The sequence below is a fragment of the Ricinus communis genome, chromosome 2 (assembly GCF_019578655.1).
Source record: "Ricinus communis isolate WT05 ecotype wild-type chromosome 2, ASM1957865v1, whole genome shotgun sequence".
Taxonomy (NCBI): domain Eukaryota; kingdom Viridiplantae; phylum Streptophyta; class Magnoliopsida; order Malpighiales; family Euphorbiaceae; genus Ricinus; species Ricinus communis.
This window is the reverse complement of record NC_063257.1, coordinates 10,957,453-11,028,105: the sequence shown is the minus strand read 5'-3', so window position 1 is coordinate 11,028,105 and position 70,653 is coordinate 10,957,453. Positions and strand designations below refer to the sequence as shown.

The window sequence follows — 70,653 nt, the reverse complement described above, 5'->3', positions numbered from 1 at the left end:
TAAAAAAAAAATAGTGCCTCGAAATTTCTTCAAAAGAAATTTTCATGCATGCAAAATTATAGACCCAAAATAAAAGAAAAATGAGGAAATTTCATGGGATATATATTTTTGAAAAAGAATTATTTTTACTCCTTTCAAAAAAACTATGAACTTTTTCAAAATCTTTTATTTATATGGTTCTTAATTTTTTAAAAATTTGTCAGAAAAAATAAAGTATATATTAAAGATACTGAAATGATATCATTTAACTTGTACCATTTTAAAACTAACTAAATAAGGTAGGTTTATCATTTTTTATTTTGTATCTTTATATTTAGTATTCTTGATTTGAAAGATATTACATGTTTTTTTTGTAGTAGCCAGTGTGTTTTGATGATATAGAGATGTGTGTTTTAAAAAAACACATAATATATCAAAATGCAGTAAAAAATATATGAAGAGATAATTAAAATAAAACTAAAAAATATCATTTGAGGGTGTTAAGAAGGATAGTAGTTTTATATTTATAGTAATTATGTGTATTTTTATGATAATGAAAAGGTGGATAGGAATGAAAGATGAAAATGATGCTCTAATAATTTTATTAAAAAATAATACTAAAAGGATACTAATAAAATATTAAAAGAATATCATAATGCATTTTCAAAAAAAAATCGTATAAATAAAGAAATTTAGATTTTAAGTTATAAAAAAATAATTTGGACCATAAAGAACAAAAAGAATATCACGAGGATTTGACGAGAGTGGAGTGAGTTCGCTCAATTCGCAAATACATACCCAAAGTTCATTACTTTACTTAGCCCTTTAATGTTTGAAAAACAGTTTGATTAAATTCTTCCAACTAATAGCAATTTGATGGATTAGCCGAAGGAGTTTAATTGAATTGTTTCTTAAACATTAAGAGTCTAAATAAACACTTAAACTAAGCATGTGATTGAGATTTGAATGAAAATAGAGAAGCTTACCCGTAGCTTTTTAACGCCTTATCTTTTTACTTAATCTTAACATCAATCTTTTTTCAATTGATCTAAGATTCTAGAATTCATTTGGTGCCGACTCAAAAATAATTACATTGTATTATATTATATTATATTATATACAATTGTTAATTTTAGAATTCTGATTTTATTAAAATCTTATATATTTTAATTTATAGAGTATAATTAATATTAATAATATGCTTGGTAACTTGTTAAAGTCTCTTAAATCGAAAAAAAATAAAATAAACGTTAGCTATATTATGTATCTAAATTAAAATTGTTTGATGACGATAATTTGAAGAAAAGTTGTTTAAATTAGGAAAACCTTTTAAACCATGATATGCTTTTTGATATTGATGATTTACATTTACTTTTAAGAGTTAAAAATTGTAAAATAAATTATAAATGAAAAATAGAAACAACAGTTGAGATATTAGATTTTATGAAAAAAATAAATTCTTTTTCAAATTCATGGATAACTTATAAAATAGTATTAATCAATAAATCTTATTTGAGTTAATTAAGTCGCAAGAAAGACCAAGTAAATTTAGCTATATTATCAATTGAAAAATATTTATTGTCTAGACTTACAAAAGTCAAATTAGTGATTTTACTAAAAAGAAAAGTAGCAAGAATTAAAGAATAAAAGGAAAAAAAGAAAGAGAGAAGCGTAAAAAAGAGATGCTTAAGAACATAGGGTAAAAAGCGTAATAAATTTATTAGCCTAAGTCCTTTCATGACTCCCAGCACCCTTGATTTTGATCTTGACAATTAAGTTGAGTACATTTAATATTGGCTTTTAGTACTATATTGGTTCATTGTTGGGGCTTAATCAAATCAAGTTTCTAATGTTGTCTTGTAAATCTCGACTGCCACAAGCATGTTGAGAGCACGACTTTTATAATCAATTTGATTGTTGAAGCATTTATGCATATTGCGATAGCGAGCCATTAATAGCACTCGCTAAACATAGATTTTAGAAGACAGTAGGTTTTGCGACCACGAGCCACAAATCACGCCCAAGAAGCTAAGTTTTCATAAGGCAATAGGTATGGCGCCTGCACCTCAGATCTCGCAAAATGCGATTTCCATAAACCTCAAGTAAATTGCCAATAGTTACTTCTGACACGGCGAATCACAGAGTACCATATGAATTATAGCTGTTGCCACTTTAAGATTTACGACTGCGACAAAAGCGTCTCGACCGCGAAAAATCAATTGCGTTCGCGATTAAAGTGTAGTGACCGCGAGTATTGCTTTGACAGTGCATTTAATGCACTATCAAGAGCAAGGCTAGTACTGGTGCAGTAACCATAGCCTGCTTCCAGTCTTGAAATGCCTGCTCAGCTCCTAAGGACCACTTGATTCCTTTTTCAACAACTCAGTCAAGGGTTTGCTTGTAATATCCAAAATTTTCCTTTTAATAATAATAATATTAGTAGTAATTAATAAACGAGTTTTTATTTAATTTAATATTACTTTATTACTAATTAATTTATTTGGGATGATTTAAAAATAAAATTTTAATATTAGATAAAAATATAAGGGAATTAATTTTCTATGTCTAATTAGTTTGATTCTGAAGAAATTAATGAAGTAAATTCTTTGGGCAATAAATTATATTTTTTGTCACTAAATTTTCTCCCCATATGAGTACATGAATTAAATTTGATATTAAAGAGTTATGAAAGAATTAGTAAATAATATTTTATAAAAGAATTTATTTAGGAATGAAAAATTTTAATTAGCTAATGGTGTTGATTTTAATTGGAAAATAGTTAGAAATTGATTAATTAAGTTAATTAAGTGTTACGATTAAATTGACAACTAATTTTGGAATAAGGATTAAAAATATAATGGTTTTAATTTGAGATTTTAAATGAAATTTATATGGTTTGTATTTTTATAATTAAAGGTGTCGTTAGGGTATTTTAGTAATTTCACATTTAAAAGCAAGGGTAAATAAGTAATTCTATATTTTCAATAATTCTATTTTGGCCCAAATTAAATAGTTAGGGGCTTAATTGAAAAGTTAAAGAAAAGTTGAAGGGTTAATCAGAAATTTTACAGGATGAAATTGTTAGTGATTAAAGAAGTTGAGGGACTAAATGCTAAAGAAGAAAAATTCAGGGACTAAATGTCGGTATAGAGAAGAAGAAAAGGGGAAGGAGATCGGGGAGAGAGGAGACCGAGCGGGGGAAGGCTGTGTGGTCATCGATGGTCGGCCATCAGTCTGGGTGCGTGGCGGACGAGAGAAAAAATAGAGAGAGGCGTCGGTTGTCAACGCCATGCGTGGCATTTTTGGTGGCTTTGGCGGCCGAGTCGGGTGGCGATCGACTCACCTGAGTGTGGGCTTCCTTTTGGGAGCAGCGACGATGCAAATGATGGCCAGAGTTGGAAGTTCGCGGTGGAGAGAGAAAATGGGGGGCAGCAGGAGTTTTGGAATTTTTCGGGGAGTTCCGGCAAGAGATGGTCGATCAAGGGACATATTTGAACTCCTCTCGGCTTAAGCTTTCCAATGGCACCGGTATCGTGGCCATCGGACTCCGTTTGTAAAATTGATGGCCGAGATCATCCGTAAATCTTTGCGGATGATCGGGGGTTGAATCGGAAGCTGGGATCGTCATCAACCCGTTGTCTTGAGTCCGTAGTCACGTTCGGATTGTCGATCGGACTCCGGTGGCTGGAGGCGAGTCGACCGAGTGATTAAGTATCTCGGTAATTCTCTGCCCCGTTGATTTTAAAGTTCATTGATAAAAAATTATGTGTTTAATTATTGTGTTGAATATTAGAAAAATTATGTGAGGGTTATTAGTTAAAATAATTGTCAGACCGTCTGCCAGTTATCGTGATTGTGTTGTGTGGCAGAGTCGGAAAAAATAATGTAGTGGGGATATGTGTTGTATTGGGACATTATACTCATGAATATCCAACTTTACAAGAGGATGAAGGTGTGCAACAAGCTAATGCAATAGGCAATTTCTCAAGACAAACGCTATTATGACCCCTACTCTAATACATACAACCTAGGATGGAGAGTTCATCCTAACTTAAGTTATGGGAATCAAGCTAGTCAAGGGTGGTATCAACTTCCTTTCCAAGCTAAACAATGAGCAGCTTAAGCTCCAAATTCAGGTATGTCTCTAGATGCTATTATGAAAGCGCTTGCTAATAATACTATGCAATTTCAATAGGAAACAAAGGCAAGCATACAAAAATTTAAAGACACAAATTGGTCAGCTTGCAGCCACAATGAGTAGGCTTGAGCTTCAAGGTTCGAGAAAGTTACCATCTCAAACAGTAATGAATCCTAGAGAGAGTTAAGTGCCATTACATTAAGAAGTAAGTTAAATAAATTGTTGGAATATTTGAAGTTTTTTCTGGTAGGTCCTGGACTCGTAATACGAGCAGTAGACGTCCGTATTTAGGGGAGGTTCTACCGAATTTTCGGTAGAATTTATCCGAGTCGAAATTTTTAGACAGTCAGTCCTAGGAGTCTAGACCTAAGGTTAATTGTCAAATAGTTTAATGTTATTGATTGAATTGTTTTCCATGATTAGATAATCCGTCAGTTCGGCTCGCTCCACCTGAGACATCGGAGCAGAGTTAGGAGGTCGTCAGAACTGTGAGTTAAAGTCATATGTTTGTTTACATGTGTCATGCAAAGATTTTATGAAATAGTTCCGATTATATGAATTAATATTTTAATTATTTATTTATTCATTATTTATATATGTTTCGTTTTTTGCATTATTATTTTATTGATTTCATGTTGACTTGGGATGAAACAGCAGTAAAACATGCGATCTGATGGGTTGCATCAGGACCGCGTGCGCAATGGTATGAGTCCGAGACAGGTAGTAAAAGGGTAAATTTAAAAAAGTAAATTTAGGACTTGCCCTGGTCGAACATTGCTCTCTAGGTTGAGTAGGATGAGTTTATTGGAGTAAAGGTCCCTGGTCGAGCATTGCTCTCTGAGCGCCGGCTAATTTGGAAACGTAAGTGACCAAACTAGACTTAAGGACCCTGGTCGAGCTTCGCTCTCTGGGCACCAGTATTATTGGAGTAAGAGAACCGAAATATTAAGACTGTTAGTGATAATTAAGTGACCGGACTGGATTTAAGGATCGTGGTCGAGTTTCGCTCTCTAGGCGCCAATTCTGTTGGAATCAGAGAGTTGAGACTGTTAGTATTGGGGCTAGGATTCTACTTAGGTACTAGGTCCTGTGGTATGAAATAAAATTTATTTCATTTTATTTTATAGAAGCATAGCATGACACTATTTTATTTTAATTAATAAATATTTTATTGAAGTATTTATATTCATTTTGGGATATATGATTTTAACTCATTCTCGAGACTGACAGTCTCAATTTCACTGTTTTCAGGTGTGGTTAGTTTTCAACAGTTTTTTTCTCTAGCAGCCTGACTCCTTCATCCTCCGATTGGATGTAACTAAATTTATTAGTATGTTAACTTTTAAAATTCTAGATTCTCTGCAGTAGGAATTTTAGACTTATCAGTTTTTAATTTTATATAAAATCAAGTCTCGCCTAATTATGCTGGCGGAGCGAATTTAATTTATAGTATCCGTTGATTTAAGGTTAATTGTGGAAAAAAAGCTTTGGATTGAGTCTGGATTTTAATTTGATTGAGTTAGTGAATAGTCAAGCTTACTACGGGATCTGGTGGTCTTCAGCCTACCCATTCACCTAGTGCTGGTCACAGGCCCATAGATCGGGTCGTGACATTACTGGTCAAACCATAACCCTTAATAAATTTCCTATAGTGTCCTGTTAATTCCAAAAATCCCCTTAGTGTTTTCAAAGATATATGTGTTGGCCAATTCACCATAGCCTCTATCTTTTAGGATTTTTCAACACACCTTCTTTGGTGATTATATGGCCTAAATATTCAATTTAATTCTAACTAAAAAAGCATTTAGAATTCTTAGCAAACAACGTATTCTGCCTTCACAGTTCAAAGACAACTCTTAAATATTGCATATGAGAACTCCAGTCCTGGTAATAGACCAGGATATCATTAAAGAAAACCAAGACAAATTTTTATAAGATATGGGCCAAAAACAGCATTCATCAAGCTTGAAAAGTTATTGGAGCATTGGTGAGTCTAAATGGCATCACCTTGAATTTATAGTGCCCACTATGAGTCTTAAATGTTGTCTTATAGATATCTTCAGGTTTCATCCTAATCTGCTAGTATCCTGCTTATAAGTTGAGCTAAGAGAAAAGAGTAGCTCCATTCAATTCATCTAGCAATTCATCAATAACTGGAATAGGAAATTTTTCTTTCACTATTAAGGAGTTGAGTTGCATGTAATCAACACAAAACCTCCAAGAGCCATCTTTTCCTTAACTAATAAAATAAGAGAAGCAAAAGGACTATTACTAGGCTAAATGATAAAGGATTGTAATATCTCCTTCACTAACTTCTCAATCTCATTTTTTTGTAGAAATGAATACTTATAAAATTGAAGGTTTACCAACTGAGCGCTAAGCTTCAATGGAATAGCATGATCTTGGAATCGAAATGGTGGAAGTTGCTTAGGTTCCTAAAACACATTACCAAATTCAAGCAGCAATTTAGAAAGATCCGAAGGTATCACATCCTCATGACTAAGCTCCTGAGCCTGTATGGAAAATAACTGAGCAACTACTTGCACCATTTTCTTTCTAAAATTCTCACGCAATGTCTTCCCAGTAAGCATCTTCAAAGAACCTTCCTCCTTGATTCCCTCAATAAGAACAGGTTTATTGTTCCTATGGACAATAACCTATTTTTAAAGAAAATCAAAGCATATTAGATCGAGGGTCTTCATCCAATTAGCACCTAAGGCCAAATCATATTCATCAATATCTAACATTTTCATATTAAAACAAAATTCAATTATGCTCATACTCCATTAAAAATTTAAGCAGTTGTTATTATTGATTACTTTATTCCCACCACCAATAGTAACACAAAATGGAGTTGCTTTAATCAGCTGAAGAGTTAATTGAGATGCTAACCTTGTACGTAAGAAGCTATAGGTGCTTCCACTATCCAAAAGAATAAGGATCACTTTAGCATCCATAATCCCTTTCACTAAAATGATATTAGCAGCCTTATAAGCTCCAAGAGCATGTAAGGACATTTAAATTTCACCTTCCTCCTTAGATCCTTCGAGATCAAGTTCTTCAATAGATGAACTTGGGTTCCCATTAGTGTTGGAGCACTCAAGGTCTTCTCCATTAAGCATCAACAACTGTTTGGATTTGCATTGGTGCATTAAGGTGTATTTTTTCCCACACTTATAACAGTTGCCATTATTTCTTATGAAAATGAAGGGTTTAGGTTTTTGCGTCTCAAGTAAAGAAATATTTAAAGGAGGTTGGTATTTGATAATAGTTTAGGAAGTAGAGGGAAATTGAAGGTTGTCATCAATAGGTTGTTTAGTTGAGGAAGTTGATAGAAGGGGCATTTTCTAGTAAATGTTATTTACAAAGGTCATAAAGGAGTTAAAAATGGATCTAGTCTTCTAATATGTGGCTTATAGAGCTTTTTTGTGATGTGATGAAAGTTCATAAGCTTGGGTTAAGGTTTTTGGTTTCAACATTTCCATTGTAGGTTTCAAGGTTTCATGGAGGCCACTAATATAATTAGGGATGAAGTATTCATAGTCTAACAAACTAGGAAAGTACCTTAGCATTCTAGAGCTGATAATCTATAACAGACCATGTTTGCTGCAATTTATTAAATTCCTGAATTATAGCAGAGCTCCCTTTCTCCCCAAAATGTATAGATAAAATCCTCAAGAAATCCTTCCTATCTAGTGTACTTGTTATTCATAATCCACCCTAGAAACCAAATGTCAGGCTTCTTAATAAAAAATAGTGTAGCTAGTTCAATCTTTTAATCATCAGGAACTATATACTATTGAAAGTACTTTTCACATCTTCTAATCCATCCTCTCACATTGGTTCCATAAAACACATGTATCTCCAATTGTATTGATTAGTTATGATATATATACCCCTAATCTGCATTACTACTTTCACCAAGATCTCGAAATCTTGGAGTGGGTAACAATCTAATAGCAAAAGAAAAAACAAAAGAAAAACCAATATGATTTGATTAGGAAATCAAAATAAAAATTATGCGGATAAATGGAAGGGTGAAAGAAAGAGAGAAAAAAATATCAATGATCTATAATTCCGATATGTAAGGTCTATGAATCATCAGATAATGGCTAATGCATTAATGACCCAAATGGTTGGTTCTCCAAGGGTTCTGGGAATGAGGAAGATCATTCCTAAATTGAGAAGGTTAATCATGTGGGTGTCGAAAAGTGGGCTTAAGGACTTGATTTCTTCTCAATGCTGGAAAGGAAGACAAGTTGGCCTGAAGATCATAACCATTTTAAGAACTCAACAGCTCAACCATTTTTCAACTAATACATTTCAGATAAGTTTCTTCTCAACTAAAAGTTCTTTACCTTTAGATTAAGAATTCAACAGCTCAACCATTTTCTCAAGAATTCTTTGCTCCATTTTAAGAGAAGTTTCATGAATTTCATTGGACATCTTATAAAAACAAAGCTCAATCTCCTCCAAAGAAAGATAGTCATCCAAACCTTGAACTTCAATTGCTGGTAATTGTTCTTGCCAATATTGTTATTTCTTTTATTAGTTTTAATAATATTAGCAATTGTTTCCTCATGATCTACAATTGAATTTGATATTAAGTTGTTATGCCTCACCATAATGATGCACAAGCATAATAGTAGTAGAGGAATAAAAGAGAAGAAGAAGATTGAAGAAGCAGAAAGCAATTACAAAGATAGAGGAAAAAGAAGAATTAGTTACAGAAAGAGAGAGAGAGAAAAAAAAGATGAGTGAAGGAAAATGTTGAATCAACAAGTTATGATTTGATTAAACTTCCATGAATGCAATTGCATTTTCCAGCTTTCTATATGCACACACTATACGAGCCGTTACAAGAAGGTTGTTACAAGAACCACGTGTCCATCCAACATTAGCTAAACAATTAATGAACAACTAGCTAATCAAACTAAGAATAATAGAATTCTCAACTTTATACAGGCATAACAGAGTTTCTCATTCTTAAACACTCTCTCTGAAAGGCAATTAAGCTTAGTTCAATCTCTAGAGCCCAATTCTTAATTGCCCATATGCATACAACAATTGTGAGTCTGCCCCTCTAATATTCAAGCTAGCCCTCAAGTGTCCAACCTGTCGCTAATTTTTAGTGGCCCTCAATGTTTAGCACATCTTATTGTCCATCTAGCCCTACATATTTAAACCACATGTTATTGTCCATTTAACCCTACATATTTAACCCACATCTTATTGTCCATCTTATTGTCCATCCAATTTGTCCAAACATTCACTCTTTTGCAGTGGATCTACATATTTAACCCACATGTACCAATTGTTCATTCTTTGTTGTGGATCAAAGTGTTCAACTCACTTCATTTTCTCATTGGCCCAAGATTTCCAGTGGTCAAGTCTCTTAGAGACTGATACCATGTTAGAATCATGGAAGGCCGAGGAGTGATGGGCCTGAGACATCTTTCACATATGAAAAATGTGTTGGAGTTGATGTTGTAATCTTTTATCAAAAGGGCATAAGAAATTTGATTTGCTACACTATCAACTTGTAAGCCACTCATTTGTTTTTCTTCTTTTCTATCTGAGATTTTTTTCTTTCTTTCTTACTATCATAAATCTTGAGTGAATTTCTTTTTCGGTTTAATATTTTATTGTGCTGATTCTCAATTTTACCTTATAAGTGGTATCATCGCTGGCTTTAAACGACATTCTATAAGCATGTCACGTGTTTTTCAATTATTTTATAGTAGAAAAGTATAATGAAAAAACAAGTAGTATCATTAGCAAAAGAAAGATGAATAGTCTCTTAGTACCTCAAGACTTAGTAAAATTAATGAAGAGAAAGGAGAAGGAACATCAAGAAAAGATGAGATGCAGATTGAGAGAAGCTCGTGAAAAAATTTATTAGTACAATATAATATGTCTTTTGTATAAGTGATAATAGTATAAAAAATAATGTTATTGAATAATTCATTATGTGAATTTGAGACAAGCTATAAAAATTTTATTTGATTAAGAGTTTGACTAATATGGTGCATCTAAACGAGAAATCGGGGGTAAGAATGGTGGAAGATGGAATTTGATGGAGCACAAGCAACAGTAGATTATCTATAAATAAAAAAGACAGAAAAGGAGAAGCAACAATGGAGAAGAAAATGATAGATTATTGGATAAAGTGTCAATTACCCCCTTACACTTGTACCATAAGGCTAAATAAATCTAATTTCAACTATTTTAATATATAAACTCAAGATTTCTATTTAACAACTAAATAGATCTAAATTTTGAAAAAGTTATGAGTATGTTCTATCATTCTCTTTCTAAATTAATTAAAATAAACATTACTTTTTAATATTAAAAATAAAACTTTTAAATTTTTATATATTAAAAATCTTTTTATTTTATTAACAGTGATGTCTCTATTTCATTACTACTGTTGATTTTATCAAACCACCATGATCACCACTCTCACCAATTTCATCAGTTTTAGTTAAAATATGGTCCTATTTACTAAAATAATTAAAATTGAAATCATTTTATTTAAGTTACCAATTTGAGGGAATATTTGAATCTTTTGTTGTAGATTATCTATCAAAAGAAAAGAAAAAAAAAAAAAAGCACAAGCAACAGTGGAGAAGAAAATGACATTGAAACTTCAGACACACCAAGAAATGGCAGGTTGTACCATATGAATGCAAATGAACTTGGCCCCTCATGCAATAATTTGTCAAGGATAAGTGTACTCATGTCTGCAAATGAGTGAATAGTGCCATCACTTGCAGACTCAATTTACTATTTTATCCTTTATTTTGTCTGTGGGTGCATGAAGTTTTATTATTGAGATTTTGCACCATTGCTTCCACAATATGGTTCAAAATAAATTCAGAATCAGTAGTATTAAACTATTAAATTTTTAACCAACAACCAAATTAGATCCACATATATATATATATATATATATATATATATATATATATATAGTGTTATAAATACAAATGAAAATATATTTAGGATGCACATAAAAATATTTTAAAATTAGTTAAAGCATATTCGATAAAATCTATAATTTAATTCTAATAAATAAGTTTGAATAGGTAATTCCATATTTATTATATGGTAAAAATAAATATATTTATTTTAAAAAATATTCAATAAGACCATCATGTAGTTTGAAGCTTTACACTTGAAAATATCAAAAAATATATTGTGTGTCAATTTTAGTACTTTTCACAATATACCATATTTTTCTTAATATATTTATTTAAAAGTATTAATATAAATTATTTTTCAATAAAATAAGTATTCTTTAAGTAATTTAACATCCTATCAATCATCTTGTAATCATAATAATAATTATTATTATATATATATATATATATATATTTTTTTTTTTGATTTTCAATCAAATATAAATAATATTTTTTAAAATAAAATTTCAAAATGTGTACAAACTTCTTAATATATTATTAGATACCATATTATTTATAGAATTATATTAAGTGGTAGTTAATATTAAAAATATTAAGAATATATATAAAAATATTATTTAATCAGTTAACTCAGTCCAAAATGTCACAAGAATAAAACATAATAAATTTTCTTGATAAAAGAAATATATATATTCCTAAAACATAAAAGCAATTTTAAAAAATATCTCACTCTCTTATTTACCATTTAAATTCAGTAAACAAAAATTAATTTTGGCATAATTTCACTTTAAATATTTGAATATTTTATTAATTCAAGTTAATTCTAATATATAGCTCGATCTATCTCAAATGAAATTTTAAATTATAAAGTTGATCGTTTAGTAATCTGATAAAGAATGTCAATAGTTTTTCGGTCTTCAATAATTATATATATATATATATATATATATAGTTAAATTACAAAAAGAAAAATAATAGCCAATAAAATTGAAATGGCACCGGTTGGTAATATAGTATAAAAATATTAACGATGTGAAAAGGTTAAAAATCAGTTATTTCTTAACTTTCATAATTTACAAGACAATTTATTTAAAATCAGTTCAAGATTTTATAAAGACAATTTTTGTTTTTTACTTAACTTTTAAATTGATATTATTCCAATAATATATGTTGTCCTAAAATTCAATATCAAAAATGTATTACCATTTTGATTAGTAGACAAATAATGGAAACTGTCAGAATTTATTACTCATTCTGATAGAGAAAATAGAGTAAGTTCAGTAATTCATACGTATAAACAAATCTCATACTTCATACATAAAATAAGTTTTATTTTCATAACTTATAAGGCATTCTACATAAAATAAATTAGAAGTTTCATAAGTACAATTTTAATTTATCTATTTAACTTTTAAATTCACATTTTTCTCATATAATTATCTTAAAATTCAATATCAACAATACATTCAATTACAACAATTTGAGACTCACATTTATGAATTCGATTACCACATATATGAATATTGGAACATATAATATGAAAATGCATAATTCTGCAAGTAAACAATATAGGTCTCCGGAGATTAACTAAATACATCCTTAACAATTTTGACTTTTTATATGATTGATGCTATAATTATTATTAGGTAATTTAGACTTATAAATTATTAGCTTTTAATTATTAAGAAAATTTTCAGTAAATTATTTTATGGTTTAATGTATCTTCATTTTAGAGTATGTAATTTTTTATTTTTTTTACTTTATTATTCTGTGAATATGACCATTAGTAAATCACACTTGAATTACATAATACCGTTAATAAGTGTTGACGTGATAATTGGAAAAACAATGGATATTGCGTGCTACGTTAAAATCTCTTAACGGTATTATGCAATTTGACTGATATTTACTGACGGTCATATTTGTAAAATATTAAAATAAAAAAAGTAAATTATAAAACCTAAAATGAAAATTTTATTATGAAATTAAAATTTTTTAAAAAATTTCATCAACCATTTTAGTAGCTTTTTAGTTATGCCTTAATAGGAGCAGGCTCTGTTGAATGTTACTAGAGCTATTGGTTAGGATTGAGTAAAAAAAATTTAGTTTCAAGGATTTCTTTTATTATGAAATTAAATACTTAAGGACTGAAGTAGAAGAAAAAAAAAGGAATTTAAAAGGATCTAAATGAACAAGAAGATAAGGACAGAAAAGGAATTTAGATTGATGTTTCCCATAGACACATGGAAAATGATGAACTATTTTCTTCATTTGCGGTGAAGTGTCGCATCACATCACTTTGTTAATTATCAGAGACAGTCTGGCAGACATATTGAGTAGTTCTCTGCAGTTGAGATATTGGACATTAATTTAGCATATCTATCTACATTTGGAAAGCAACGTAAGGTTTACACTCCTTCACAAAACAGGATATATATGAAATTCACAACTGTTCACTTTTTATATATGACAAAGTGTTTTATTTAAAAAAAATGACGGATTCAAATTGTATATAAATATTTAAAAATATTTTAGAGTTTTAATAATATATTTCTATATATAATATGATAAAAATATGTGTTTTTATTTCATTTTAATTTTTTTATCTAAATTCAGAAAATAATTACCGAAGAGAAAAATTTAAGTTAAAAACGCACTAATAGTCTTTAATTGGACTGTGGCTATAAAAGGCTCAGGAATCAGATACGTGGACTATCAATAGCTTGGGCCTAGTTTAATTCATTAAGGCCCAAAAAGATAAATTTAAGTAATTATAATGTAATTAGTAAATAGTTATATTTTAAGTTGTTTACTTTGTTTAGAATAGTAAAGGATAACTATAATAGTTATGTGCTGAGAAAAGAACTCTGACAAGGGGATCTCTATAAGGAGTAGAGGCTAATTAAAACAGGGAGTTTTTGGGCTACTACGATTCTCTCTGGAGAAGGTTTCTACTATTCTCTGCAAAAAAATTTATAATTCATCATTTTCTATATGTAACTAGCTTTAGTTGCATCATTCTTTGAAAATCAGATAAGCTTTTTGAAGACGTTGAGAAAAATGATCAATCTTCTTCATTCCTTGACGGGCCCTTGAACTTTGAGAAAGTTCTAGTTTTCTGTTTTATAAATCTTAAGTCTTTCTATTTAATTACAATGATCGTAGGATTAAGTATGTTAGGCTAATTTTTATAAGTGTTTAGTTTGGCTTTTTACTTATCTATGAACCTTATATATATTGAGTTTAGTAAATAATTTATTTACCTTCATATGTTAATTAGTTTCATCTATTATTATTGGTTGACCATCGTATCAATTTAGTGGTAATATTTGTTATGAAAATCTTTAGGTTAAAAGTATTAGAAACATCATCTTTACTTTAATCTATATTGGTATAAAAAATCGAAGTTACATCATTAGCTTGAGTGACTTAAAGAAAAAGACACATTACCATCTCATTTGTTAGATTTGGATTTAAGGGAATTAAGGAGATTACTAGGTAAAAGCTAGACTAAATGTTATTTTATCACATAATACATATTAATCATTCCAGTTGTATATTTATTTTCTGGTTATTTAATTTCTTTTATTAAACTTAACATCATTTGCAAAACATTGGCTTAGAGTGTTTATATTTATTTTAAGTATTTTGTGTGATAGTTGGTTTTTATAATATATGCTTTACAATTTCTTGTGATATTAATCTCGTGGTGAGCTTGTCCAAACTATCATTCGGTTCGTACACTTGAGTTTACTAATTTAGACACATCAAAAAACCATCTAGTAAAATAAAATTACAATATATTTTTTATTTTTTAAATGTAAAAGAAAAAGTTAGTTTGATTTTTTATATTTAAGGAGTTAAAATTCATTCTAATTTGATTTTTCATATTTAGATACCAGATTCACTCTCTATTTTGATTTTAATAAATGCATATCAATTTTCAGATGAATTCTAGAATCTTGTAGTTACGGTCATTTTTTGATATATTTTTATATGTTTATTTAAAAAAAAACTTATAAAATTGGGTCAAATTTATATAAAATATTTAACATAAATCTTTTTTATAAAATTACATGCTAGAATAATTTTTTTGTAAATTTTTTAAGAAATTTTTTTTTATGTAAATTAATCTAATTTTTTTATTCAATAAATATATAAAAAATATTGAAAAGCCCCTGTAAATTACAGTACTTTAAAATCCACCCAATTTTTATACACTTTATTAATTAGATTTTAATTTTATTTTTCTATTGGTATATAAATTAAAAAAAAAAAAAAAAAAAGAAAAATCAAGACCATCATTGCTTATAAAAATAAAAGTAAAATTAAGAGAAAAATATAAAAAGTCTATTACATGGATTCTTTATTTAAACATTCACTAATATGATCCTTAAAATAAAAACACTATTGGAGTGCTCTTATATTTCAGAGGAAGCGGTTCCAAAAGCCTGAGATGCTTAAACAGGCACAGGATTGACGAGGAAAGTTGCCAGGATATCCTTGAGTGAATTCCTGGAGTTTGTATAACTGTCTTCATCCTTGTACACTACATCCATCACTCGCACGATGTTCAGAATACATGCAAGAATTGGCTTCGGAAGCACACCTGTTTCTTTAAGGAGCTCTTCGTTTAGGTCTTTCCACATGTTGACAACTATGGTGTTTAACTCATTGTAGGCTTCCTGCTTTGACACACTATGCTGCTTCATGTAGCACTCCACAGCTGAAGCAACATGTCCCCTTTCTTGCTCAAACTGCGCAAGTATTAAAATATTTACAGCTTTCAGATCGAAATCAGGTCATCATTTTTGTTAGAGATATTAAATTTAACCTTGGACATTATCTGAAAATAAAATAAAATAAAAATTTATTTTTTAATATCAACTCATACATAGATTATATGTCGGTAGGTCTTGAGTTCGAGTCTGCGTCTCATCTCTTTTCCTTCTGAAAACATTTGTAATACTTTGGAAAAATATATAATATTAAAATCTCGACCCTATAATTACTGGTTCTTGGGTAACTTCCAAAGATTGAACATACAATTTGCTAAATTATCAGCTCTTCTACATGGAACTAATAGAGGCAATTCTGATAGAATAATTTATTATCATACCATGGTTTAAAATGAAAAAACTATTGGTGATAGACTATAATTTGATTGAGATAATTAATTAATTAATTGCCTTACCTCATGAGACCGGATGTCATCTATGAGCCTAGCAAGACCTGATGCAGTATATAATAGTTTATTAGGTTCGGTGAACAGCCAATCAAAGACATCCTTGGAAGCGAATTTGCCCATTCCGCAGAAGGACAAAGTTATCAAGATGGGATAAGTAGAGCTGATCACAGCATTAGAAATATATTCTTCCAGTGTTGGCACATAATCATTGTTAAACCATCTTGCTTCAGTGATGTAGGCTCTCACTTGCTTCTTCACCTGCAATTTCATTAACCAGTTGCAGTTTAAAGGCATTGAAATTGCACCGAAATTTAAAAAAGACTTGCACCCTTACCGCTTCCTTTGCGTAATGAATACAGAAGGACCTCCCTCCCTTGGTTGTTTCAGCCTCTATTTCAGCGTAGAAATCTATTAATGCTTCAAAATACCACTTCATATAATCTGGAAGCTGATCTTTCATGCTAATATCCCACCTGAATGGTCCATTATATTGATTATGATGAAGACTAGAGACTCAAAAGATTTGCAAAAACTATCATGAAATGATGAAGTAATTAACTAACAAACCTCTCAACAACTTCAGTGAAGAGCTCAAGTTCTTCAATTGTACCATGAACATCATAGATGTCATCCATAACAGACAGGATAGCCACAGCTTTAGACAATACTTGTCTGGCAAAAACAAATTGAGGCTCATAAAACACCCCTAATGCCCAGAAAGAGCATTCGATCACCCTGTCCCGAGCGAAAGATAGCTTTGTTGTGAAGTCCAAGTCTATCCACCACCTGAAATGCACAAACCAACTTATGCTTTTCTTGTTGAATGCTTGTCGGAACAAAAAGAACTGCGTTTAAAATAGCTTACCTTGTGATAATGCTCATGTCTTTGTGATGCAATTTTTGCACTATATTGAAATCCAACTTTGCCAGCTTCAGTAGAGGTTCAATATGTTCCCTATCTTGCTGGTAAATGGAGAAGTATTGCCATGCCTCTTTCCTCGGTAAACCTCTGCGAACAGGCCACCTCAAGGCATGACTCACTTGGTCAGGAAGAGGAGAACTCAATTGGGTCGCCATAAGGTGAGTTTTGGTGAATTCAAGAGCTTCATCTAGTATTTTTTCCCCTTGCACACTCATATATGAAGCTTCATGCAAGCTTAACAAGCCTTGGACGTCATTAACCAGATGCTTCTTGAAATCACCTTTGCAATCCTTGAACTTGTCGAATACATCTGCTTCACCAAGAAAAACAGCAGAGCTGACAGTGATTCATAGGTAAAAAGAAAATGTTCTGATGATCGATTCAGATTAGTAGGAAATACAATTTAATTACCACTCGAAACATTATAGCCTTGCTGTCTTAGCAGTCGAAATCGAAGAGCAATATCATAGAGGTCTTCATCATCATCATAATTACTATAAACTTGTTCAATTACTTCTCCAATCTCTTCTTCAAAATGGTAAGCAATACCCAGTCGTTGGATTACATCTATCAACTTCAGTTTTCCTGAGGGCTTTTGAGTCTCAGAGATAATCATTCTCCTAACTTCCTCTTCCAGAACTTTGGCTTGCTCTTTCCAAATACTCACCATCTATGCAAATATATAAAGAATGTAAATTAAAAAAAGAAAAAAAAACTAAATCATTTAGTTGAGTACCCAAGATGGCATGTTAGGCTCAAAGTATTTGTACTACTTCCTGCTTAAAAAATTTGACTTGTATCCAGCAAAGAAGGGAAATTTACCTTGTTGTCAGGTGCATTTTTGATGAAGTAGTCACCCCAGACGGATGGATGAAATTGTGCTGTTCGACGAACTTGAGCCCTTTGTGGTGCAGCTTGAACCGGAAGGGCCATGCTTTTGGTCAGAAGAATAAGAGAGCAGATAACTGTAAGTAAGCTCAATGTTTGAAGTTCTTCAGTAAGAGCTATATTATGCAGTTATTCGGCATATATATATATATATATATAATAGTTTATCGACTAATAAATTAATTTTTAAATTATTACAACTCTAATAAAAAAAAATAGCATTTAATTTTTGTTTTCAACACTATATTAATTAATAAATTGATCTTTTAATTATCCAATCATTTATAATTTAAAATTAGCATATTTATTATAATTTTAATATAAGTTAAATATAAATTATCAGTAACTTTAATAAATACATTCTAAATATTAGGGTCACAATCATCTTTATCTTTAAAAGATATCTTTAAGAAAATTATCTCGTTAAATTAAAAAATTAAAATTATGTGCTAAATTTAAAAATAGATTTAAAAAATAAAATTTATTTGACAATTAAATCTATATATACAATGAATAATTAGGTTTGAATAAAGAGAATTTTTCAAAAATATTCTAAAATAAAAAATATATATATTATATTTTACTATGTAAACTTTTTTTCTTCAAAAATACTATTTTATTTTATCTTTTAAAAATACTGCGTGGTCATTTTTTAATTACTTTTTAGTTGTTTTTTCGTTATTCTTTTATTATTTTTAGTTATTCTCTGATATTAAAAGAAAACTAAAAACAACCAAAATTATATTTTTTTATTTTAAATCATATTTTTTAATATTTTCACACAATAAAAGAAATTAAAATTTAAAGAAATATAGATATTTTTATTATTTTTCCTTGAATAAACTACAAAAAAAATAATTTGTTTGCTCTTCTCATAAACTTCCATCATATGACAATATATTTAGCTACCTTGAGCTATAAAAATTATAAATCCTAGACATATTAATTGACTCACATTTTAATAGGGGAGAATTCCAAAATCTTAATCATTAGATTATGCCATCACTAAATAAAGACTAAATTATTTTAATAGAAGAGAATTGATTAAATATACATAAATATAGTAAAACATGATAATCTTATGATCACAATGCAATGTGAGGTAGAGCGAATATAAATATATATAGAGAACACAAAGTCATGCGATGTGAGGATGAGATCAAGCGGGAAAAGATTTCCACTTGAGGATGTTAGAAACAAATTATTTTTTCATCAATACGAAACCGATGCTAATGTGACACATTTTTCACCCAAAGATAGACTTGACCCTTACCGTCTCATTTCTTTCTCTCTAATTTTTTTTTTTTGTTTATCAAAATTACATATTTTGACCTACTATCGATCACTTTTAAATTAATAGTAATATTTTTTTTATTATATATTAGTTTTAATAAATTAGTATCAGTGACATTTGAGACCTAATTTAAGTCGTAAAAATATTTATTTTTGAGAGGTGGATATTTTGAATTCAAGTTTCCACTTTTGTATTATGTGAGTTTCCATCTAAAAAGCGAATGTAAGATGATGGTTATTCTTTATTGTATAGTTCACGACCTATTGGGTCTTCTATGAATAAAAAAAATAAAAAATATTAATAATTTTTGAGAAGTTTTACAATCCTTATTATGGGGGTGTTAAATTCTCTTTTCTATATGAGTTTTATAATTTTACATTATAGGGACATTAGATTTTCTGTCAGTAGTAGAAGCGATAAAGAGAAAATAGAGATTCAATCTAACATTTAAACAATAATATTTGTCAAAAAATACTTATAAAGTCAATATATAACTTAGTACCACAAAGTAGAGCATGAAGAACTATAATCTATTGTCCTGTAAATATGATTAATGGTTGTAATGCATAAATTTATATATATATATATATATATATTTTTTAATTTTTTTTTAATTTTTTTATATGATGATGTATTTCTTTAAAAAAAACCATATGCATATAGACAAAAGGCAAAACCTACGCGGAAACGAAAATAAAAAAACACAAACCACGCGCATATATTCTTCTTGGAAACCAAAACCAAAACCTCAACCGTGTTCCCTTTTGTCTTTTCTTGATAGCCCATCAAAAGACGGGCTCCGCCAATGTATTTCAGAAGAGTTGAGCTTAATCCACCGTAATCATTTCAGTTGAAATAATTGCAAGAAAAAACAGAAAGAAAAACGTGAGAGGGAAGGGTATGATAGCATAGATAAATAAATAATTTTGAATTTTTATAATTCTCAAGAATTAATTATAAAAATAAAAATAATTATAGAAAAACTATAATTACAAATTAAACTTTTATTAATTCACTAAAGATAAGCAAAATAATTTGCCACGTCATTATTTTAACTGTAAAATTTTAAAAATTGATGTCGAAAAATATTTTTAAAAATAAATTAAAAGCATAAATATTTTGAACCAATTAGATAAATTATTAAAAAGTATAAAGTTCAGAATTTAATTAGTAATTAAATTTAAAAAAATTTAGTATTATAATTTAATCTCAAATTCTATAAAAGTAGTAGTACTCATTTAAAATTTTTTATTTATAGTAAATCTATTAAAAGTTAATTACTTTGAAGAATATAGATAATTATAATAGTATTATAATTTATTTTTTTGTAATATTATTTAAGAATTTATTTTATAATAAACATTAAAATCTTTATAGAATTGAATTTCTAGAATTAGATAACAATTAATATTTTTTATTATTAATAAAATTAATTAATAAATGACCTAATTAATTTAATTAGCTAAACAATCAATAAATCTATTTTAGTAAATTTGTCTATCCCCTTCACACTTTTATATATGTTATGATTATAATATGATAATAATTTTTAATCAAAATAGTGTATCAATCATGTTTGTAGAATTTTATATATAATTAATAATCAATCAATAGATATTTTAAATAACTTTAATATTAGGAAAGACACTTGAAAATATTTTAAATTACTATAATTTTTATAATATGATAAATAATTATAAATTTTTAAAATTTTATTAAACTTTTTATAGAATCAATTTTACATTATTATTTACAATTAAATTAATAATAAAATTATGCAACACATAAATAAACGACTAGTTTAGTTTTATCTTCATAATAAATTCTTAATTTATTTCATCTTAATCATTTAATTTTAATTACGTTTTGATTGGTTGTCAAATAAAATATAAATACATCACATACTATCCAATAAATAAAAATAAGGAAGAGAGAGGAATCTGATGTGTCAATTTCTCATTGGTTAACTAAAGAAATTAATAACCAAATCAATCATATTATTATTCCGAAAGTAAGTGTTAATAGATTAAGTTTTTCGCCTACATTATTATTAACCAAATAAAGTGACGATTACCTAACATGTAAATGAAAAGGGTCTCTTTTAATTTAACTCAGCAACAATTCCTAAAACACCAAAACGACAACAAATAATGATAAAACGACAGAAAATGAAGATTTAGAGGACCAAGTCCGTGCAAGTGGAGGCTGAGCTCGCACGAGCTTAGTTCCAAAACCCTCCGAATAGCTCAAAATAGCATAAACAAAAGATAAAACGACAAAAATAAAGGTTTTATAAGGCCGAGCTCAGGTTCTAATAACCTTAAAAACTCAAACTGCGACATTTATGGCTAAAACGCTGCGTTTCAAAGGTTCTTGGATTGAACTCGTGCGAGTATAGACTGAACGAACGTGAGTTCAACTTGAAAAGAGTAAACAGTGGTAATCTTCACATAGATTAGAAAAATGATTTTTTCCTTTCTTTACACTCAAATCACAAAAAATTCAAAAATAAAAGATATAAATGAAGAATAGAAGGTTAATCAAACGGAGATAGCACTAAATCGAAAAAGAATTAAGTTGGTTGGGCCCTTAAGTGGTCATTTTTATATAATAAAATTAAAAGAAAAAAAGAATACTTAAAAGATGAAGAAGTTTATAGAAATCTTTAAAAATACTAGCTAGGATTGACAAATGAAGGTTTACAAAGGTTGGAAATTTCCATTTAAGGTGGTGATTGAGGGTTCTTCAACCAAAAACTAAGTGTAGATCGTTTGGTTCTTGGTTTAATGGAAGTTTTATGGTTTTTAGTGAGTTTTACTTAAGGTTTCTATGCAATTCAGGGTTTTGGCCTTGAGATGAGAAAATAATGATTTTGTGTAGGTTAGTTAGATTTACGGCAACAGAGGGTTAAGATAGGTTTTGGGGTTTAGAAATTGACTGTTGGAATTGTACCATGTCATTAGTGAGTTGTTTGTCTCAAAATGACATAGCACTAAGAGAAAATAAGCTTTACCTCGCTCTGAACTCGCATTGGTTTTGCCTAAGCTCCTGCGAGCTTGAGCTTGAGCTTGGGTGAGTTCAATCTGCCATCTCAGGCAAGAGGAGTCAAAAAGCATATCGTTTACTTTACTAAGAAAGTCGGGCCCTCTATTTGGAAATAAAAGAAGAAGTGACCTTAGTCGACAAAAGGATATTACAGGACTTATTCTACTCCGCTGGGAGGGGGAGGCTTTAGACTTTCTTCGGTTGAAGAGGTAAAAAGTCTCAAAGCTAAAGCAAAGGCTCCCTTAACATAACGATGCAAAACTAGTCACCACACTACATTCTTTCCAACTAAAGGGAAAACCGACCGAACTTCTACGACTAATACAAATAAACTAACCACATTGCCCCCTTTAGCTTGAGGGCTTTTTTTTTTTTTTTTTGCCCCTTCCTTTCCTTCTCTTGTTCCAAGCCATTTCCGGGTGTTACTAGCGAAGGACCGGTGATTGTGGTCTTTCTTCTCCTTGTGTTCCGAAAACAGTAATTTTCTTCTTTTAACAAAATTTGGGTTGTGTTAATAATCTGAACTAGTTGAGTTTTAAATTGGACCCATCAAATTTTAAATAAAAAATAATAATAATAAATTGGACCATAAAAGTAAAGTATTTTATTTTAGTACCAGAACCCTAAATCCACCTTTTTGGCGGTGCACAGTGCCTAATCGCATTAGCTTACGTGCGTATTTTACCTACCTGCTGAAAGTACTCGATGCTCCTTCCTTTCTCGAAGCTTCCTTTTCTGCAGCTCTCATTTCTCTCTTAACCAAAAAAAGAAAAAAAGAAAAAGAAAAAGAAAAATCAATTCCCTGTCTAGCTCTCAACAAATTCCCTTTTGTATTCTCTTAAACTTAGGTTGATTTAATAAATAATATAATAATATTAATAATAAGAAGAAGAAGAAGAAGAAGAAGAAGAAGAAGAAGAATGTTTAAGAAGGCAGTAGAAGCAAAATCGCATCAGAGGCTATCAGGAGCTGACAGGAAAAAGCTTAAACGCAGCATCAGAGATAAGTTTCCTCGCGCTTCTGATGCCGATATCGATACTCTACTCCCTCCCAAAGTATTATTTTTTTTAATTTACTTTTTTTTTTTTAGAATTTTTATATTCGTGTTCTTGTCTATTCATTTATTTAATGTATGTTTTTTTTTTTTTTGTGTGTTGTGTGTTTATAGGCAGATATAACAGTTGCAAAGTTTCAAAATCGAGTACATGTATATGGTGTTGAAGGTGGCTTTCCAATGTTTTTCGATGTTGATGGCCGTGGCACTGATATTTTTCCCACAGGTTCACTTACTTTATATGACCAAAAAAGAAAAATTGTAGTTTGTAGAAATGTGTGTGGTATCGCTTGGACTTAAGAAAAGGCCGTTTATAGTGGTATATAATATCAATATTTGAGATCTATATTTACTGTTGTTGTGTGTTGTAGTGGGTTTAGAATGTGTATAAATAATAATAAGAATGAGAAACTTGGCTCAAGTAGTTGGCTGACAATGACTTTCGAGCATACAGTTCAGGGAGGTTTTATAATCTGTTGCTGTGTAGGTCAATCGGACTATTGTTTTAACAAACCATTGTTTCGGTCCATGAGTTTTGTTGTAAGTAATGATTCTTCATGAACACTTTCCCGAATCTAACTTAATTTAGCCTTAATCTTAAGTTAGTAGTAATAGGCTAAACTGATCAATTTCCTTGATTAGTTTGGGTTTAGCGTTTGCATGAATCCTAGCATTGCCGGTTCCTATGACTGATTTACCTGATGGCATCCTTAGTGTACCCCTTATATTATATCAGCTAATTTCAGTTGGTCCTTCCTCATTTTATCCATAGGTACCACCTACACCCATTTTGGTATTCATCTCACAAGTGTTTCTTCTCCTCCCAGAACTGATTGCCTTTTATTATTATATTATCATCATATCCTGCTTAATTGCATTGTTATTGTGCTTGCTCCTTACATTGGACATGAATTTGATTGCCCTTGTCTATTGCAGCCAGTGTTCTTACCTTGTGAGTGATATCCTCCTTACTTTTCTTATTTCGCAATATGAATGCATAATAGAACCAAGGAACTAAAAGATATAAACATATTATTTTACAAGCCTAAAACTGACAGAACATTAGAAGGAATTCCAAATTTAAAGTTTTGATTGATAACCTTCTATATCCAAATAATGGGTTGTATAGTCTGTTTATGTCTAATTGTTGGCACTTGACAAGATGTCGATATCAAGCAGTTGATTGTACATTTATTGGTTTAGGAATTAAAGCTAAATTTTTGGTCCATGTGCAACGACTAACAGGGCCCTATTGCAAATTTAAACTGCTCTTGCTTGATATTAATCTCTGTGTTGCATCTTACATTGCAGTCTTTGCCCTGTGGAACGTCCCTGAATTCTTGCCATCTTTTATGCTGAAGGGCGGTGAGGTCTCTCGATATATCCTTGGAGGGGCAGATTTGATGTTTCCTGGTATTAGTATACCTGCCGAAGGTCTACCATCCTTTTCAGCTGGGGAACCATGGGCAGTAAAAGTTCCTGGGAATCCAGCACCAATAGCGGTAAGACTTCCGTTGAATTCTTTCTCTCACTCGCATAAACACACATGCTCTCAAATGCCTTCTATCCTTGTACTATCTGGACTGATAGTTGATCTATTCTAATAATCATGTCAGCAATGCTTGTTTTATTCAGGTTGGATCTACAACTATGAGCAGCAGTGAAGCAATAAAAGCTGGTTTGCGTGGGAAGGCCTTAAGGATAACTCACTATTATCGGGACCTACTTTGGTATGCATATCTGGAAACTCGTTGAGAGATTGAATACTGACAGCTTCCATCTTTGACATGATCTAAGAATAATGTGCAGGGAGTCAGTTGAGGGGCATTATGTGCCAAATGCAGGATTTTTTGAAGATGTTGTCTTTGAGGATCCTGCTTTCACATCATCAATTCAAGTTTCTGATTCATATGAAACTGCTTATGATGTGTCAAATGATCAGCTAAATAAGGTTGAGACTGATGAAATTGGGGAATCTGCTGATGTAAATGATGTCATATCAGAATCTCACCCTTCTACAATCACAGAACTTGATTCTAAAGAATCTAAACATGATATAATAGAACAAGTCACTGCTGTTGTGAGTGATATGAAAGTGATGGACAATGATACTGCCGATGAATCAACTATTGAGGAGCAGCATATCTTGTCAACGGGTGATGTGGATGCTTATTTGGACAAATGCTTGTTGCAAGCCCTACATACAACTGTTAAGGACAAAGATCTTCCAATGCCTGGCAGCACCCTGTGGTAAGATGCTTGTTGGGAAGTCTGCACATCTCTCTCTCTCTCTCTCTCTCTCTCTCTCTCTCTCTCATGCTCATGAATTGGTCATTTATATTTCTGCATACTATAGTCAGATTTGAACTCTGTATTGTTTAATGTGGTTGGATCAAAATGCATATCAACTTGTAAATTTTTTGTGAGTTCTTATATCCCAATGGTGAAAACTGCCAAAGCTAGAGTATGGTAGTGGCAGAGGGAATTTGCGGTACATTCTTGCTTCTGCATCAACCACCCTTTCTCGTGCGGGTGCTTCCCTCTAAGGCGGAATGGTGGCAGAAAAGATAATTTTTAATTCAAATTCCAGTTTGGAACTTATTTAATCAAGAAAAGAAGGGGCAACAAATGCTAACATGCCTTATTTTTTGAAGTTGAAAAAAGATAAATCTTATATTTTTAAGGCGTCCAAACTCATTGGTATAGATTTTCTTACTTCTATCAAGTTTGTGGAGTGCCAAAATTGAGTTCCCATCTGAGTTTTTGCAGAGACCCTGAGAACATGTTCCGTCAACCAATTTTGCTATGCACCAAACATTGGGACATGCATTAGGACAATATTGCATGCAAGACAATGGTGCGTAATCAACCAATTTTGCAATGCAGCAAATACTGGAAAATGCTTTAGGAAAATATTATATGCAACACAAATTGGTGCATAATTGTCGATGTTGAAGGTTCATGGAGTGCTTGTAAAAGTTCCACGTATTACTAAACGCGGTTTGAATTCTCTTCTTCTTCTTTAAATCATTTTAGTGGCCTATAATATTTCAAAGGAGGGGTACTTGTTTTGGTAACTTCGGAATTTTTTTATTTGATAGATAGTTTGTTTTGCTAACTGAAAAGTTCTTAATTGTTTTGTCACTTCATTTGACAAAGGTGGTTTGGTTTGCTTTTGAAGATCTCTGTTTGAACTAGCTAAATTTTTGCCGTGTGTCTTTAAAACATAAAAGTTGAACTTCCAAGATCTTATTCCCAGTTAAGTTGAGGTGTGTAATTAGAGTTGTTAGGTTTGTGTTAATTAGCACTTACCATTGACCAATATAGTATTTATGATAATACAAATAAAGATTTCCCTCTAACAAACCTGGATATTAATGAAGAGATATTCACTTCACTTTCAACACACGCCCGGTATGCACACACATACACAGACAATTCAATGCATTAGTTGCACGTGTTAACTACACATGATATGGATAAGAATTTTATTGTACATAACCTGTATTTTAGGTTTGTAACTTTACAGTTTATTTTGATTGGATGAGATGGAGGTTCAATTAGGAAGGGTAAGGAAAGTAATTACTTAACCTTTTCTGAGAACAAGGTAAAGGAAGGTTCTTTAGAGGAAGGTAAGAACGGTTGATATTACAAAAATATTATTCATATAAAAATGATGGAAAAGCTTTGTGAACTTTCTTACCCTTCCTTATACCAAATTGAGGTGTAGCAATATTCATTCTTTGTGAGATAAAGATGGGTATGACTTACCCTTACTTCTGCTCCCTCACCTCCTCTCAGACAAGGCTAAATGCGTACCCTTCCCTCTCCTTGCCTACACCCCATTCAAACACATTGTTAGTTGCCTACATAGTAGGTAGGCCAAATTTTGTCATGATTCCCTGTCATTGCTAGAAATAGAACTAGTTGCTTGTCTGTGTTGGTGCAGGTCAAACCATGTCTTGCCTTGTAGGCCTCCAGGCGTCCTGCTAGATATCAAGAAATCATCCCACAAGAAACTCTCAAAATGGCTACAAGCTAAATCATCAGCAGGATTGGTGCGTTCCTCATGCTATCTCTGGGATACTGAAATTTTGGAGAGCAAAATCTCGTAGTTATATAATATACCATATGTTGCTTCTTGCTGTGTTAATTCTCAAGGCATTTTAAGGTCCTTTTTTATAACTTTTTCCTTGATGACATTGTCACCAATATTTGGGCTTTCTTTGATTAAGGTAAGGCTTTATTTGCAGGCTTGTGAACATATTCAAGGGTAATTTCTCATAACTTTCTTTAGTGTTTGCAATTAGAAAAAAAAAAAAAAAGAAGTAAAAAAGAAAAACACTTGCTTTTTATTTTTAAATCCAAAGGGGGTGCGGTGATTACAAATTGGGAGGTAGTCTTCTCCTATTAAGAACACTCACCATAAATGCAATAAATCTCATATTATTTAAATAAAGAGACTCAGACTTGAGACCTCCCTACTACTACGTTTCTAAAGGATGTAGGATGACCAATCATGCTACCATTTGGTTGGCAATACTTGGTTAATTTTTTTGAATGGGCTAGAGGAATGATTTTACAAGGCATATGACTTTGTGAAGTCAGCCTTATGCACTAAGGACAGCTTTTATTTCTATGTGGGCAGTCCATAATATGAAGACATTTCATTGCTTATGCAACCTGAGTAAAGAGTATTTCTATCGTAGGGTGTGATAAGATGAAGGATTTTTCCCCTCTCCCAAGGAAGAGGAATTCAAGTATTACATATGAATTTTGGGTTTTCAAGCGAAAGCCAAATGAAACAAGTCATTGAGTTGGCTTGTCCAAGTATATGTCTTCAACTTCTAGAAATTGATGTCAATATAGTAGCATGTTCTGTGAGATGCATTGTGTAGCCATAGGTTATATAAATCTATTTTTTAGTGAAACTGTAAGGGTAAAAGGAGGTAATGCATCTGCAAGTTAAAAAAGATGAAGACTCATCTCTTAGGATTGGATGCTATCCATAAATAGAGTTGTTGACTACTCAGCCTTAAATCAAAAACTCCAAATTCTTCCTTTCCCACAATAAAAGAATCATCCTGTAAGCTTACCTTGCTTGAAATTTGTTCTGCATTTGCAGAAACATTCTGCTGATGGTGACACCAGCAAAGAGGCAAGGGATAATAGATGTTTGAACGCATGTTTCAGTACTTCTATTTGGTTTTGCCAAGATTTTATGGTAGAAGTTTCATATCTATCGTATTGACAAAATGGTGTCTGTGATTTTCTGTGTAATTTTAGATACCCATTTCTTGTGTTCATTATATTATAAAAGGTCACACATTTGATGGCTAGCCTGTGGGGCTTTAATTGTTCTTGTTCTTGTTCTTGTTGGCTGTTGTATTATTATTATTATTATTATTATTATTTCTTTTCATTACTTCTTTTCCTTCTCTCCATAATGCAGTTGAAAGCAATAGCATTTTGATAAGTGAAATAGGCTGCAAATGCAGGATCCATCGACTAGCGAAATTAATCATTTTCTTAATATGGATTCTTGTATTGTCAAGTCGTTTTTGACAAGTTGCATCTATAGGAAATTTATATATGTTTCAGGCATGCATTATGATTATAATTAGTGTTCCACATGGACAGATTTCGGTAAAGGAAGATAAATATAAGAAGGAAACTGTATTAATCTCCATTAACCGCAGTCACCCGGATTACTTGTCCTTCAAGCCAGAGAAGAGGCAGGAACAAAAAATTGATCAGGCTGGTGATCGAGCTACCAGTGAAAGTCAGTCCAAAAAAATGCTAGAAGTGGCAGAGATCTATAAACCAAGTGTACATGTCAATCCTATTTTTGCTTCTGTTGGCGCTGATACAGGGAAGCTCTACACTGCTTCGGAAGCCTCTGATATTGTCTTCAACTATATTGAGAAAGAAAATCTGGTCAAGCCAACAAACAAGTCCTTTGTAGTTTTAGATGCAACATTGTGTGATGCTTTGTTCAAGGGAACAGTTAAAAAAGGATCAACATACCCAACGGAGATACATAAGAAAGATTTAGGATCAATATTTATAAGCAGAATGCAAGCCCATTACATTGTAACTAGAGGAAGTGATTCAGCTATTCGTAAAGGTTCACTGAAGACAATTCAAATTTTAACAGAAAGGCGTCAGGGTAACAAGAAGGTAACAAAAGTCTCTGGTCTAGAACAATTCTTGATGGATGCTGAAGCTTTGGCATCAGAGCTACAGAAAAAGTTTGCTTGCAGTACATCAGTGCAAGAGCTACCAGGTATGGTTTGTGCACTCATATAGATACTTTATATGCTAATGGGTTGTTAACAGCAATTTGTTTTCAGTGCGATGGAGTTACCATAGGATTATTAAGGACTATAGTCCTTTTCTGATGTACGCTAATTATTTTCAGGAGAAACCAAATTAAGTCATATGTGAATGTGCTTATTTCATGATTGATGCTAAACGCATAGTACTTTTGCATCTATCTTCATATCTTCCATCTAATAATGCTGAATCCAGAAGTAAAATCAGTGTCTTCGGCCTTATTGTTTGAAGTGTAGTGTATATACACGCTCGAGTGTTATGCTTTTTTATTCTATTAATGAGAATAGCTGCATTAGTGGAAAGATGGTGATGGATGTAGTGTTAAGCTATTACCTAAATGATGCAATTGGTGGTAGTGATGGGAGGACATTGCTAGTTACACTTTTACATTCAATTGTAGTGAGCGTAATACTAGAAGTGATTGTAATTGTAATGCCAGCGCCCACTGGTACCAGCAGATTAGTGGTGGCATAATGATGGTCCATGGTAGCAATTCTGGTGCCAAGATTATTCAACTGGTTGTCTGTGGGACTCCAAGGTCAAGTGGTGAATATGCCATTAGTTTCTATGTTGAATATATTTCACACGTTGAACAGCTCATCTTAATTCAAATTTTTGGTGTTCTGTATCATGTTTCCAATTCTTCCCATATTTATATCAAATAGTGAGAAGTAACTTCTGGCCTTATGGCAAGAGAATAAGCTTCTGCACTTTTATAAGACCGTAGTTGCTATCATTGTAAAGCTATTTTGAATCTTCTACTCGTTAAATGTTGTCTTATCTGCATATGTTCAATTTCTGAAATTGTTTTTGCATATTCTATTTTTTTCAGGCAAGAAAGGGAATGAGGTCCTTATTCAAGGTGGCGTGATTGATGATGTGGCACGGCATCTAGTTGAACAATACGGGGTTCCCAAAAGATATATTGAGGTTCTTGATAAAACAAAGAAGTGAGAAGTGTTCTTAACTGTCAGTTTTTATTAAGCAATTAATCTCTTTCACAGTAAACTGATTGTGTTCTTTCACTCTGCCCTTTTTTTTAAGATCATGTACCACCCTACGTAAATGTATGTGCAACCTTTTTCTGGTTATATTAACCAATGTGCATCTTTTTATTTTTCTAATATCTTGGCATCATTTGTTTCTTCTGAATCTTTCTTTTTTTTTTTTTTTTTTTAATCTTATTGGCTATGTAAATGATGAATTTAATGACAATGCCAGTTTTGTTTTTCTTTATCTTTTAAAACTCTTGTTTTGAAGTATGAGCTAAACATGCTATGTGATAACGTTTGTTTGAGCCTAGGCAAGGATTTAAAATGATCAGATACCATCTAGTCTTTCTTTCCTGCAGAGCAATTAGTTAGCATTATCTAGTCTAGAGCCTATTGCTGTCTCCTATCTGTTCATGTGCTCATTCTTGTTTAAGTGACCAACTTCAAATTTGTTTGGGCATATGATAGTGAACTGTTATTGAATGGAATTTTGCCTACACCAGGACTGAGCTTCTTGCAGCTCTATGCTTAGGTTTGCATCCCAAGTGTGCATAACTGACAAACCTGGCCTTGTCTGGCCAATAAATCCAATCACTGGCTAGTTTAGCTGCTATCCTGGGAGATGCATTGGGTTTGCAACAGTTGAAATTCTGATAGAACACCTGTCATTATTTCACCCATCCATTAATAGAAGTTTAACAGTTCTATGCATGGGTACAAAACTAGGCAAATTGTGGTACTGATAGCTTATAGACAGGAGATCTTTGAATTCGAGAATCTTTGTTGCTGACTTGGAGATTTTAGCACTATTTGAGATGCGTACATTAATAATCTGAGGCAAACTTCTTCGGAATGCTACTAGTTTGGATAGTGTATTTTAATCCTTTATCTGGCACCTGTCTGCCATGTCAGCTGGCTGCTTATTCTGTGCAAGCAAGATCAGTTAAGAATATAGAAATAGAACAAGAAAAACAAGTATATGTCAACTTGGAATTGGAAGTAAGAGCTGTACAGCAGGGTATGCATGCAAAAGAAAATATACGGTCATTTGAGATGTCATTCTCACAGGGTGCAATTGGTAGGCTACCTCATGAGCTGAAACAGTGCATTAAAATCTTGATGCACAACTCAGGGATGGAATCCTGAGGAGAGGTTAGAAGTAAAAACATTTCATGAACTTGCTTGTCTGCAAAGAAATGGAGTGCGCAAGCTTTCCTCTGAGCCAAAATATAATTTAGCAAGTATAATGCAATGCCAGCATAATTTTTCCACATGCTCCATTAAGGAAATCGATTTTTTTCTTAAAGATGACTGCTTTATTTGTATATCCGTATATTATGACCTTATTCGATTGTAAACCTTGTTCCAATTGAGATATGCACTTGTTAGCAGATACTAAGCCTGCCATTGCCATGAGAATGAAGTTACCTTTTGAACAAAGGATACCAAGAATCAAATACATTCAATGCAAGGATCTTATTCACTGGCAGTTGCATAAAGAAAGGAAATTTTTTTGGGCAACCAAACCAAACTTATTTGGTTCTCTCTGTTGTGCAATAAATACAGTTATGTGATTGTCCTTCCATCATTTATCCGCACTTATTTCACAATTTTGTGCAATCATGGACATGCCAATGCATGTCATTTGATCCCGTTGAGTAACACTCTGTTTTTTTTGTTCATCCTTCATTAATAGTTCTATATCGAGCTTCGATCTTTTTTAATCTCTCTGCAACTTCTATCATTGATGGTCGACATTTGTGGTTCGAGTTGAGACATTTATCGGCAACGAGAGCAATGGCGACGAGAGCAATTTCTATGGCCTCTTTCGGTGAGAATTTTCCTTCCAACCTAGAGTCGATAACCTTTCTCAACTTTGCTTTCTGCTTTAAATATGGCTTTACCCACTCGACCAAGCAGCGTTCGCTAGATGGACGATTCTTATCTATTGCTTTCCGTCCTGTTAGCATCTCGACTATAACAACACCGAAACTATATACATCACTCTTTACATACAACCATCCTGTTAATTAAACATCATGTAATTGTTATTTTAACTGTAACTCCACGCAATGCAATAACATTTAGGGCCAGAAATTTGAAGCAAATCAGTCATTAAAACGAATGGTCATCTGAGGTTAGATGGTTCAATAAATACCTGCCGCAATGTGCTCAGGAGCTGTATAACCCACAGTACCCACGACATGTCCTGTTACATGTGAATCGCCAGAAGTGGCCAAAATCTGATATTTTTGCAGTATAAGACTACAGAAAAAATATGAAGTTAGAGAGAATTTATGCTCACTAGTCACTTGTTCCCATTGTCTTTAGAGTTAATATCTGTTACTCTTTTTCAATTTTCCATTGATGGCATAGGATGATGCTAAAGTTGAAGAATGGGGGAGAAGGAAATGTTCAAAAGATAATAGCACAATAAAATGGAAGTTTGGTATGTAACCACATACAGGAAAACCTCTTGTCATCAACCACCTCAGAGATGAGTATTGACAATAGAACTGATTTAGTTAGTAAATGTATAGCTCAAAAATTTCTTATTACTTCAGTTTCTCATCTGATAGGGCATCATTCTAGCCAAAACTAATCATACATATGATTCAAGTTCTGGGTTTGCAAATAACTATTCTGTTTTGGGATTAGTCTAAATGCTCTTATCTTATATCAGCATAAATATGTTTACACAGCATAGAAAGAATGTAATAACAACATATTTTCAGATGCTGAAGTTTTTGTGATTTAGATTTTTCAGTTCATGCTTCAATGCAACCAGTGGGCGCGTCACCTATAACTTGCTCTCTTTTGCTGTTGTTAAGCCTCTTACATATAACAGTACAAATATTGTTCTTTATAACATACATGATTAGGAGAGGAAAATATTTTTCAACCTCTTGAAGTCCTTTTAGTTGTGTACGTATAATAAATTGAATCTAGAGATCTACAGAACTTTACCTCATCAAGCAGCACATTTGAGGACTTGAAATCTCTGAAAATTATTGGCTTCTCCATCATATGCAAATAAGATAGACCTTGAGCCATTCCTGTCATAATTTTAAGTCGTGCTTCCCATGGTAGCAGCCGATCTGAGCTCCCTGCATAAGTAAAAATAGGCAGTCACACAGAGAAAACGATAACCATCGACGATGTATTTGGTTAGTAACCCAAGAATTTAATGAAAGTCGTTAGTGCTTACTTCCAAACAAATGATAATTCAAGCTGCCTTTTTGCATGAATTCATAGACAATGAGAAAATTTTCATTTTCCTTGCAGTATCCCAACAGCTTTACAATGTTAGGATGAGAAAGCCTTGCTAAGAAACCAACCTCTGTCTGTGCCAACAAATGACAACTAAATAGTTATACAACATCATATAACTTTATCATCATTGAATACAATGGCAATATAAATGACAAAAACAAAACTTACCCGCCATTGTCGAAATCCTTGTTTGCTGTTTGCATCTAGTTTCTTAACAGCAATGGCCCGTTTCCTGATACCTAGAGATGGAACGTTCTCCTTGATCCAGCCCTTATATACACTGCCAAAACCACCCTTTCCCAGTACCATATCCCTTCTAAAATTAGAGGTTGAAGCTTTCAGTTGGGCAAAGGTGAAAGCTCTCAACTTTGAGTCCGATGCGGCTCCTCCATCAGGAAGATTATCATCTTCTATTGAAGCTGTGAATTCATTGTCCTCATTAGTATTGTTTCCCCAGAAAGCTGCAATCGCTCCACTTACCTGAGATATCAGTGTTGTAACATTTGTTGCCATCGAGAACCAGCTGTTGGCAGAGACATTGCTACCCAAGAAAGATGTATCTGTTGAAGGATGTGTTAATTTATCCCACATCAGGTAGATTAGAGAATATAAAAGAGTTTATAATGTAAAAAGGCAAATTTAACTTGGTTTAAGTCATGCTAATGGTTTAGACCCAAGTTAAAATTGATTTGTTAATGACTCGTTCACACTCCTCTCGTTTCTAATCTACATCTGATGTCTAAATATGCTCTTTTTTTATTATTATTAATACTCTTAACGGGTTCAAACCAGCTCTAGAGCCACTTAGCCAACCTCATTGTGCTAGGACCATTTGATTTGATTCCCTCAATTATAATTGAAGTCGGGCACTTTAGCACAATACAAGGATATTGACATCTCTTAGAATCCCCATTAACAAGTTGGTAAACTATCTGGTTCAGTACAATGAACAATCAAGACATTCAGTACAAATTGACTGGAGAAAGAAATGAGATTGCACATACTCCCTGAGCAGCAAAGATTACAGAAATATAAGATTGAGAATTTACACAAAGACTCATGTGGTGTGTCAGGCGGAGACGTCACTATGTTCCACCCATCATACCCCTTTAAAAAATTCATTTCAAGAAATTTTAATTTGATTTTTTGCACATATGTTAAGAATAATATAATATACCACCACAAAAATTTTAAAAAATTACCCATCCACAGATCGAAATTGAATTGTGGTTCTTATGGTGCTTTTCTACAGTTTTTTATCATGCTATTGGGTCTGGTTCTGGGATCGGCTCTGTTGCTGCTGCAGCAGCAGCTGAAGGAGGAGGAGCTGGAGTTCGGGCTGAATTCAACTTGCCAGCGATGCAACTCCAGCAAATGCCCATCAAATAAAATTCTCTATCTTCATATCATCAGCAATGGGAATAGATATAGCCAAAAGTTCAAGACTTACTGTTGTAGACATAATAGGAGTCAACGGCATCATCAATTTTCTAAACCCCATGGATCCCACTCTTTCTTGAAGGGTCTGAGTGGTTAACTGCAGCTCAAAACCATTTCTATCTCTGCTTTTTCCACTTTAAATTATACTTCTAAAAGTGAACAAGTAATAAATCTGCCGAATATTTTTGCCACACCCTTTATTTTATCAAGGCAAAACCGATCATTTGCCCTTGAATTTTGTCATTTTTCGGTTGAGCCCTGAAACGTGTTCTATTGAGCTCCTAAAGTATGCGTACTAATGCTATTATGCCTTTTTCGGATGATAATTTTAACTGAAAGTGGAATTCCTTCAGTGAAATTTCATGGAAAAATTCACCATTTGAACTGTAAACTTTGGCTTTTTTCTTTTTTTCTTCAATTCATTCTTTTGATGAATATTGATTTCTTTGTTTTTTCATATTTGGAATTAAAGCAGGATATACGCTTATTTGAAACTTTGTATCATTAGCGTGGGTTATTCATGATTATGGAAGGATGCATTGAAATTTTGATGGAAGGAATACATCAAATTAATACACATTTATCAATTTTAAATAATAAAATATGTGTTAATCATCTAACATCAAAATTTAAAAAATTTATATATACGTATTATGTTCCTATTAGTTGTGATATATACACTAAATCTAGATAGAAATAGATTATGAAGAGAGATTAGAAATGGATAAAAATCTTTATTTTGTGTATTTAGACACTTGAGTTTTGATATTTTAAAATTTTAATTTAATTTAATAAATATTTAATTATATTTTTGTAGCCTATTTTTAGCTTTTGATTTGATTTTACAGATATTTAATTTTATTTTTTGATAATATTTAAATATTTATATGCAATATACGTAAATCTGCTGAATAAAGTTGCATGTCAAAAAATAATTAACTCTCATAAAAAAAATAAGTTAAATAAAATCAAAATGGAAAGTGATTAAATAATTAAAATTTAGATGTTGAAATATACATTTAGTATATTAATTAAATTCCAATAGTTTACTTTTGGCAATATAAACTAAATCAACCTAGGAGAACTTGTGTTATTCAGCAACTAAACCTCACTCCTAGTTTAGCTATACCACTACTTCCATCAAGAATTGAGGTAAGGTTCAAGTATTGAACTAAAAATTGAGGTAAGGGAGAAGTTCAAGTGTTAGGAAAGAAGATTTTGGATTTGATTACACTAAGATTGGCTGAGACATACCCACATACATTTGGAGGTCTGATGGGTTGAAGGTGATGCATAGTGAATTTAGAGAAGTAGAGAGATAAGAAAAGGGTTGTGTACGGGGTTATGCAAAAATGGGAAAAGAAAGAAAGAAGAAATTAACAAATGATAAAAGGTGGGTGTGTGTGTGTCGAAGGTAGGGATCTACACGGTGGTTCTCAAAATTAAAACCAAAATCTATACTTTTACTTGTACAAACCCTTAATTTGAGGTTTAGACCCTATTTTAGTCCCTGCAAGTAATACATGATCAATTAAACCCTATTTCATTCAATTTAGGAAAAAGTTTTAAGGTTTAACCAATGCCACGACAATTCAAACTTGTACACATATATATTCACAACTAAAACAAAATATCAAGACAAGGTATTACGTTCTTCCCCGTTCAAAAACTTTCATTCTCGATCATGCTCTAAAAAGATGAGACTACTTGGAATGTATCTCGCTTTCTGCCTCACAAGTACATTCCTCAACTAAATAATTACACCTAAAACTTTACTTATGAAAATTTTCTTAGTTTAAAGGTTTCTAAACCCTCTAATAGTGGTTGGTTTTTAGATATGTTGTTTCCTTGTCAACTTAGTTTATATGGTCAAAATGACACTTTGATCCAACGGTTAGATACTAAAATATGGTTGTTTTTTTAGGTACTACCCAAAGAGAACCATCTAAGCTAAAGTTGGAAATTTTCTTTTTCTTTTGTTTCCCTTGTTGCTTTTTATTGCTTCCTTATTTAGTGATTATAATTGAATGGTTTATGATATTACAATAATTGAGATATTTATTGTGTATTGGATAGGTAATAAGATTAGAATTCTAAAATTTATGCAACCTAATTCAACGTGTTGAGATCACTCGAGCGAATCTCATAGAGTTTAGCAGATTACCCGAATTCTAATAAATGATGTATATATATGCATTGTCTCCTTTCCCTTTGCATTAAGCATGCTTTTAAATGCGAATGTGATTGATAATACACATTGATTAATATAATAAGTGTGCATGTGTTGTGTGAAAAGGGTAATTTTAATTGCATAATGAGATTGAGTTAGAATCTCTTAGCTGATGAGAAATCATCGAACCATATGGATGATTCAATTTTATCGTTGGAAGCGAAAAGAATTGGTGGCACAGATAGATTCACTGTAGTGGTAGTTGGTTTGTTCAATTTCATGGTGGGTTTATTCAGTTCTAGTATTGGTGGTAAGAGATTTTCTGTTTTTTTTTTTTTTAATTAATTTGAGAGAGAGAAAAAAAAGTGTAGAAAAAGAGAAAATAATTAATATTTTTATATTTTTTTTAAAGTGTTTTTATTGATTAATAATGATATGTCACTCATGCTCTTTATTTATAAATAATAAAAAAATCTAATTAGATAAAAAGATTTTAAATTTTAAATTTAATATGTTTATTTGATCCATCCCCAAAGTAGAATGCCTATCTAATTTATCCATTGTAATGCTCCTTCTATCAAGTAATGAATAGATTTCATTATCAGTTTAAAAGAAAAAAGACAATAACTTCAATTTCATCTTTGTGTCTTTAATCGATCAAATTTTGAAACAGTTTAGGGTGGTAGTCTTTATTTTGTTCTACAAAGCTACCTTTGAATTTCCCTTTTAACAAAGAATACTCAAGAATCAAATACTCAATGCACCACAAGATCTCATATTATACATATTTACTGACGGCTGCACAAAAGAGAAAAAGAAATTTCTTTCACAAGTAATGCAATTATGATTTGGATGCATCATTTAGTACACTTATTCCATAATTTGTGGCAATCGTGGACATGCCAATGTATGTCATCTGATCCTGTTGAGTAACATTATGAGTTTTCCGAAGCTTATTGTTCATTATCAGTTCTATATCGAGTTTCAATCTTCTCCAGTGTCTCTGCAACTTCTTTCGTTGATGGTCGAAGTTTGGGTTCCCAATTCAGACATCTATCAGCAAGCAGAGCAATTTCCAGAGCCTCTTTTGGAGAGTATTTTCCTTCCAGCCTATAGTCCATCATCCTTCTCAACTTTGCTTTCTGGGATGTGTATGGTTTTACCCACCACTGCACCAGGTTATCCTGCCCATACGGACGCTTCGTATCGATTGCCTTCAATCCTGTCAGCATCTCGAGTAGCACTACCCCGAAACTATATACATCACTGTTTACATACAGCTTTCCTGTTAATTAAACATCATGTAGATATTGTGTTCAATTGTAAGTTTGAGTGGCTTCATGTAATGCAAAAAAATGAAGAAAAAAAACACATTTTTAAGATCAGAAATTTGAAGAATATCAGTCATTAGAACATATGATCGTCCGAGGTTAGATTGTTCAGTGAGTACCTGCCGCAAGATACTCCGGAGCAGTATAACCCATTGTACCCACGACATGTCCTGTCACAAATGAATTACCAGGAGCAGGCCCCCACTTTGCGAAGCCAAAATCTGATATCTTTGCAGTATAAGACTACAGAAAAGATAGGAAGTTAGGGAGAGTTTATGCTCACGAGTCACTTCTTAACGTTTTTTCTTTGAAATTAACCTGTGTGCTACTCTTTCTCAATGGTTAGGGATTGTTGATCATTAACTTAGGTTTGAGGCAATGACTGAAACAATCTGAGAGATATCAGCTGTTGTTGTAGTTTCCATGTTAAAGAGAAATATTAACGTTTTTCTAGTGATAATGGAAAACCTATGTATTGTTTATAGGGGAGAAGGAAAGGAGAAAAGAAAGGACAGAGAGAAAAGGGAAGGAAAGAAAGAAAAAGAGAATGAAGAAAGATAGCATAGCTGTACTTTTGCCAATTATTGTATTGCCACCTCAACTAAGTTTAACGGACATTAGTTTCATTTCATAGTGAAGGGCTTATAATATAGGTTTTTGGCACTTTATATCTTTAACTGTGCTTAAAAATAATTTAAGAGCTAATTTACTCCACACACCAAACCTTAAGGGTAAAAATTGCACCTTTTCCCATACATAAAATGAAAGTTTGATATATTATAACATCTAAGAGAAATTATTAAGTAAACACAATTTACCACGTCATTCATAAACTAAATCAATTGTATAATAATCCTCTTTGTCTTATATCAGTACAAGGCCAGTTTGTTTAGCAATGCGAAATTTGACCATTAGTAAATTTCTATTTTGTTTTACTACTTTTGCTTTCTAGAATGGAATAAGTTTCAATTTAGCCCCCAAACCTTATGGTCAAGCTCACTTTAGCCTGTTTTGACCTTTTGGACCAATTTAATTCAAAACTTTGCTGTTTTAGCTTAAATTAGGCCTTAAACGAGAGAGTGAGAGTCTTGAAAAATAAATTAAAAAAATAGTTTTTTTGAAATAAAACAAAAAATAATTTACTAATTTCTCAAAGAAACTATCTTAATTTAAATTTGAAAATATAATTTCAAAAAACAGCTAAATTATTTTTATTCAACTTAATAGTTATACTTTTTTTTAGATAAATATTAATTTTTTTCCTGAATTTTAGCCAAAGCTGTTAATTTATTATCTTCTTATCTTTTTATCAAATCACTCTCTTTTATGGAGAGTGAATTACACTATCTCTTGATGGAGTGATTTAAACCAAAAAAGTAAAGTTTTAGGCTAAATTGACCCAAAAGGTCAAAAGGGCTAAATTGAACCTCGCTGCAAAGTCAGGGGGCCAAATTGCATACACGGCCATACCAAACTTGGTCTAGAAACAATTCTTTTGGTTAATAGTTTCTGACTGGGGTTCAAACCGGCAAGGCCATGACTCCAGTAACACCACCTCATTGTACTAGGACCATTTGCTTTTATTCCTTCCAAGTATACTCAAAAGTCAGGCACTTTAGCACAAGACAAGGATATCCATAAAGAAAGGAAACGTCTCTGTAGAGAATTAGAGTTCCCATTAACAAGTTGGTAAGCCCTCTGAGTTACTGCAGTGAACAAACAAAATATTTTATCACAAATTTGATTACAGAAAGAAATGATATTGCTCATACTCTCTGATCGACAGAAATAAAATGATGTGATGACCTTATTACCATCAACGACATCGCCGATGCTACTGGCAACTGGGTCTGGTTCTGGGATCGTCTCTGCAGCAGCAGCAGCTGAAGGAGGAGCAGGAGCCGCAGTTGGGCCTGAATTCAACTTGCAAGCAGTGCAACTCCAGCAATTACCCATCAAATAAAATTCTTGCTATCTTTGTATAATCAGCAATGAGATCAGATATAGACAAGAACCCAAGAGTGGACCTTTTGGGAGTCAACGGCATCATCAGTTTTTTAAACGCCATGCATTCCACTCTTTCTTCAAGGTTCTGAATAATGCAGTTAAAATCCATTTCTCTGTTGTTCTTTTTTTTTTTTTTCTTCCCTTTTATTATTTATACCTGAACCTGAAGAAGTACTGAAATGGCGAAACATCTCACCAAGGATTCCTTTCACGAAGGAATAAAGATTTGGCCCTTAAACTTTTTACAATGGGTCAATGCAGACATTTTTCTTTACTTTTATGGCCAAATAGGTGCTCCCTCTATTTTAAAATGAAAGTGCTAAGAATCTTCTCTCTTTTTTTAATCATTTGTTTTATTAGTATAATTATTTTTTAGACAAAGTATTCACTACAAATATAAAAAGAAAAATACAAGTAATATTAAGAGTCTAACTTATAGCTCAAAAGTTTTTTGATATAAGTTTTTTAATCAGTTAAAAATATAACATTTTTAAGAAATTAAACCTTAATTTTGCGAAATATAATCATTTTATAAAAAATTAAATATTCTTTACTAGTAAAAATAATATTTCTTATAATAATATATTTAAAAATGTCAATGAAGTGTTGAAAAAAAAAAATGAGAACTAGACAATAATATTAAGTTAGTATGGTAGAATAAAGTAAGAAAATTCTAATATTTTAAGAGTATTACAAAAGTGCTATTATTTATTTACCTTATTTAATATAAATATATTAACTTTAATGTATAACAAATTTCTTATTTATTGAAAAAAGGTAAAGAGAAAGTAATAAAAGGAAGGTGCCTAGCATTCCTCTTCCAAAATGAGTCACTCTATAGAAGTTCTTCTATTCTATGTTAAATATGGTTTCAAGAAACTAATAAAGCATTATTGACCTTTATTTCAACTTTACCCTTATTCATTATGAGTACAAGTATTAAAGGAATAAGAAAGAGAGAAATATAATGGAGTGAGATAGAATTTATGGCAATTTTAACTATATTATTGAAAGAATATTTTAGTTATTATTAAATTATTCTTTTATTATTATTTAATAGATTTTTCAATCTTTGTGTAAAAATTTTAAACAACACTTATTTTGAAATAAATAGAGTATAAGATTTTTAATTTTTTGAAAAAATTATTTAAATTTTTATGAGTAACCCATTACTATTTGTTCCAACTTTTATCCACTAAATTTGATATATAATATTTTTATTAAACAGTCTTTTAATGTCTTAAAGGTAAGAGACATTTTAGTAAAAATAGTATATACCACATTAGGTACAGAAAAGTTGGAATAAACAATCGTAAAATGTCTTATATATTTTCATATTTTATTTCTTTATTTTAAAAAAATATATTAAATATTTCATTTTTTTTCATCTCAACTCTTTTCCACCTAATATCATATATAATATTTTTATAAAATTACATTTTAATTTTAAGATATTAAAGGTAGTTTAATAAAATTATTATATATGACATATTAAATATATAGACGATGGAATAAAGAAAGGTGGATTGTCTAGCATTGCTCTTCACCGAATACAAGTCAATTTGGACTTTGATATTTTCTCAAGAGCCCTTTTTTCTCAAAAAATAAAGTTATTTTTTTCTTAAGAAGTAATAAAAAAAATGAGCCATTCTAATACACCATAAGTGTACAATAGTATATAAATATATAAAAATATTATTTTAATTTTAATAATTTATTAATATAACTAAATACTAGATTAGTCAATTACGTATATTACTCATTTATCATTGAGCAGATATATCATTTTATTTATTAAATTTTTTTTATCTATTTTAAAAAATTTAATCAATAATACTTGATAATTATAAAATTTAACTATATAAATTTGATTTGTATAAATAATTAAAAATTATATATAGATTCATTGATAATCAAAATTAGTAAATAGATGTATAAAATTGATAAATTATTTAAAATAACACAAATTAAGTGTCTAAAATTAAAAAATACTAGAATATCATAATGAGTAAAATCTAAAAAGAATTGAATTTATTTCTTTCAATAGTGAATAATATTTATAAACTTAGATAAAAGAATTAACCTTTTAAATTTAAAGATTGGATTTAAAAAATCTAATGTAAAAATCCCAAGCATCATCCTACTTGTTAATTTCCAACGGAAACAAAAAAAAAAAAAAAAAAAGAATTGAATTTTTCATTATTGATTGTGGAAAGATATTAAAGTGACGATTTCCAATAACAAAAAAAATATTTTCCTAATTCATTAGAAAAAGTCAATCTTAAAAACTTAATTAGTCTTTCATGAAAGTCTAAGCGCAAAATTAGTCTCCAAATGTAAAAGATAGAAAAGTAAAGGTGTCCTATAAATCTTTATTGGTGAAATAAACCATTAGAAATGGTAATTTAACTCGTAATTCGATCCAAACCAAGCGGGAAATATTTGCTCCGCTACCAGTGACGAGATGAAGTTGGAGTTAAAACATTCAGTCTTATAACCCACTTCAAATTATATCATATATCAGATCTATTTATATTTATATATTTATTATTTTATAAAGTATAAGTAAATAAATATAATTTTTTAAAAATATATTAAACAGTTATTTAAATTTAAATTTTATTTTTATTTTTTCAATTATACTCTATATGAATTAAATATATTCAGTATTAGCCGAAGTCACTTAAAAAGAGTCTCTACCTCTTTCCGCCCTAGTCTTTAACAGGCACGGGGATGGGGAAGGCCAAACCTACTCCCGACCTGTTGCCTGAAAACCATATGAAATTTAATGAAATTCATCCAAAATTCTAGAAATAAGCTTGACCTTTGCAAGCGAGCCTAAATAGCCCTTTTGATGTTTTTCTATCCATTTTAACTCAAAACTTATTATTTTTAGATCGATTTGGCTCTTTCTTTAGAAATTATTGATGAAGAGATTTAGTATGGAATAATCCGCACGATATTGAACATATTTTGCGGAGGAAATAGAAAAGATAGCCATTGATTGTAAAAATTGCGCAATAATCTCACCTGGAATGAATTGCAGAGAGATTTCTATTTATCAGTCCTACTTATTCCACCTCCCCATGTGCATTTCTACTTCATCTAGTTCAACAAGGGGTTCTGTCAGTTCTGCATTTCCTACACGAGTCCACAAGAAATATAGTTCTGTCCTTGTGTCCCATGGCCAGGTCGCCATGTCTTGTTCAGAGGTAGTAGCGGAAGTAGGGAAAAGTTCTATTCTGTATAGCAAGTTTGTGAACGAAGCCCCTTTTGAATCCACAAATTCTGGTTCTACTTCATATAAGAATCATCAGATAGTTTGCCAAGCCCCTTTTGAAGTAAGGGCACTCTCATGTTGAAGAAAAAAGGGAGGCCCTTGAGCAGCTTCTCAGTATTTTATGACTGACAAACTGCTGGATCAGTGGGTCTCCAATTCCAGGGAGGCAAAACATCTTTTCATTTCCAGGCAGTATCTTGTTCTCCTATCTCATCTCCTTCTTCCTTTTCCACATATCATATTCATAATAACTTTCTTCTTAGGATAATCATCATCAATATGATTGGTATTTGGTTGTTAAATCAGAGGTAGAAAATTGGACATAATCAATATAGAACAGTTATGACTCAAAGTGAAAAACATAATCTGCACCGTTTATTCTAGCAATTATATTTCTGATGGGGAAATACCATTCTCTTCTGGAATGAAACATCAACTGACTTTGCCATCATGAGCAGCTTAGATGAAATCAGTTAGCTCCACAGTCGTGGCATCTTGTCCTGCAAATTTGAATAGTAAATCTTTTAAAATAAAGAGATTCAATTCACTACGACAAACAACCATGAAACTCAGGAAAATTTCATAAAATCCTTGGTTCAATTTAATCATTCATGAAAACAAAATAAATAATCCATCGAAAAATTTGTTCGAACAAAACTATGCAGTCTATGCTACTGGCACCTTTATTCTCTGCACTACCTCTGTTGGATCCAAGCAATAACTTCTTGAAACTTTTTCATCAGCATGTAGCATCCTGTGCATATAAAAGATGTACACCACACTTGTCCACTTTCCGCCAGGCAACGGTGTGCCCTACCATTTTTTTTGCGTAGAATTTGAATGTCACCTCCTCATAATGGTACAACCTCCCAGGATATGTTCCTTTAACTGCTCTAAGATATATACCAAAATCATATCCAATGTACACATGTTGTGATTTCACAAGGTCTGATTCATCCTTTCCATTATTTAGACCTTGTAGAAAGCAATTAACAACATGGTGATCATCATGATTGGTCTTGAAATTGCATTCACATATCACATAAATGTTATTGATATCTATGAAGTGTGTGAATTTAACAACACAGCATACTGCGAATCCCAAGAACCTGGAAGGATTTCTGTGCCAATTTGGATGCAACTTGACTGTTATTGAAGATCCAGTTTCCTTGTAGAGGAGCCAATCCGGAATCTCTGTTCCAGGGAAACCAAAACTAACTGAAGGCAATGAATGAATCCCCTGCATCATCAAAATACATGTACTGTAAGTGTGCTCATACACACATATGTACATGCAGAGTGAGAGACAAATACCTGAAAATTGTTTTTTACTGCTGCTGTTGCTGTCCGTTGAATAGTCTTGTGTGCATCAGCTGCAATAAGGCAGCATGAATTCTGATCCAACCTTAGACAATTAAGAAAACAAAATATTTGATTATAATTATATTTGAGTGCTCTGCCAGATTCTGTTGATGGTAATGAAACTGTTTCCAGCGAAATGCAGCTGTTGGCATTTAAAAGCCTAAGATTTTGTGGAGGTTCTGGCAAACATTTAAGTCCCTGACAGCCACTTATGTCAAGCTTTTGTAGCGAAGGAAGTTGTTTGATGCTGATGGGTATACTTTCTAGCATCAAGCAGCCAGCAATGGAGAGACGTTTAAGAGATTTCAGCTTGTATGTGTTGCTTGGAAGGTTCTTAAACCTTTTGCAGTTTTCCATACTCCAGAAAGTAAGTTCAGATAAATCCTCAATTGACGCAGGCAGTTCTTCTATGGCAGTTCCATCCAAACATAGCTCCTCTATATTTCTAGGGAAGTCTTGACAGTGATTTAGGTTTGAGCATCCAGAGAGATTCAGTTTCCTCAGAGATTGCAAATCAATTAAGCTTGGGATACTCCTAAGCTCTTTGCAGTCTTTTAGGTTCAGGATATCAAGCTTTGTGAGATATCCGATAGATGATGGCACCTGAGCCAAACTTATACAGCCTTCAAGATTAATATACTCAAGATTTAAGGCTTCTGAGAAATCTGGTAATCTGATCAGGTGTTGGGAGTCACTAAGGTTAATTGAGTTCAACTTCTTGAGACACTACAAAAATTCATACCAGACATAAATAAATATTCTATATCTAATTTAGAGAGAAATAAAGAATACAAGGATTTACCAATACCTGGTCTCCCTCCCAAAGAAATTTAACATGACTGTGAGGCATGCTAAGTTCAACAAGGTACTCAGCACAAAAATTGAATGGCAGAGACTTTAAAGGGTAGCCATTCCAGTGAAGACAACTTAACTTATCTGGCAGAGATTCAAGACCTTCTGGAAGGTACACTTTGCTGTACATTGCTATGGGAGAAAAAGAATGATGAAACTTGAGCAATCTCAGATTATGCATTCTTTCAAAGGCTTTAGGACTTAGATACACCTTTCTGCTTTTAGACATGTCGAGGTATATGCCCTCAATTGCTTCAGTTCCCTAGTAATCAGATATACAAGAAAATGAACATATTAACTTTAGGCTTAAGTTTATCCTTACTCTACTGCTAGAAAACCTGAGCACCTGTAACTACAAGAGTATGAATTTAGTTTACCGTGTTTTTGGATAATACATGGACTACATCTTCAGAAGTACACAACCTGCTACGTCTCCCAGGCTCTTTAGTAGATTCTTGTCGAACAATTCCCCAACCCATTTGCTGCAACAAATTATGAATAGCTAACGTGTTGTTCGATATAGTTAGAAGGGACTTACTTACAAGAACACTTATGGCAATATCTGCAGAGAAGCCGCAGCCATTCAGAATTCTTGTAACAAAATCTCTATCTTCCCCATTGAAGAAACATGCAACATCAAGAAAAATATCCTTCTCTTCGTCATCTAATCCATCATAACTTACTTTTAATACATTCTGAATCTCTTTGTTCGTGCTCCTTTCTAGTTTATGCAGTGCACTTTCCCATTCTTTGATGTTCCTTTGATATAGAAAGGAGCCTAGGACTTTCAGACCCAATGGGTTTCCTTTAGCATAATTTATGACTCTCTTTGATAGCTTCATATAATCTGCTTTGGGACATTCCTGCCTAAACGCATTCAAACTAAAGAGTTGAAGGGCTTCATGGTGATCTAGGTCCTCAATCTTATAGATTGCATCAGTTTTATTCTTGAGTACATCCTTATCTCTAGAAGTTAGAATGATTCTACTTCCTGGTCCAAACCAATTATGCTCTCCAGCCAGATTTTCCAGCTGTCTCAAGTTATTTACATCATCAAGAACAATGAGAACCTTTCTATGTTTGAGTCTACTCTTATCAAATATGCCTTCAGCGTAGTTTACATTGTCTTGCCCTAGGAGTTTAGAGAAGAGCTGCCTTTGTAGTTTAAGTAGGCCATACCTTTCTGACTCTTCATTAACATTTGCAAGAAAGCAGCAACTGTCAAACTGTGTAGATATTCGGTTGAACACTACTTCAGCTGTGGTGGTTTTGCCTGCACCACCCATACCCCAAAGTCCTAGAAAACGAACATCAGCTAATTCAACACATAATAGTAGTTCAATTTTGTCAATTCGAGAATTAATTCCAACTAAACCCTTTGAATCAGTTGAGGATGACATATGATTCAATTTCTTCAATATATCTTCAGCAATTTCCTGAATAAGTTTGGATTCAGACCTAGAAATTTTTCAAAACTCAACTAAATAAGACAGAAATTGAAAACTGTGATAACATTGCAGGTTTCTGACATCTCCAGAAAACAAAACAACCAGGAATTTCGGTTACCTAATGACAGACGAACTCCACCCAGATATGTTGGCAGCTTCGGTCAAAGCAGCTCTCCATTTTTGCAACTTATCTATTCTCTCCTTGAAACATTTTTCATGCTCAATAAATGCAGCCCCAAAACCACCTTTCTGCTCAGCTACGTCGGACGGATCTACATGGTAGAAAACAGGTAGTACAATTTGTCCCACCGTTTTCTTGCATTCCAGGATCTTTACCAGTTCATCCAAGCACCATGGTGAAAATGCATAGTTTTCTGAGAAAATGATTACTGAAACCATTGATTCTTCAATCACTTTCACTAGGGCCGCTGATATCTCTTCTCCTCTAGAAAGTTTATCATCTACGAAAGCTTTAATTTGTTTCTGATGTAAAGCAGCATAGAGATGGCTCGTAAAATTATCCCGTGTGTCCTCACCTCTAAAGCTCACGAAAACATCGTATTTGAGTTGTGGATCGAAAGAAGCAGAGGAAGAGGAGGAAGCCATGGCTAGACAAAAAAAGATGAGAGATTCTTTTATCTAGCTGAAATTAGCAGATACAAGGAAATATGGCATCAAATGCTAGCAAAGGTTTCGATATTGCTAATGATGAGTGAGTAATTCCTGGCTCATGATCTGCGACGAACTCTCTGGCAGCATGCTTATTGTCTGAGAAAGCTTGTCATAAATGCCAACATCCTTAAAAACAACACATCATTGAATGAATAAAAGGATTCAGCCAGATGAAGATTTATGGCTGCCCTGATGGAAGTATTCAGATAAGAAGCTTGAAGTACCAGAAGTTTGTTTAGAACCACTTCTCTTTCATGAAAAATGGGCGTTTTCTGGCCGCCTCCAGTGTTGCTCATGTACAATAATCAACGACAATATCAATAAATCTCCTTCTCAAATATGGAAGAAGTGTTAGAAAGTAACTATCAATCATTCAGTAATTTATTTTGTTTTTTCGCCTAAAAGAAAAAAATAAAATAAAAACCTTATTGTCTTTCTTCAAGAAACATGTGCAAGGCATTCAAAGGGACGAGCAAAGGCATTGTATATATAGTCTGAATTTGACAGTAAGAGCAGAAAGCTGACCAGCCCTTTTGACAGTGACAGAAGAATCAATGATTTCAGTGATCATTTTCTCAGGAAATTATATATAAATGACAGAAGAGCAGGAGCCTCTTAGGTAACTGGAAATTCCTCTGTTCAATGTGATTTGGGATAAGACTTGCATGATTAGCACCTATTTTACCATGGTATAAATTTGTTAATCATTCTAACCACAAGTATTTTAAAAATCTTTAAACTTAATCATGAAATGTTATTTTTGTTATGATTAATGTAATTTCATGTATTCTAAAAGATCACCTTAGAGATTTATTTGACATATTATAAGAGAATGTAGAACAAAATCAAATGAAAAAAGAAAATTACAAGACTGATGCTGCTATTTTAAAATCCTGGTTCAGAAGAGTACTTTTCCTGAAATCAGAATTCTCTTGATATTGATTGATGTATCTTCCCTAAAAGAGAAAAATGGTACATTAGCAGTCAAGAACATTGGAGATTAAGACTGATATTACTACTAGGTAGAAGGAAATGTATATCCAGCATTAATTTCCAAGAAAGTCAGCAAAGCGAATGTCTGTCGTTTTCTTTTTTCTTTTCCTGGTGTAGAAAATATGAAGATTAAAGGAACTGGAATCCACAAGCATAAACCCTGGCAAACAAAGTTTTAAAATTCCTTCCATGAGATCAAATTCCAGGGAATATAAGAATTTCCAAGTTATTTCAACTATACGTATGATGAGACACATGAAAATAACCATATATTACAGGCCCTGATATTAATTCAGTGATACAGATGGAGCCTTCAGGTGAATAAGCCAGGCAGGAAAGAATGCTATTCCCGAATATCATTTGGATATTAAGAACTGGTCTCCGGGCTCAAAAGATTATCACACATTGTGAACTTGTCTGGCTTCAATATCCTGAAGTCGTAGAGTTACAGCTCTCTTGTGTGCTTCTAGTCCTTCAACTTCAGCCATTGTTGCCACATACGGACCAAGGTTTCTCAAACCTTCCTCTGTCAAAGATTGTACTGTCATGTATTTGAGGAAAGAGTCTAAGGATACCCCGCCATACATTCTTGCATATCCATAAGTTGGTAGGACATGGTTTGTCCCGCTCGCATAATCTCCAACACTCTCTGGTGTCCACGGTCCCAAGAACACAGAACCTACATTGGCAATCACAAAAGTTTATACTATATATTTATTACAGTATTTGTTGCTGAATCTTATAATGAGTGAAACATTTAAAAACACATTTCTCTTCTTACAAGCTGGCAGTTCATCGTGCAATTTTTTAAAGATTTGTTCAATTATGGTCCTTTCGTAATTTTTGCCTCTTCCATATTCAATGTAAACCGAGCCATTTTTAGTTGGACGCAGCTCAGAGGTCACAATGCATCAGTTTGAGCAGACCGTGGAAGTTTGGTTTTCATTTATTGATTAAAAGATGAAGTGGGATTTGAATAGGAAGTTTCTAAATCTTTTTATCAGCGAAACAAAATTGCCACAATTCTAGGTGCTCCACACAAGAAGTTAAGAGAAACTATTTGGTACCAACAAAGGGACCCTTAAAGTTAGCCCTTGCACTTTGGAAGTAAATGGTCACTTTATATTTAGATTCAGCTATAGACTGCCACGTAGTTATTTCTTTCATCTGGCCATCTGAACTAACTAGATCCATCAAAAGTAACTTAACTAAGAAGGAATTCTTAACTTGAGGAATAAAGTTCAAGGAAAAATGATATCATAACAACATAAGACTATAAGTAGATATTGCAATCAGTATCTAAATCAAATGTGATAATAAAGATTATGAGAACAAAGTGGAAGAGTTCAACATACAAAAAGCTCTAAAGGACCATACCTGCATTCTCAATAAAACTTTCCCACTTTTCTGCATCTTTTACATTAACGATCAGATGCTCAGGTGCATATAAGTTTGAAAAGGAGATGGCCTGCAAGACAGAATAAAGCAGATACAGTTACAACACTACAAAAAGCAGCAGTGATCAAAGCTTTGAGGAAGCAATCTCCAAACAGACAAAATATCCATAAATTTAAAGTGGAGGATAATAAAGATGGGTCTGCAAAAGAAATTTTTTCAGGTTTGACTCAATCTGCATAGCCTGCCAACATCAGCAATCGTAGGGCATATCAACACTTTGATCCAGAAAGTGCAAGTTTGGCTTCAGTGATTACTGACCATCTGATCCTAATCTATAGGTTCGCAAACGTGCAGAAAAAGAAACCTTAGACAGGGTTGAAGTAATCAGGTAGGAGGAGAAGACCAACCTCAACCATATCACGAGCAAATACAATGAAACTATGGCCCAGTGCTTTTGAAGCATATTCTCCTCTTGGTAGGCTTTGACATTGCTTACTAATTTCCTCTTCAATGGCTTTCAGATTCACATCATCTCCAACAATTACAAGAACAACCTGGCTATCAGGGCCATGTTCAGCCTGAAACACAGAAATCATTTTCATGAAACATCAGGTACATAGAACTATGAATAAATTACAAAAGCAATAAGCACTTTTGGTGCACCTCAGAAAACAGTACTTAAAAGAATTATCTTAATGGCAAGACAATGGTTTAATAATATTAATGGGAGATCTTAAACCAAAAAATGGTGGGATATAGTGACTTGTTTTAGTTGAAGCGAATGTAGCACTAAAACTACAAAGAATAGATTTCAGATATTTATGTTGAATGGAACTGATGAAACAAATGTGTCATGTCTTTTAATAGGTGATCATAGGGTTTTATGTGTCTTGCAACCCATAATAACTACATCCATATGTTAAGAACAATGAAGTGACACAAATGTGCTGCAGCACGTGCCATACAACAACTATTATGAGTATGAACTCCGCAGCAGGAAAGATACAACTGTGAAGTATAAAGAGAAGAATTTACATTGATTTGATAGGCTTTTGGACACAACAAAAAGTTAATAATGTGCTCTTCCAATAAATTCACAAAGGAAACCTATGTGCAGCATGATAATCACTCTTATGTTAAAGGTTCACTAGAAATGAGCATTTTTTTAAGCGATTACATAATACTAGTAAAAAGAAAGAGGTTAACCACCTGCGAGAGTAAATCTGCAGCTATATGTACAGGACTGGCTTGACTGTCAACAATAACTAAAACTTCTGAAGGTCCAGCAGGCATGTCAATTGAGATCATTGCTTCACTGTTCTGTTGAAAAGAAAAAGGAAAAAGGTACCTAGTCAAATCAAGAAATAAACATTTTCCAGCTACATCACTTATTTGGGGTAAAGCATGTACATAGTACTAATGGAGTTCAAAATATTTCTATATATGTTTAATTCAGTAGGGCACAGATGCATGTTTGATTCGTCAAAGCAGAAGAACAACTTCATGCAAAAAATATTGTAGAGCAGGACCCTCACCTAACTCCTCTTCCTGGTATCCTTGCTTAAATTGGATCGTAATTGGCGAAAGGACATTTAATGTTTTGTGACATGAAAACAATATAAAATAGTTCTGCGAGTGAGAAATAATCATACTTGAAGTATCATTTTGGCAGCTGTAACATACTGATTCCCTGGTCCAAAAATCTTCTCTACCTGCAAATTAACAATAATCAATCCTTGTAATGCAGACTGAAATATGATAATAGATACTGTTACAGCTGTAATGTTGATTAGGAAAAAAATAATTAGAGCTTGATTATAGGGCTGATTTGTAGGGATTATAGAGCTTGATTATAGACTGCTTTGTAGGGATTATAGAGCTTGATTATAGGGTTGATTTGTAGGGATTAGATTACGGCGTTTCCTAGTTTATACCTTGTAATTTTGTATAAATACCTGTACAATTTGTTGATCAATACACACAAAATCTTTCTCTCATCTCTATATACTACAACATGGTATCAGAGCACTGAAATCCCATTTCATTTTTTTTTGGGCTTTTGGGATTTCAGTTTTTCTTTTTCAGACGATCTAAGGTCTGATTTCTCAGTTCACCATCTTCCAACTTCTGGTTATTGTCACCACCTATACCAGGAGGTGCGCCACCCGCTAATCACTCACTGCCCAGAGTTTGGTCGCCGGAGTCCCTATGCGTTAGTCATAGTGGTCAGCTTCGCTTGAATCGCCCTTACTCCCACTTTCACCCTTCACATCCAGTTCCTTTCAAATTTACGTGGTTGTGAGGTTTCTCTTCATATCCAGCAATTTATTCAAATTTTTTTAGTTTCTGTTGTGTGTTTCTACCTCTATTTTGAATTTTGCCTTGCTTGAGAATGTCTGAGAAAAAGAATATGGTGTTGGAAGTGATTCCTGTAGTAACAAAAATTACGGAAGACAAATTTGATAGTATAAATTATTTAGGCTGGAGTGAGACTGTGGAATTATATCTGATGAGTGTTGAAAAGATGACCATTTAAATAATAATCCGCCCACTGATGATAGAAAACAAGCTTGGTTCAGAGATGATGCTCGACTGCGTTTAATGATATGCAATTCGATTGATAATAAAGTGGTTTGGTCAGTAATCATTGTAGATTGGTGAAAGATTTGATGCAATACTTAGCATTTATGTAATCCAGCAAAGGGAATATTTCTCGTACTTTTGATGTCATTAGAGCAATTTTCAAATATGAAAAGGGTGACAAAGATGTGACTAGCCTTTACATGGATTATAAAAATCTTTATGAGGAGTTTAATATGCTACTTCCACTGTGTTTAGATATCAAAGAACAACAAGCTCGAGGGGAGAAACTGATCATTATAGGTTTTCTTGCTGCTCTTCCATCTGAGTTTGAGACTGCCAGATCTCAAATTCTTTCCAGTTTTGAGGTTTCACCTTTGGAAGATGTGTTTTGTGGGGTGCAACGAGTTAAGAATTCCAACTCATCCTCTACCCAGTCTAGCAGTGCTCTTGTGAGCCATAATACTACACCTAGATCTGGAAAAGTGGTTGAGTCAAGTAACTCTAATCGAGGAAATGATTCAGGAGAAATTGTATGTCGCTATTGTAAGAAGTCCGGACATATAATCAAGGAATGCAGAAAGTTACAGCGCAAGAATCAATCAAAGCTATAAGATCATATTGCCTCCACTCAGGATACTCTTGACTCAGTTCTCATATCTACAGATGAGTATGCCAAATTCTCACAGTACCAAGAGGGTTTAAAGTCGTCAACTACTCCCACTACTACAGTTGCTGGTTCAGGTAAACCAAATACATATCTCATTTCCTCATCTTCCAAATGGGTCATTGATTCTGGTGCCATGGACCATATGACAGGTAATTCTAAACTATTCTCCTCCTTTCAGTCAAATAACTCTAGTTCTCCTGTCACTTTAGCTGATGGATCCACATCATATGTCCTTGGTTCCGACACAATTATTCCTTCACTGTCACTTCCTTTACAAGCTGTTTTGAGTCTACCTGATCTGTTGTTCAACTTAATATCTATTAGTAAACTCACTCGAACCTTTAACTGTTGTGTCTCATTTTTTCCCGATTATTGTCTTTTTCAGGATCTTATGACGAAGACGATTATTGGTAAAGGGCATGAATCTAGAGGTCTTTACATCCTTGACACCATTATTCTAAAACCAGTAGTTTATTATGGAGTTGTTACTCCTTTTAAGGCACATTGTCACTTGGGCCATCATTCTCTACCACTGTTAAAGAAACTCTCCTCAGAATTTTCTAGTTTACCTTCTTTGGATTGTGAGTTTTGTCATTTTGCTAAACATCATCATGTTAGTCTCAGTCCTAGAGTCAATAAACGAGCTACGACTCCCTTTAAGTTAGTACATTCATATTTAAGGTCCTTGTCCTGTTGTGTCAAAAACTGGATTTAGATACTTTATTATCTTTGTTGATGATTATTCTCGAATGAATAGTTATTTTTTATGAAATATCGTTCTGAATTGTTATCTCATTTTTTCTTTTTTTGTGCTAAAGTTAAAACTCAATTTATTCTGTCTATACAAATCTTGAGTGACAATGTAAAAGAATATCTCTCCAAATCTTGCCAAAAATATATGTTGCAAAATGGGATACTTCATCAAACTTCTTTGTTGATACACCATCTCAAAATTGGGTGGCTGAAAGAAAGAATAGACACCTTGAAACTGTCAGATCCCTACTATTCCAAATGAAAGTCCCTAAAACCTTTTGGGCAAATGCGGTATCACATGTTTCTTGATTAACCGCATGCCTTCCACTATCCTTTCTGGTGAGATTCCTTTTCGCGTATTTTTTTTTTCTATAATTCATTATTTCCAGTTGAGCCTAAAATTTTTGGTTGTACATATTTTGTCCGTGATGTACGTCTTCGGGTTACCAAACTCGACCCAAAATCCTTAAAATGTATCTTCCTTGGTTTCTCGTGTTCAAAAAGAATATAGGTGTTTTCGCCCGAATCTTAACAGGTACTTGGTGTCAACTGATGTCACCTTCCAAAAACAAACACCATGTCTTCAAACCTTTAAGTCTATTTCTTCACAAGAAGATGATCTACTTATCTATATGGTTACATCCTATGATCCTCCTCGAATCCGGCCACCTATCACACAGGTTTACACTCGCCGTGCTCCACATCCTGAACCCTCTCCTGTTTCTCCAGATTCATGTCCTCCATCAGCATCTTCGTCATCATATCCCATCTTCAATCCTAGTCCCACTCATGATCTTGATCTTCCTATTATTTTTTGCAAAGGTAAGCTTACATTTATTTATCCTATTTCTTCTTGTTTCTCTCATAATCACTTACCATCATCATCCTGTTCTTTTATTGCTTCACTTAATTTTGTTTCTGTCCTTAAGATTGTTCAAGAGGCTTTAACCCATCCGGGTTGGCGTACTGCTATAGTGGAAGAGATGACTGCTTTAGATACTAATGGTACTTGGAATTTGGTAGACCTACCTACAGGGAAAAAGGCTATTGGTTGTAAGTGGTTTTCACGGTGAAAATTAATCCTGATGGGTCTATTGTTCTGCTGAAAGCCCGTCTTGTTGCTAAGGGTTATGCCCAAACATACGGTGTAGATTATTCTGATAATTTTTCTCCTGTTGCCAAACTTACTTCTATTAGACTGTTTATTTTTTATGGCAGCTATTCATGATTGCCCTCTTCACCAGTTGGATATTAAGAATGCAGTCCTACATGATGACCTTCAAGAGAAGGTTTACATGGAGCAACCACCTGGGTTTGTTGCTCAGGGGGAGTCTAGGAAGGTATGTTGGCTTCATAAATCTTTGTATGGCCTAAAACAAAGTCCCCGAGCTTGGTTTAGGAGATTCAGTCAAGCAGGTGAGAGCTTTGGTATGTTAAAGTGTAAGTCTAATCATTCTGTCTTCTATAAACAGTATGTTAAAGGCATCATATTGTTGGTGGTTTATGTAAATGACATTGTCATTGCTGGAAGTGACATTACAGGAATCTCTTTTCTTAAGTCCTTCCTTCATACTCAGTTTCACACTAAAGATTTAGGTTTATTAAAATACTTCTTAGGTATTGAGATGGCAAGAAGTCAGAAAGGAGTCCTGTTGCGCCATAGGATGTACTAGATTTGTTATCTGTAATAGAAAAATTGGGAGCTAAACCATGCAACACTTCAATGGTCCTAATATACAACTTTCGAAAGAGGGCAAGTTGCTTGAATATCCAGAGAGATGTAGACGAACAATTGGGAAATTAAATTATCTTATTGTGACTCATCCCGATATCACATATTCAGTTAATGCGGTAAGTCAATATATATCTTCTCCAGACTTGACCACTGGATAGCAGTGGAACAAATTTTATGTTATTTAAAAGGTGCACCAGGACGAGGCATATTATTGACTTACCTTCAAAGAAAATGACCTTCCCCTTCTTTTTAGGATTTCACCATGACAGAACCAAAGAAGAACCTAATTAACAGATCAAACTTGAAAACTTCCTATTGAAATTATAAATTTGTACTACATATTAATGGGATTAAATCAACCAGATAGTGAAGATGCTTTCTTATACCTCAATTCACTTTACTCGTATTTGATCTTTTCTAATTTTGGTTACTTTGGCAGATTCAGCATAATACTTTCAATAAGAACTGAAACTTTGTAATTTAATCACTCATGAATAGTTAAGGGGAGATAGCCACTTCTATCTTATCAGAAATCCCAACAAGCTAAATATTCTTAGATTAATAAAACTATAAAGAAAACACACAAGCACACACAACCAAGGCATCAATAGAATAATTGAAATTGGAGCATTGACCTTTTGGTCAAGGTGCATTTGGCTCAAACCCAATGTATGGCTAGATAAAGACACAAATTTTAAGCTGGGACCAACTTAACCCATTGATTTGACAAGTTTAATAAAGATTTTTCTTGTATAGAGTTATCTTTATATTCTTAATGAGAAAGAGTAATTTACAATTTTAAATAACTAAAAATTGTAATGTTTGAAAATTAACGAAGAAACCTTAAGAAAAGAAATATTAGAAAAAAGATCAAAGGTTAAAGCAAAAGGCGAGAGAGAGAGAGAGAGAGAGAGGAAGGAGAGGAGACATAGGTTATCAGAAGGAAATGAGAGATGAAGTTTAAACGAGACAGAACCAAAGGTCACTTCAGCGATTTTGATCAATTACAGTATTGGCAAGCTACCTACCTAGAGTCCTAGATCCATCCTTTACCTTCCCTAGACCTCTAGCAAGGTGCATATGCCCTTGATTTTGTCGAAAAATTGCTCGAGTTGTGGAAGGAGATTAGATTCACCATTCATGGAGTTTGGAACTTTTGAGGCCCAACCTAACCAAATATTGCCAAATTCAAGAAGTAGAGACAAAAAATAAACTCCTTATAATGTGGAAAACTCCCAAGTCGATTAGCTTCCATTGACGTCACTGGAAAAGGCAATGCCTGGCAGCAGGCAGTGGTGACCAGCAAAAACAAATCCAGTTTTAAAATCCTTGATTTAGGGTTTTCTTTTTCTTCTAATTTATAATTGTCATGAGGAGTCCTTTTAACAAGAAACAGTATTTTGAAATTTTAAAAGTATTAAATATTAAATTTTTAGAATACATATTAATTATTAGGTACAACTGAGCATAAATTAAATTTGTATCCTTATTGAACCAAAAACTTAACCTTGAGCGAAAATGTATCTTGGGAAAAAGTTGCAAGGTAGTTTGAGATTTGGCCAATTAAACTCTTCATTATTCATTCTGGACATCAATACTTCACAAATATGCTGCAAAAAGAAAAAAGTACCTTAGGGCAAGATTCTGTCCCCCATGCCATGGCTGATATAGCCTGCAAATTAAAATATATATATATATTAATCTTGACATGAACTCTGCCTATAGGCCCAAAATGTACAAAGCGCCATAAAGATATGGTCAAAAGTTCAATGTTTAGAAACCTGAGCTCCTCCAGCTTTAAGGATGTGAGTGACACCAGCCTTTTTGGCACAGTACAGTACCTCCTAGAAGGCAAAATCAAGTGACTGAATAACTTTAGGGGAACAGTTATTTCAATAGGCAAACTCTTTCGTGACATCTCAAAAGTAAACAAGTACCTTACATATGATGCCTTCCTGAGTTGGAGGAGTTGCAAGAACAACAGTCTTACATCCAGCAATCTGTGCAGGCTGGGAAATGGAATACACAAAAATGTCAACAAAATGTGCCCACCTAGACATTGAAATTTGGTTCATAGTCTACAGGACCTTCAACCAGCCAAAGCAATTAATATAGCATATCCGATCAACTTACAATTGCAAGCATCAGAGCTGTTGAAGGTAAAACTGCAGTTCCCCCTGGAACATAGAGACCTACAGAAGAAATGCTCCTTGCCACCCGTTTACATCTGACACCCTGAAATATTTTATAACACAAGAAGCATCATAAATTATAGAAATAAAGGTAGCACTATGAACCAGACACTAAAATTGACTTACTTTCATGTTCTCAACACTTTTTTCAGCTGCTTTTTGAGCAAGATGAAATGCATAAATATTGTCATATGCCACATCAAATGCTTCCCTTACAGCTGCATCAATCTGTCATGATAAAATGAACAAGCGGATAAAAAATCATCAAAATATTCATTCATTTGGGTCCAAATATTAAAAGCAAAGTTTTGTAGAAGCCTCGCTGTAACAAACTAGAAGTAAAAGAAAGTTCTTCCTTTCACCGATATGTTTGAGAAAATTACCTCCATCTCAGGAAGTTCAGATACATTCTCAACAATGTTCTCCAAGTTGACCTTGTCAAACCTTGCAGTATACCTACAAAAACACATACAAAATCATGAGTCTGACCTCATCACCAAGAGGCATATGTTGATGAACAAGATTTCGACCTAATACATATAATTACTCCCAAACGCTTTGGGGAAAGTCTAGCGGCACCACGTGCTTTTATTTGAACCTATTGCAAATCATTTTATTTTTGTAACCAATAGAGCCTTAAGTTTTCAGGCCTATAGCGCATGCAGTTCACCCACTAAAAAGGAAGGACATTCTAACATGTCTGTCTTATTTTACTCGAGTAAAATAACTTTTTAACTGTTTGACTCTCCTTTGTTGCTTTGCTCTGTTTTGCAAAAAGATAGATGGAAAGGACTTCAAAGTTCTTCAAACCATACCAAGCCATGAGCAGACTTCCAATTTCATTTACAGTAGAAGTCATATTAGGCATGGGACACTTCACTTTATAGTCACTAATTCTTTTCTAAGGTACAAATAACCCTACCTTCGATAATTTGGCTAATAAAGCAAACAATTTGACTATTTGTTTGACAAGCTCCAACCTGAGACAATCATGCTGGACCCATCAATGATAAAGATAATGAGGCCAGTAAGAAAGAGAAAAAAAATAAAGCAAGGACTAGAAGCTCAATGGAAATGCCATTGGAACTATCAAGAAAATTTCATTTAAAACAGGGGGAAATAAATGTAGGAATGGGGCTGAGATCTCATAAGTTTTGGGTTGAGATCCCACTCCAATTTGACTGTTTTTCTTGGGCAAATTCCACCTTAAAGGAGCTTTTCTATTCATTATCACAGGGAACCTCAAATGAAAGAAAAATTGGTTTCTATTGAAACTTGAAAGAAGAATTATCAGTTTAGAAAGAGAAGTAGTTTACTTTAGACAAAGAGCACTGGAAGAGTTTAAAGGGAGCATAGAAAGAGAAACTAAGAAACAGAGCTTCCCAACATGAAAAGCACAAAAAGAGAAAAAGAAAAGGCCTAATTGCAGTAATTCTACTCAGATTCACTTGCTTCAACATGCGTGCATGCACACGGTGTTGACTATGATGAAAGGTATCAATTTGCTATTAAAAAAATTCAGTGTAATCTGTTCAAATAAAAGTAGGTGGTGCCATCATACTTTTCCCAAGTATTTCGAAGGCACATTTATGCATTAGGACATAGAGTTCCCGCTGCATAAGGTCTTTGGTAGACATTAGAACAAACAAGGCCGAAACTGGCAAGGGAAAAGATCTCTGATAATAGTGGTAACAAAAACAAACAAATAATAAAAACATGGAGCACCAACTCTTTAACAGCAGCATCACCTCTGCTGCGAACGCCATCAACAATGGGATTGACCTGAAAATTTATAAAAATATATCATTCAGCAAACATTTGTGTATGAAAAACTTATGCAAAGAAATTATGAAGCTAAGGCTTACTATGCTGAAGATTGAAGAGAAATCTATTCGAGGACGAGCTTTCAAGCTGTCAACCTCTGTACGAGTAAGTTCAGATAACCGATAAGACTTCATTGCACACCTTATTCTGTTCAAACTTAATCCTGATAAAACAACACACTACAGAATATCAACAACAATAATAACTATAACAGTGTTCATATAAGAAGCGGAATTAACATGTATGTCATACTGTTTGAACAAGAAAGGAAATTCCACCATTCAATTTCTTCACATCAACCAACTACAATGCATGAAAATAAAATTAAAAATTAAAAAAAAAAAAGAGAAAAGCTTTCACAATCAAAATAAGTAATTTATACATGTCTATATGCATAAGCAACAGCATTACAAACTTTTCATGCAAATCATATTCGATAAACACCAATAATTCAGCATTATCTATTTAGCTAGAAAACTAGATGTTTTACCAAGTCCTCATTCATTATATTAGTGACACCTTATATCAACAAAAGAAATCAAATAACTCATGTGTGTGTGCATTCAGTAACCACGAATTACATTTCTAACCAATCAAATTACACGAACTTCCGAAATATTATTATAATAATTTCATTTTAAAAGAACCATAGTAATCATAATCAAAAGTATACAACATATACCTTTGTGCACCTGAGCAGTAATCAATGAAGATCGAATAGGAGAGTATGGTGACACTAAGCAGTTGGTCCGGTTAAAGCACAGCAGCTGAGAATCCATCACCAACACCTTCAATTGGATTATGCAGTACAAACAAAATATAATGCAAAGAATAAATAAACATATAAAATCAAATTGAAGCAAAAGAGAATAAATTAGCCCCAAGTATAGGTTCAGCGTTAATATAGAACATAAAGGGTTGACTTAAATTTAGAAATGGGTTGTAGTAAAGCAGCATAAAAATGAACAGTGAAACACCTTTTCTAGTGTCAATGCCAGGAATTACAGCAGCTACGTTTTACTTTGGCTATCCTTTTCCTGACAGTGAATTGATCGGAAATGGCGACGGCTGGACGGAGAAGAGAAAGGGAAAGATAAGTGGGAGTGAGACGGCAACGACTTGGGGCGGGTTAAAGAATACGGTTTTATTGCACCAGGGAATAGGCTGAGGTGAATCGGATTCGGGAGCGGGCGGGCATAATCCGAGTTTTCTATGGTTGTGTCTGATGGAAGTGGGTTTTTTTTTGGGTAAAATTACATAGATAGTGTCATAACTTTTCAGGTTATTTAATTTAGTGTTTTAAACTTTTTTTTTGTGTTAATTAAACGTTTAAATTATTAAAAAAGTTAATATATGGTGTCTTAAGTGGGTTTTACGATTTTTTTTTTTAAAGAGCCGATTTCATAATTTGAAGTGTTTATGGGAGTCGTTTTAAATAGTAAATTAATTTAAATATTTTTAATTAAAATAATTTCTTTTATCTTTTTATTTTTTTCTATTTATTTTCAGAATTATTGTCTTTCGAATTTTTTACATTTTTTTTAAATATCGAAATATAAAAAGAAAAATTCCTTTTTATCTAGATAAAGATTAAAAATATTAATATAAATTAAAAAATCAAAAGTTATCTTTTTATTATTTTTTATTTTCTTGCTTTTATCTAAAATCATAAAAATAAAAACTATTTGTTTTCAGCTCAAAACAACAAAGACAAAGAGAAAGGTTTTAATTTTTTGAAATTAAATTTAAAATTAGAAAAAATTGAGTAAATTTTCTTAAAATAAAAAAATACAAAAAATAGAAAAAAAAAAGAATTAATACAATATCTTGCTTTTTTAGTGCTTAAGAAATTAATAGAAAATAAAAAGAATATAAAAATAAATAAATAAATGAAAGAAGAAGAAAAAGAAAATGTTAGTAATGATATTTAAATTATTTATATAAAATGAATTAAATTATTTTAATCTGTAAAATGTATAAGAGACACCATATTATATATAATTATTAGATTCAAACACTTGACTAAATAAAAAAATAATTTAAACACTAAAACAGAAAAACCAAGAAATTAAGACACTAGATTTATAATTTTTCCTTTCTTCTTTTGTTAATTCTTTTCTCTTTCTAAAACTTTAGTAAAAAAACAATTACTTTTATGATAGTCTTAGAACTTGATTTTGTATATACATGGAATTTTTATTTTGAAAATTCATAGACAATTCTAATAAAAATGAGCAACATCATCTATAAATGATACCACATTATTTGATAGTTATTATATAATATAATATATAACAAAAATATTTAAAATCAATTAATATTAAATGATGTGGCGTCATTAATTGATATGGCTTACTTTTATTGAATATGTTTACAAATAATATGGTTGAAAAATTCTATTAAAAATTTTTAGACTTCTTTTACCAATTATTAATGAAATCAATTTTATTATTTTTTAATAAGAGAAATGAATTTGATTTAAAGAAAAAGTTTTTATTAGAAAAGAATGTGTGAATATGGGTTTTCTCTCAAAAGAAAAATGAGTGGATATGGTAAAAGATTGATCATGGGAATTGGGTATGAGCTAATGAAAATTTTCAACATATAAACCTGCAATACATACAAGTTGTTCTTTATTTTGGTCTGAAATCTATGCAAGTTGTTTATTTTATAGCTTTGATTAATGAATATAATTTATAATTTGAAAAGATTAGATCAAGTTAATATATATGTTCGTCTATTATCACTTAAAATAGTCTGATAATTAAAATTTTTTAATAAATATCTCAATATCTAAATTTAAATTTTAAAAGAATTTTTTTTTAAATTATTATTCAATAGCGTTCAGGCTCACGTATTGATTGAATCTTTCACTTGGTTTCGAGATTAATATTACGATGACAAACTTATTTTCTATTCTAATTTAAATATAGCTATAGAAATATTCTGCAAGGAAAAAAAGCTTATATGATTACCCTTGTAAAAATTACTAGCATTGATGGCCCCTTGTTCTTTTATTTCATCACAAGCAAAAAAGAAAGGAGCATTTGTCTATTCCATTTGCAAATATACAGCTAGCCATGTTCTACCTTTGACAAAATAAAAGCACACCATTAATCAGGCTAAAACTATTGCTATATATAAGCAAAGCCATCAACCAACACATTAAGATAATGGAGGTCAACCTGCACAAAATACAATTGAGCTTATGGTCAACTTGCTATCTTATGTACAAAGACAAACTTGAGCTGGTTTAATACTTTGATTTCCATTTACTTCTTTATTGCTACTCCTATGGCTTCTTCTTCTTCTTCTTCCGTTGTCTCTTCAACACCTCCTAACTGCAAATACCAGGTTTTCTTGAGTTTTAGAGGTGAAGACACCCGCAACGATTTCACAAGCCACCTTTATGCTGCTTTGCAGAGGAAGCAAGTCAGGACGTTCATAGATAATGAGCTCGTCAGAGGAGTGGAGATCGCTCCGACCCTTTTGAAAGTGATCGAGGAAGTGGCGATTTCGGTTGTCATTTTCTCCGAAAATTATGGGAATTCTCCGTGGTGTTTGGATGAACTAGTGAAGATCATCGAGTGCAAGAAGACGATGAAGCAAATGGTTTTACCTGTTTTCTACCGGGTTGACCCGGCTCATGTTGCGGAGCTGAAGGGGAGTTTTGGTGTTGCATTTGCCATGCATGAGGTACGTTTTAGCAGAGACAAGCTGAAAAGATGGAGAAGTGCTTTGTCTGAAGCTGCCAATTTATCTGGTTGGGATTCTCTTGTTATTAGGTAATTTCTCTATTCTGTAATTATATTGGAATATAGTAATAATAATTGGGTTAATAATGTTGTAATAATTAATTAATCATTTATAAAATAAAAATAAAAGTAATTGAAGTAAATTCCAAAAAAAGTAAAAAATTTTATCTAGATTTAATATATATCACAATAGATAAAACAGTGACATATATATAAAAATATTTTATATTTTATACTGAATGATTAATGTATATTTTATATTTTTTAAATAAAAATAAATATTTTATTATTTAAAATTAATAAATATATATCAATTATTTATTTGTTTGGTACACCGGTCGGTGACATACAGGTATTGTAAATTAAAAGTTGGACTCCAACATTTCTTCAATTTCTTTCTAGAGTTTGGAACTTGAAATTTTAGATTTGGTGGGAGTTCAATCCTGATGCCCACTTCTGGAGTAGTCTCCACTTTACCACTAGGATTATATTTACTTATGCTACTCGGATAATTGAGAAAGTTTATGTACACTTATATCTACGTTTTTTTGTTAGGCCTGAATCCAAACTTATAGGGGACATTGTTGAAGATATTTGCAAGAAATTGAATAATATGTCAACACCAACAGGAGGGGCTGAAACGTATTCAGGCATGCCGAGAACTGAATCATCATTTTGGCAGGCGCATTCAGGCATTCCGAAAATTGAATCATCATTTTGGCAGGCGCATTCAGGCCCTCAGAGAATTGAATCATCATTTTGGCAGGCGCTCTCACGTCCGCCTTCCTCAGACTAGGCGGCGTGAGCAGTTGCTGTACATTCTCTCCGCTTCATCTGCTTGAACCAACCTAAATTTGCATGTAAAGTTATTGTTTGAAAGAACAGTGGAAATGAATATCTGGACCCCAATATACTACTCACTTATGCCAGAATTCCAGCATAGAGTTGTTCATGTTATTCAAATCTACACTCATGTGTACACAGTATGAATTTTTTCCAGTATCTCAACACCTTCCCTCAACGACGGACGTTTAATGATCATGACATCGAAGAGGAAGCAAGTGGGTACTTGTAAAGGAAATGAGGTCAAAGTGGCACTTGAATCAAACTAAATTGCTTAAATCAGATTTTCTTAATATAAGAGTTAGTTTTGGTGCGATGATAAGATTGTAACTTTCTAACTAGAAATCAATATTGCAAGTTTTTGGAAATAGCCTCTCAGCAGAAACAGCAAGGGATGGTGTACTGGGAGACAGAACTGTATATTTGAAGACGTGAAATCTCTTTTGTAAATGATCAACCAAATAAAGCTCAACTGGGCCAGTGAAACAGACTTTGCTTGCAAAAAGTCAGAGTCAACAACTCCTCTGCAAAATCCTGCTTGTCAAATTATAATGGTCCAAGTAATCTGCTAATTTTGAAAATCTGTGTTGTAGTGACAGATAATTTTGAATCTGCTTATGTAGATTCAAAGGATAGTTACTATTACCGATAAGTAGCTTCTTCTTGTCGATTTCTGATGTGACTTATTGTCTCTTTTGTTAAAACAGTCCTAATCATACATAACTGTCACTTAAATGCATTAGCTATAATAACAGTAATTGTAAGAAAATCACCGCAATTACAACATACAATATGAGGTCAGTCTCAATGATTCTGAAGAAGGATGTTTAGTCTACAGGATAGACAAATCCCTTAGAATACAATTTAGCTTTAGAATCCCGTAAGTACAATTTTTTGGCCAAACCAGAATATTTTAAGTCACTGTTAAAGGTTTAGTGTCCTTTCCATCTTGTAGAAGCATCTCAACTACTTGTCTCATGGTGGGTCTTGCATCTTTGTCTTCATGTGCACATTTTAGGGCTACCCCAATAAGAATTTCCATCTGGTTCTTGTCATATTTTCCTCCCAAGTTAAGATCAACAATCTTTTCCATCCAAAATATCATTGCAGTAGAGCTATCAATCGTTTTTCTCACCCATTTTACCAGCCCTCTGTCTCCTATATCTGCTGCTGGGCTCTTTCCAGTTACGATCTCCAGTAACACCATTCCATAGCTATAAACATCAACTTTTGAGGTGATGGGTAGATTGAATATCCATTCTGGAGCAATGTAACCTCTAGTTCCTCTTATTCTCGACAGCCTTGAAATTTCATGGCTATCTCTTTTGAGTGGATGTGATAGCCCAAAGTCTGATACCTTTGGCTGGTAATCACTGTCTAAGAGAATATTTTGCGGCTTGACATCGCAGTGCAAAACCCACTCTAAGCACTCTTCATGTAAATAAGCAAGGCCTTTGGCCGTACCCAAGGCAATATCATATCTCCTTTCCCAGTCGAGCTTATTAGAAGACAGATTCTGTGCCAAAGATCCATGCTCCATGTACTTGTAAACCAAAAGTCTGTGACTTCCTTCTGCACAATATCCCCACATTTCTATCAAGTTCATGTGATTAAGCTTTCCAATGACACTAACTTCTGCTCGGAATTCTGCTTCTCCTTGGTCAGCTTCATTGATAATCAGTCTCTTTATTGCTGCAACTCTATGATCAGATAGTATCCCTTTGTATACAATTCCTCCCGCTCCTCTTCCAATCTCTTCACGGAAACCTCGAGTCGCCTTTTTCAGCTCAGAGTAGCTGAATTTTCGAAAGCCTGTTGCAATCTGAAGGTAACCTGCTCTAACTACACCTGAATGCTGGTGGGTTCTTATCAAGAAATACCATACTAAGAAAATAACAGTGAACTCTATAATCCCAATTATTATAGCAAACCAGAAGACAAACTTCAGTGATCCATTTTCATGGCTTTTGGTATAGACTTTATCAACCTGCTTGACAACTTCTTGGAAGCAATCTAGGCTGAACTTTGCAACAGATGAAGAGGAGGAGGAACTTGTTTTAGGCACTTTCAAATAAAGATCTCCTTCGAAACTCGGTGAATGATGCCCGTTTAGCAACAAGGATTTTGCGAAACAATAAGGAATGTTACTAGGATAATCATGCTTAATGAATTTGAGTTGGAACCCTTTGCAATCACATCTCTGTAAGCAAACATTTTCACACATATCGAAGGTGTAATTCGGATAGTACACAAAATCATACCCGTAAAACTCAACATGAGTTAGCACAAGGAAAGTGGATTCATTTCTTGAACAAGAAAGACTGTATTCAGGTTCACAACCCAAAGACCAGTCAGTAACATCCTTCATCTTGAATCCTTCAAGGCAGGAGCATTTCCTACCAGAACTAGGAACATAGTTACAGACACTATTTGGTCCACAGATCCCATGAACCCTGCACGGTTGAGACATAGCTTGCCATGAAACAGTCCATAAATCTATTCCATCTTTTCGACTGTACAGACGAAGATTACCATCAAAATCTATCGTCAATCTTCTCTGTAGTTTCACTCCATAATCAGCAGCGAAAAAGGTGAAATCATCAGATGAACTAAACTTTCCCAAAGAGTCAAAATAAGCGATTCTACTATTGTTGTAAGTAGATCTTCCAGCTTCCCAGCTCAACAGCTCAGGATCCGGCCAATATATGCTTGAAGTTTCAGGACCAGCATAAAGAAGGCGAAGAACATTATCGTTGTCGAAATAAAGCCTAAAGAATCCTGAACTGTAGTTGCTTTCACTTCTTGAGGATACAAGCTGCCAATCTTTGGTGATCGGTTGTAGAGGAAGAAGAGTATTCGTCGGAAAATCAAAACTCTGCCATAGTATAGCACCGTCCAACTTCTGCAAAACAAGATTGCCACTCTCCTGAAGATATAACTGAACTGAAGATTCTGAAACTGTATTGGTAGCCCAAACCGTGACTTGACCAGCATCTGTTAAGATAAGATTTCCAGATTTTAGCAGAGCTAGGTGTGAATGCTTCCCATTAACGGGTTCGTCACGGTTTGCCATCCAAACCACTGTGCAGTTGTTGCTGCAGAAAGGTTCACTGAACCATATAGCAAAGCAGTAAGCATTATCGCCGACAGGGAAGAAACCTGCAACGAAAGCGCCATGTGGTGAAGTCAAAACATCATTTGTGTTCTCCACTGATAAAAATGAGTCTTCCCTTAAGCTATTTGAAGCTGAAGATAGGAATTGAGAAGATAAAACTAGAAGTAAAGGCAGAGCAAAAAAGAAAGATCGTACAGCCATGGCAGATATATATTCAGCTTGAAACGGTGCACTGTGAATATTCAAGTACGTAAGGAAATGGGAAATCCAGGTTCAAGCACAAGAATAATTATATTACTCTTAAAATATGATATCAATCGTAGTGGCAAGAGGTTTTTTCTTAGGAAGTATTTCTCTTACGCTCTAATCCAATATAAATCAAAAACTATAATATTAATATTAAAATAATTAAAAGAGATAACTGTCTTTATTATATAGGGCTGCTATAAATAAAATAAGAAAATAGAAGAAATATTATGGTATATAATTCTTTTCTAAAAAAAAAAATTACTCTTAAACTTCTTTTAAATCTCTTCATATTTTATTTAATATTTTTATTTATACAGTTTTTATAAAAAAACTATTAAAAAATATAAATTATAATAATACCGAAAGGGTTCATTTAACTTACGTTATTATTAAATTACATTTACTTTATATTTTTATAGTTAATATTCATAAATTAAAAGATATTAGATATATATTCTATAGCAACTAATGTATTGACAATTAATTGGCATATTTTAAGATATATACTAGAATATTAAAATATATAAAAAATAGATTAATATTAAATCAAAATTTTATTTTAAAATATTAAGAAGGATAATAATTTTATATTTATAGTAACTATTTATATTTTTATAATAATAATAAAACTATAAATAAGGAGGAAGCATGAAGATGATATTTTCATAATTTTATTTAAAAAATGATAACCCAAAAAATATTTAAATGATACAGTTTTAAAAAATTTAATTATTAAATAATTTTCAGATTTTAAGCTATAGAAAAATAGATTATAAAAATGAAATCCTAAAAGAAATATGGTATCAATTATCAAAATAATTATACAATGAGGGTGCAAATAAGCATGAATACTTTAAAGCAACACAATCCTAAAGCTCATGAGAACATCAATAAATAATAAATAAAATTAAATTCAAATTGGGCGGCTGCTGCAGCCAACTAAATTACAAATACTATAAATGAATTAGATGGAAGAAATTAGAAAAGGAGATACCAACGCCCCATGAAACAGTTGAGAGTGACATTAATTGATGAGGTTTGACATGTTTCAATTATTGTCTTTCTTTTCTTCATATATCATTCAAAAAATATTCAACTTATCTACAAATATTATTTATATAAATCAAGATTTTCTTGATTTGCAAATCTATATTATTTTTTATGGATCTCACTCATATTTGAAGGGAGTAATTATTTTATTTTATTTTATTGGTGTATATAAATTTAGATTTAATTTAGAAGGTGTCGGATAATAGCCTTACGGGTGATAAAGTACTCCATCAAGAATTTTAACACAACTGTATACTAAAAGTTCGAATTTGAAACTCTAGTTAAATCTCATCTGCACACTTTTAATTAGAGCAATACTTATTACACTTTTTTCAACACGATATTAATTGTTTTAACTAAATAAAATTATATTTATCTCAAAAAAGTAGAATTATTGATAACATTCTAATAATTAATATAGTTCATGCATAATTGGATATTAAATTATTAATTTAATAAGAAATACTTGTCTTTTCTTTTTCAACTCACAATAGGAAATATATATACATGACATGTAACATTTCTTTTATAACCAATTCTTCTATAATTAATAATAATAAGAAATTCAAAAGTTTATTAATATAAGTACAAAACCTTCAATACAAATAAAGATTGATTCTTAATATTAATTAATAATATTAAAAAGATTAGCTGGGGTGTGAAAGGGCAGATCAGTCTTCTGATTGTGTCAACGCTAGACTAATTTCCTATTTAGACAAATTAAACGATGCGACTTTGGTTCAAAAGTGGGCTAATTTGACTTGTGCATGTACTAATTGGTCATTTTGTGACTCTTTATGCATTAATAGTTTCAACTGTACCAGGGACAGCTACATAACCATTAGGGTTTCAGTCCAGATGTTTTAGCACGTGCTCAAAGCAAGCCTACTGTCAACGGTTAG

The 70,653-nt window shown here is 32.5% G+C and overlaps 7 protein-coding genes and 1 pseudogene across 15 annotated transcripts; 2 read left to right on the top strand and 6 right to left on the bottom strand.

Annotated features, from left to right (window-relative positions):
* Positions 1-15,344: 15,344 nt before the first annotated feature.
* Positions 15,345-18,163, bottom strand: LOC8282483 (probable terpene synthase 3). Of its 2 annotated transcripts, none has more exons than XM_048371200.1 (7): positions 17,973-18,163; positions 17,562-17,820; positions 17,094-17,463; positions 16,796-17,014; positions 16,563-16,701; positions 16,235-16,486; positions 15,345-15,797 (listed from the first exon to the last, which is right to left on the bottom strand). In XM_048371200.1, exons 1-7 carry the CDS (start codon positions 18,081-18,083, stop codon positions 15,501-15,503), a joined length of 1,647 nt encoding a protein of 548 aa, XP_048227157.1. In that variant the 5' UTR covers positions 18,084-18,163; the 3' UTR covers positions 15,345-15,500. The 2 variants fall into 2 exon arrangements, with proteins under 2 accessions (XP_048227157.1, XP_002523475.2); XM_002523429.3 differs by having other exon boundaries at positions 17,094-17,460.
* Positions 18,164-22,988: 4,825 nt separating this feature from the next.
* Positions 22,989-30,891, top strand: LOC8282484 (eukaryotic translation initiation factor 2D). Of its 3 annotated transcripts, XM_002523430.4 has the most exons (8): positions 22,996-23,432; positions 23,546-23,657; positions 24,743-24,933; positions 25,067-25,161; positions 25,241-25,681; positions 27,381-27,489; positions 29,072-29,717; positions 30,600-30,891. In XM_002523430.4, the coding sequence occupies exons 1-8, from the start codon at positions 23,298-23,300 to the stop codon at positions 30,719-30,721; spliced, it is 1,851 nt and encodes a 616-aa protein (XP_002523476.1). In that variant the 5' UTR covers positions 22,996-23,297; the 3' UTR covers positions 30,722-30,891. The 3 variants fall into 3 exon arrangements, with proteins under 3 accessions (XP_015577434.1, XP_002523476.1, XP_048227156.1); XM_015721948.3 differs by lacking the exon at positions 27,381-27,489 and having other exon boundaries at positions 22,989-23,432; positions 29,056-29,717; XM_048371199.1 differs by lacking the exon at positions 23,546-23,657 and having other exon boundaries at positions 23,294-23,432.
* A 1,325-nt stretch (positions 30,892-32,216) lies between these two features.
* Positions 32,217-35,962, bottom strand: LOC8282485 (annotated as a pseudogene).
* Positions 35,963-38,595: 2,633 nt separating this feature from the next.
* On the bottom strand, positions 38,596-40,533 carry LOC8282486 (probable serine/threonine-protein kinase PIX13). Its single transcript, XM_048371257.1, has 3 exons — positions 40,444-40,533; positions 39,093-39,216; positions 38,596-38,927 (listed from the first exon to the last, which is right to left on the bottom strand). Exons 1-3 carry the CDS (start codon positions 40,531-40,533, stop codon positions 38,596-38,598), a joined length of 546 nt encoding a protein of 181 aa, XP_048227214.1.
* A 3,447-nt stretch (positions 40,534-43,980) lies between these two features.
* Positions 43,981-49,143, bottom strand: LOC8282489 (disease resistance protein RPV1). Of its 5 annotated transcripts, none has more exons than XR_007214867.1 (7): positions 48,041-49,143; positions 46,852-47,932; positions 46,431-46,736; positions 45,575-46,348; positions 44,942-45,500; positions 44,671-44,760; positions 43,981-44,484 (listed from the first exon to the last, which is right to left on the bottom strand). XR_007214867.1 is itself a non-coding variant. In XM_015721945.3 (6 exons), the coding sequence occupies exons 1-5, from the start codon at positions 48,526-48,528 to the stop codon at positions 45,000-45,002; spliced, it is 3,150 nt and encodes a 1,049-aa protein (XP_015577431.1). In that variant the 5' UTR covers positions 48,529-49,142; the 3' UTR covers positions 43,981-44,760; positions 44,960-44,999. The 5 variants fall into 5 exon arrangements, 2 of the variants coding, with proteins under 2 accessions (XP_015577431.1, XP_015577432.1); XR_007214866.1 differs by having other exon boundaries at positions 44,960-45,500; positions 48,041-49,142; XR_001535502.3 differs by having other exon boundaries at positions 43,981-44,760.
* A 513-nt stretch (positions 49,144-49,656) lies between these two features.
* LOC8282490 (histidinol dehydrogenase, chloroplastic) lies at positions 49,657-62,186 on the bottom strand. Of its 2 annotated transcripts, none has more exons than XM_015721958.3 (15): positions 61,717-62,186; positions 61,422-61,527; positions 60,781-60,902; positions 60,645-60,697; positions 59,299-59,371; positions 59,042-59,143; positions 58,857-58,958; positions 58,661-58,732; positions 58,505-58,567; positions 58,354-58,395; positions 52,638-52,697; positions 52,195-52,305; positions 51,393-51,563; positions 50,965-51,055; positions 49,657-50,266 (listed from the first exon to the last, which is right to left on the bottom strand). In XM_015721958.3, the coding sequence occupies exons 2-15, from the start codon at positions 61,516-61,518 to the stop codon at positions 49,986-49,988; spliced, it is 1,440 nt and encodes a 479-aa protein (XP_015577444.1). In that variant the 5' UTR covers positions 61,519-61,527; positions 61,717-62,186; the 3' UTR covers positions 49,657-49,985. The 2 variants fall into 2 exon arrangements, with proteins under 2 accessions (XP_015577444.1, XP_002523482.2); XM_002523436.4 differs by having other exon boundaries at positions 61,422-61,506; positions 61,717-62,183.
* Positions 62,187-63,929: 1,743 nt separating this feature from the next.
* On the top strand, positions 63,930-65,597 carry LOC8282492 (disease resistance protein RPV1). The gene is made up of 2 exons (XM_015721942.3): positions 63,930-64,524; positions 65,050-65,597. Exons 1-2 carry the CDS (start codon positions 64,034-64,036, stop codon positions 65,288-65,290), a joined length of 732 nt encoding a protein of 243 aa, XP_015577428.1. The 5' UTR covers positions 63,930-64,033; the 3' UTR covers positions 65,291-65,597.
* A 456-nt stretch (positions 65,598-66,053) lies between these two features.
* Positions 66,054-68,808, bottom strand: LOC8282493 (putative receptor protein kinase ZmPK1). The gene has a single exon (XM_002523439.4). The coding sequence runs from the start codon at positions 68,651-68,653 to the stop codon at positions 66,251-66,253; it is 2,403 nt and encodes an 800-aa protein (XP_002523485.1). The 5' UTR covers positions 68,654-68,808; the 3' UTR covers positions 66,054-66,250.
* Positions 68,809-70,653: the final 1,845 nt, after the last annotated feature.

Bases quoted from the DNA above. Each gene is read 5' to 3' on its own strand.
- LOC8282484 (XM_002523430.4), top strand. From the start codon at position 23,298: ATGTTTAAGAAGGCAGTAGAAGCAAAATCGCATCAGAGGCTATCAGGA. The intron at 23,658-24,742 runs GTTCACTTACTT...CTTACATTGCAG, and splicing joins CACTGATATTTTTCCCACAG to TCTTTGCCCTGTGGAACGTC. The intron at 29,718-30,599 runs GTATGGTTTGTG...TATTTTTTTCAG, and splicing joins ATCAGTGCAAGAGCTACCAG to GCAAGAAAGGGAATGAGGTC.
- LOC8282483 (XM_048371200.1), bottom strand. From the start codon at position 18,083: ATGGCCCTTCCGGTTCAAGCTGCACCACAAAGGGCTCAAGTTCGTCGA. The intron at 17,821-17,972 runs GTAAATTTCCCT...ATATTTGCATAG, and splicing joins AAAATGCACCTGACAACAAG to ATGGTGAGTATTTGGAAAGA. The intron at 16,487-16,562 runs GTAAGGGTGCAA...ATGAAATTGCAG, and splicing joins TTCATTACGCAAAGGAAGCG to GTGAAGAAGCAAGTGAGAGC.
- LOC8282490 (XM_015721958.3), bottom strand. From the start codon at position 61,518: ATGGATTCTCAGCTGCTGTGCTTTAACCGGACCAACTGCTTAGTGTCA. The intron at 58,396-58,504 runs GTTTCTAAACAT...TTTAATTTGCAG, and splicing joins TTAAAGCTGGAGGAGCTCAG to GCTATATCAGCCATGGCATG. The intron at 52,306-52,637 runs GTATGATTATTT...TCTTTTCAACAG, and splicing joins CTGCCAAAATGATACTTCAA to AACAGTGAAGCAATGATCTC.
- LOC8282486 (XM_048371257.1), bottom strand. From the start codon at position 40,533: ATGAGGTGGTGTTACTGGAGTCATGGCCTTGCCGGTTTGAACCCCAGT. The intron at 39,217-40,443 runs GTATGGCCGTGT...TCTTTTCTGTAG, and splicing joins TTGTTTCTAGACCAAGTTTG to TCTTATACTGCAAAGATATC. The intron at 38,928-39,092 runs GTACTCACTGAA...TTTAATTAACAG, and splicing joins TCCGGAGTATCTTGCGGCAG to GAAAGCTGTATGTAAACAGT.
- LOC8282489 (XM_015721945.3), bottom strand. From the start codon at position 48,528: ATGGCTTCCTCCTCTTCCTCTGCTTCTTTCGATCCACAACTCAAATAC. The intron at 47,933-48,040 runs GTAACCGAAATT...AAAAATTTCTAG, and splicing joins TGGAGTTCGTCTGTCATTAG to GTCTGAATCCAAACTTATTC. The intron at 45,501-45,574 runs GTATTTGTCTCT...TTGATGATGCAG, and splicing joins CAGTAAAAAACAATTTTCAG to GGGATTCATTCATTGCCTTC.
- LOC8282493 (XM_002523439.4), bottom strand. From the start codon at position 68,653: ATGGCTGTACGATCTTTCTTTTTTGCTCTGCCTTTACTTCTAGTTTTA.
- LOC8282492 (XM_015721942.3), top strand. From the start codon at position 64,034: ATGGCTTCTTCTTCTTCTTCTTCCGTTGTCTCTTCAACACCTCCTAAC. The intron at 64,525-65,049 runs GTAATTTCTCTA...TTTTTTTGTTAG, and splicing joins TGGGATTCTCTTGTTATTAG to GCCTGAATCCAAACTTATAG.